This window comes from Malus domestica, chromosome 03 (genome assembly GCF_042453785.1).
Source record: "Malus domestica chromosome 03, GDT2T_hap1".
NCBI lineage: Eukaryota > Viridiplantae > Streptophyta > Magnoliopsida > Rosales > Rosaceae > Malus > Malus domestica.
In genome coordinates, this window is record NC_091663.1 from 4,274,681 (window position 1) to 4,327,985 (window position 53,305).

General features: G+C 36.9%; 6 protein-coding genes and 2 long non-coding RNA genes across 65 annotated transcripts; 7 read left to right on the plus strand and 1 right to left on the minus strand.

Moving 5' to 3' along the window:
• Positions 1-5,538: 5,538 nt before the first annotated feature.
• On the plus strand, positions 5,539-7,729 carry LOC103447278 (EPIDERMAL PATTERNING FACTOR-like protein 6). The gene is made up of 3 exons (XM_008386456.4): positions 5,539-6,258; positions 6,370-6,413; positions 7,291-7,729. The coding sequence occupies exons 1-3, from the start codon at positions 6,153-6,155 to the stop codon at positions 7,522-7,524; spliced, it is 384 nt and encodes a 127-aa protein (XP_008384678.3). The 5' UTR covers positions 5,539-6,152; the 3' UTR covers positions 7,525-7,729.
• Positions 7,730-13,112: 5,383 nt separating this feature from the next.
• Positions 13,113-14,400, plus strand: LOC139194604 (disease resistance protein RGA2-like). The gene is made up of 2 exons (XM_070819490.1): positions 13,113-14,258; positions 14,341-14,400. Exons 1-2 carry the CDS (start codon positions 13,113-13,115, stop codon positions 14,398-14,400), a joined length of 1,206 nt encoding a protein of 401 aa, XP_070675591.1.
• A 3,380-nt stretch (positions 14,401-17,780) lies between these two features.
• On the plus strand, positions 17,781-25,829 carry LOC103436756 (uncharacterized). 36 transcript variants are annotated; one of them, XR_011579134.1, is made up of 18 exons: positions 17,781-19,918; positions 20,066-20,233; positions 20,331-20,387; positions 20,947-21,005; positions 21,099-21,306; positions 21,706-21,744; positions 22,138-22,169; positions 22,444-22,596; positions 22,889-23,048; positions 23,146-23,394; positions 23,790-23,903; positions 24,013-24,112; positions 24,246-24,358; positions 24,445-24,602; positions 24,784-24,878; positions 24,971-25,027; positions 25,108-25,188; positions 25,391-25,829. XR_011579134.1 is itself a non-coding variant. In XM_070818823.1 (9 exons), the coding sequence occupies exons 6-9, from the start codon at positions 24,469-24,471 to the stop codon at positions 25,433-25,435; spliced, it is 252 nt and encodes an 83-aa protein (XP_070674924.1). In that variant the 5' UTR covers positions 22,444-22,596; positions 22,889-23,048; positions 23,146-23,903; positions 24,013-24,112; positions 24,246-24,372; positions 24,445-24,468; the 3' UTR covers positions 25,436-25,829. The 36 variants fall into 36 exon arrangements, 5 of the variants coding, with proteins under 5 accessions (XP_070674921.1, XP_070674920.1, XP_070674924.1 ...); XR_011579121.1 differs by having other exon boundaries at positions 20,066-20,246; positions 22,444-22,604; positions 24,971-25,188; XR_011579119.1 differs by having other exon boundaries at positions 20,066-20,246; positions 24,971-25,188.
• Positions 25,830-30,075: 4,246 nt separating this feature from the next.
• Positions 30,076-41,086, plus strand: LOC108171493 (putative disease resistance protein RGA3). 23 transcript variants are annotated; one of them, XM_070818825.1, is made up of 14 exons: positions 30,076-30,448; positions 30,535-31,496; positions 33,994-37,348; positions 37,497-37,908; positions 38,056-38,183; positions 38,876-39,042; positions 39,133-39,215; positions 39,346-39,475; positions 39,597-39,701; positions 39,774-39,834; positions 39,934-40,031; positions 40,261-40,312; positions 40,392-40,467; positions 40,615-41,086. In XM_070818825.1, exons 1-3 carry the CDS (start codon positions 30,274-30,276, stop codon positions 35,899-35,901), a joined length of 3,045 nt encoding a protein of 1,014 aa, XP_070674926.1. In that variant the 5' UTR covers positions 30,076-30,273; the 3' UTR covers positions 35,902-37,348; positions 37,497-37,908; positions 38,056-38,183; positions 38,876-39,042; positions 39,133-39,215; positions 39,346-39,475; positions 39,597-39,701; positions 39,774-39,834; positions 39,934-40,031; positions 40,261-40,312; positions 40,392-40,467; positions 40,615-41,086. The 23 variants fall into 23 exon arrangements, with proteins under 23 accessions (XP_070674926.1, XP_070674928.1, XP_070674927.1 ...); XM_070818827.1 differs by having other exon boundaries at positions 40,675-41,086; XM_070818826.1 differs by having other exon boundaries at positions 39,346-39,461.
• LOC139194605 (disease resistance protein TAO1-like) lies at positions 36,094-37,368 on the plus strand. The gene has a single exon (XM_070819491.1). The coding sequence runs from the start codon at positions 36,094-36,096 to the stop codon at positions 37,366-37,368; it is 1,275 nt and encodes a 424-aa protein (XP_070675592.1).
• Positions 40,241-40,806, minus strand: LOC139194386 (uncharacterized). The gene is made up of 2 exons (XR_011579147.1): positions 40,671-40,806; positions 40,241-40,471 (listed from the first exon to the last, which is right to left on the minus strand). It is a non-coding gene; the product is annotated as an uncharacterized lncRNA (long non-coding RNA).
• Positions 41,087-42,268: 1,182 nt separating the features above from the next.
• On the plus strand, positions 42,269-44,086 carry LOC103418736 (15-cis-phytoene desaturase, chloroplastic/chromoplastic). The gene has a single exon (XM_008356843.4). The coding sequence runs from the start codon at positions 42,525-42,527 to the stop codon at positions 43,986-43,988; it is 1,464 nt and encodes a 487-aa protein (XP_008355065.3). The 5' UTR covers positions 42,269-42,524; the 3' UTR covers positions 43,989-44,086.
• Positions 44,087-47,290: 3,204 nt separating this feature from the next.
• LOC139194385 (uncharacterized) lies at positions 47,291-47,903 on the plus strand. Its single transcript, XR_011579114.1, has 2 exons — positions 47,291-47,574; positions 47,659-47,903. It is a non-coding gene; the product is annotated as an uncharacterized lncRNA (long non-coding RNA).
• Positions 47,904-53,305: the final 5,402 nt, after the last annotated feature.

The window sequence follows — 53,305 nt, forward strand, 5'->3', positions numbered from 1 at the left end:
GCCACATAATTATTAGTTATATTGATTCTTTTTACACAAATTATTAGTTATACAGTTTCCAAAAAAAATATTATTATTAGTTAGACTGATAAAATAAAAAAACCTAAAATATCATAAATAAGAAAAAGAAAAAAATATCACGAACCCCACAAGCTTTCCTGGGGAAGGAAGTTCATAAATTAAACATATCAGGAAGAGGGTGAATTCGGACTTGACAAAGCAAAGCCTCGAGGCTCGCAATAAAGCGCATGTTGTGGAAGGTGTGATCAAGCTTCACCAAAGAGTAGAGCAAGTTAATCTTCAAGACTATTATAATGTTGAGATAGATGAGGATAGAAGCTCATAGTCCAGATTACATTAGGGGACTCACGGATCCGACACTCGTTGAACTCCGATCGTGTTTGGTGTTTTGGAACAATTTGGATACCTACCATATACTGAATTTGGAGGAATTTGATGTTAGGGAAGGCTAGTGCAGCACCAAACTATGAGTGAAGCTCTTCCAATTTAATCACACTCTCTCTTGTGTGGTATGAATTCAAATTGGAAACGATAGAAATTGGGTACTAGAGCGGTTTTCGAGACGTGGTGGTGCTGCAATGGTTGGCGATAGAGGAGGGGCGCTTGGTGTTGGGGATTTGGGGAGTTGGTAGTGACAATTCTGGAAAGGGAAATTTTATTTAAACCCATGTAACATATTTCTACAACCAACTTAGTCTTTGCACCCATTTGATTTTTAACTAAACTATTAATATCTCTTTAAACCCAATTTAATACCTAAAATACCCTCCTAAACCCAATTCAATATGTGGATTTATTTTTACACCCATTTGATTTTTAACTTTATCCTTACGCCGTCTGGAAATGGACACTGAGAATTGAGGTGTGAATTTAGTCATAACTGACAATAAGACTGACATTTCTATAGATGTTGACAATATTTTGAAATCTTCTCCAAATATGATTCTTAGACAAATCCTGCGTAGACATCAAACTCTTATAATTGACCCCTTCAATGGCTTCCGTAAAAGCATTCTTCTGAACATCATTATATATTTCCTGTTCTTGCTTGATTTATAGGTGAATATAGGTTATGCATTGTGTCTTGAAAGCGAATCATCTGATTAGGTTCCATGGTAATCTGAAGAGTATATGTTGAATTTGATATTATTCTCATAGGAAGCCCTTGCTTAATGTCTCGTGGTACTCTCAGAACGATTCGTTTATCCTGTGCAATTTATAAAGGTAAGAAATGTTATACGTTTTTGGGCGAATGCTTAATTGGCATGGTATCGAAGAACAAACTAGGATATAAATTGCACGAGGAAAGACGATGAAAGCTTTGGGAGAAGTTGCGTAAGTATTTCAATCATGTGCAGTTGTAAATTGAAATAAATGAATCTACTTATCTAAACAAACTTCAAAATCATACATTGGTTGGAGGATTCAAAACTTCATAATCACCATCCATAAATAAATAAATAAAACTTGTTTTTCTCTATGAGAGCTATTAGGGTTTTAGCCAAAATGAAGTAGGATAAACAAAGAATGATCATAGGGTTTAAGATTGACACACCCCGACCGAGATCGAGGTATGCTGGCCGTCACGTGAGGGTGACGTAGTCATGTGCACAGTGCAGAAGCAATAATGATAATAGAGAATACGAATAAATGAAAACCAACTCATAAGATTACTAGTTAAGACAAGTGCTGGAATATGTGTGAATACACAATCAGAGCGTAAGTAGCCTAAGTTCAGTCTAGAAAACAAGTACTAGATAAACGACACCTAGAGATGTTCTACATTTGTGATAGTTTGTCAGAACCTCCAATCGATCCTCGTGAGCCACCAACGAACAAGCTTATCTAAAACCTGGAGGGGTGCAAAACATAAAGTGTGAGTGGGCAAAAACAAAGCTTTTCAAAACCATTTCATTTTATCAAAAGCTCTAACCCCTCGCCGTAAAACATGTATAACCTTCCCAGAAATGGAATATATATATATATATATATATATATATATATATATATATATTCAAATCATGCTTCACATATCCATATTCATAAGTATGTCATGCCAAAATATAAAACAGAATAAGTAACTCAGGTGAAAATAAATTCATGGAAAAATAACATATTAGCCGGAACTTCTGCAGAAGTCTGTACGGCTAAATTCATAGCTCGTTAGTCAATCTAGCCGAAGTCACAGCAAGTGACCTATACGGCACTACACTGCACATGAGTCGGAACCACTGTAAAGGTCTGTACGACAAGATTGGGTGTAATATAGTTATGCTCAATGTTGCGCTCTCATGATAGTTGTGTGATAAATCACTAGTCACCTACGAGTCGGAACCACCTATGATGGTCTGTATGACAATACTGTGCACCTAAATTAGATCCAATGTGAGCATATGGTGCAGGAGGTGACATTATATACAAGCATGTGCCATATCTCTGGCTAAATCACTAACACCGGGGTGCAGGTTTATGAGCTCAATGTTTCTCAATTAATCACAACCGTTATTCATATTCACAATTCATAAACTCACATGGGGTTTACTTGAGCATCCACAGCACCACAATTATATATATGCAAACATCATATGCATATTATAAATGTAAAACATTTGGCATGACAATTTAAATCATAACTCATTTAAATGCATTTTCTGGGAAAGATACCAAACATATACATATATACTTAAAACCAAAAGCCCATTCACTGGTATGTCGAAGGGTCGTAACCCCCGAGCCGGCCTTAACTGCGCTCGTCCTCGGGATAGGTCTCACCTATATGCGAAATAACTAAATAAATGTTATTTAAAGCACATAGACAAAACTAGTTAATAACTTCTCATACATTGCTCAAATGGGAGGTTTGAATATACCAACGTGATCTACACAATCTCACGAACATCCCTATATTTTTAGGAAAATTTTCCGACCACCCACTCGCCGGCCAAGGCACTGCCAGACGCCCCGCCCATGAGCGGGCACGTGCCAGGCACACTGACGATAACCCTAACGCCGTTAGGGAATATTCCATTAAATAATAGCATATACCGTTAAAACTAACCTGACACCGCTAGAATATTCCGTCAAACTTGATGGAATATTTTCTGTCTTCTTCCTTCAAACTCCAGTGACCGTCGTCGTCGTCAGAAAACTGGGAAATTTTCATACGTTAATATCTCAGTCCATACACAACCAAAATCCATGAAATTTGTACCAAAATGAAGCTTAGGACTAGAAGAACACAATATTACCAATTTCAAGCTCCAAAAATCACAGGATCTCGCCGGAGAAAGCATGATAATTCCGGTAAAATTTCAAACTCACCAAACTAGACTTCCCGACGTCCAAAACACCTCGTTTTTCTTCTCCGAGCTTCGTGAAGATGTTCTAAAGCTTCATAGCAGCTTAAAAACTTTTAAAAACCTCACATTCACAAGTGCATGAACATTGCTCAAATCGGAGATTATGGTTTCTCGGGTTTTTTCGAGGTTTCACGTCCAAATAATAGTATCACTGGGTTCCTGGGCTCGCAAGGAACTTGAAAGTGGTCTCCATAACCTCGATCCGTGAAGAAATGGTTTGGTTGAGGTTAGTCCATATGTATGATACGAAAATGGAGAGAAACCAAGAGGGAAAAAAGAGAAAGATAGGGTCAACGGGAGAGACAGAGGTAGCGTGTGTGTGTGGTCCTGATCCTCTTACAACCAACTAAAACAAATAGAACCTTTAGTTCTAACTGAGTCCAAAAGGTTAGGAAGAAAGTAATTGGTCCACAACACAACTTAAACCACACAACACCATAAACGTCTAAGGGTATTTTAGGCAATTCACACCATCGAAAATTATATTTCGGGACGGGCTGTCACAAGTAAAGTGTTTGGATTTATTGATAAATTTGAGTTTTATTATTAATTTTATTTTGTACTTAATAGTAATTATGCAATAAGGTAAAATAGACAATTAACATTTAAAATTTAAGCTAGGTGTAGAATTAGGTTTAAATAAAATTTCTCTTCTGCAAATTTTCAGGGGAGAGGGCTGCTGCTGGTGATATTTGGAGTTCTTGGGTATTTTCATTTAGTAATAATTGTTTTTTTTTAATTTGTAATAATTTTTTTAAAGCAAGAAAAAATTGAAAAAGAAATATGTATGGTTATTTTGGAAATAATGGTGGGTGGAAAAAGAGTTGATGTATTTTTTACACCTTTGATGGTGGGTGTAAATATAAGGTGGGTGAGGAAATAAGACATTGGGGGTAGGCATATCACATGTCACATCCTGATCCGGGCTCCACCACATCCCAGACCTGATTCCACCGTAGCATGATATTGTCTGTTTTGCGCTACGATCACGGTTTTGTTTCTGGGAATTCACATGAGAACTTCCCAGTAGGTCACCAATTCTGAGATTGCTCTCGCATGATCTCGTTTAACTTCGGAGTTCCTATGGAACCCGAAACCAGTGAGCTCCCAAAGAGCCTCATGCTATATGGAGATGGGTATGTACATTTAGGGCATAGATGATCCACTCCCCTGGGCAATGTGGGATCTAATAATCCACCCCCATTAGGGGCCCGACGTCCTCGCAGACACACTTCCGGCCAGAGATTGGTTATGATACCAAATTGTTACATCTCAGTCCCGGCTCCATCTCACGGTTTTGTTTCTAGGAACTCACACAAGAACTTCCCAATGGGTCACCCATCCTGGAATTGCTCTCGCATTATCTGAGCTCCCAAAGGGCCTTGTGCTATATGGAGATGAGTATGTACATTTAAGGCATTGTACATTTAAGGCATAGAGGATTCACTCCCCTGAGCGATGTGGAATATAACAATCCACCCCCCTCAAGGGCCTGACGTCCTCGTAGGCACACTTCCAGCCATGGATTGGTTCTAATACCAAATTGTCACATCCTAGTTCCGACTCAACCGTAGCACGATATTGTCTGCTTTGGGCCTCAGCCACGCCCTCATGGTTTTGTTTCTTGGAACTCACACGAGAACTTCCCAAGGGATCACCCATCATGGGATTACTCTCGCACGATCTCGCTTAACTTCAAAGTTCCTATGGAATCTGAAGCCAGTGAGCTCCCAAATGACCTCATGCTATATGGAGGTGGGTATGTACATTTAAGGCATAGAGGATCCACTTCCCTGAACAATGTGGGATCTAACATCACCACTCTATATATATCTAACATCACCACTCTATATATGTTCTGGTAAGAATAATATTTTGGTCCTGATGAGTTTGGACCGCACTTCCTTATTCAATAATATGAGTTAATACTAATACAACACATATCATACTGGCTTTAAAAACAAATTAATGACATATTATTTAATTGTTTTCGGCCCAATCAAGTACAATTCTTATGATAATATAAGAAATTATCTAATGCAATAATACGTGTTAAAAGAGATTTTTTTAGTATGCACACCGAGATTTTTTTGTTGTTAAATTTTTAATTGGGGTATCTTTGTACACATATTTAACGTTTCATTCATTTAGTGCATGAGACAATCTAGGGGATAGTAAAACTTTGGTGCGTTAAAAAATTAAAGAAATGAAAAGGGATAAGGGCAGAGAATAAAAACCAAAGAAGATATAGTTAAAGAAGGGTAGGGGAGTGAGAGAGGTGGCTGAGGAAAAACAAGGAAAAAGAAAGAGGGGGAAGAGTGGACTGTGGAAAAAGGAGGGGGTGCAGAAGGTAGCAGAGCAGTAGTTGTTTTAACATTTCTGGGTTTGGGAATTGTAGAAAGACAGTAGAGAAAAGCCTGCAAGAGAATCAAACAACCAAACATGGCAATGCTTAGGATGCGACGACCCTCATAGATTCACCCTTCTTTTTTCTATCTCTCCCTTGCTCTCTCTCTCTCTCTCTCTCTCTCTCTCTCTCTCTCTCTAAAAACTTGCTTAAATATTGAATCCCTTTACTTTTTCAACCTCCACAACAACCACCCCCACTTAAGAGCTGAGATGACAGTTGCAACATGGGAACCTAGTTAATCTGAAAAAGGGGTTCCAGAGAGAAAAACAGCTAGAGAGAGAGAGAGCCCAGAAAATATCAGATAAAGTTGCTGTGTTCTTCTGCCAGTGGTGGGTTTTCTTTGAGCTTTCATCTTGCCATTCATGGAGTTGAAGGCACTTCACAGACTAATAAGGTTCACCGCCATCAGCTTTTTCTCAATTTATGCACTTTTCACCACCATCAGCTCCACCACCACTACATGCCCAGGTGAAGTTTTCAACAATCATATTAATTCTTCTTCTTTACAAAATTGAAATTTTCACTGAATTAATGTTCATTTAAACAAATTTAATTTATCTACTTGTTTCCAAAATGCAGATAATAAGTGTACCTTCACGGCTAAACTCGATTCATATTTTCAGGTAGGTTGTTCCACCATACCTATCATAATTTATGGTCCGTGATTTTAACACTCCTCCTTTAGCTTTCTCCTCGACGCTTACAAAGTGTCGGAATTGGAGTGGAGATGGTTAAACGAAGAGTGCCGGAATCGCTACCTTATCTTATACTTCAACATTTAATTAGCATTAATGCGTATTTCTTATGTTATTTCTTTTTCTCCATACGAATCACATCAATCATCGTGACCTTACAACAACAACAAGACTCTAGTAGCTTTGACTAACTTTGACCCAAGCTGGGTTTTTGATAAAGACTGCATATGCAACTATGCATGTTTGAAACTGAAAGGACAAAATAGAACCATATTATTGTTATTATTACTGATCAAGCCACCTTGGTGATCGATAAGTAGCACAAACTGATTGGGGGCAGGGTGGTCCTGCTGCTGTTTACCCCTGGTCCATCCTCAGAAAAATGGTCTTGTGGTAGGCTCAGCCTGCCTAACTAAGAAGCACACGGCACGACAGGCGTAATTTAGCACACAGCTTTAGGTTTGGAGGGACACTATTTTTCTTTGCCATTTAATAAGCAAAAGAAAATGCTTTTGTTGTTCAGATTGTCGTCTTCTAAAAACTCCAATGCATCTTGGTAACTTGCGCCTGCTGTGCTCAGCGCCCAACCCGCTCCAACCATGTTCCATATATCTACACTCCCGTGAACAAAAAATTGTTACTGGGGGCCGGCGCACATTAACATTATGTAGGCGCACGTTAGCACTAAGGATATATTGTGACAAGTCTCAGTAGACATTAGAAAACTGTGTGCGCAAAAGGGTTGATGGCATAATTGTGTTATAGTTGCAAATTTTTGGGAGATTAACTAACTAATGTGGTGCAGGAATTTGGGAAGCACGGTGACAAAATGAGGGAGCAGAGGATGATGCCTTTGAGCTTGGCTAGGAGGTACTTGAGTGGACCTGGATCGTCGCCGCCTCGGTGCACATCCAAGTGCGGCAGGTGCACGCCGTGCAAGCCAGTTCACGTGTCTGTGCCGCCTGGGACACCGGTGATGGCGGAGTACTACCCGGAGGCTTGGAGGTGCAAATGTGGCAACAAATTGTACATGCCATGAAAATAAATGAATATGATCAACATATGCTTTGTGATATTTATTTTGTTTGTGTTGGTGTTACAAAGTCTCTCTAGCTAGCTACTTTTCTAGCTGATCGTAAGCTTATTTAGTAAAAAGAAAGGATATTTATAGGGCTTAAATTTATGTAGGAAGATATTTATACATTAACCCTTAAAGAAATATATGTTACGATATGTATGAAAAATTCATACAGCCTACTCCATTTAGTGAAATAACGTTTGGTTGCTATTGTATAAGTATGGGGAATATATATCGAGTCAAATACCATGCTTAGGTTCTTATTCTACTAAATAATTGATGATGCATCATGCATGATCATTTCTGCCTCCCAAGGTTTGGAAATTTTTTATCTTCATAGTAATTGAATGGTTGTTTCTTTCCTTGTAAACTTTCTTCTCAACGACTAGTAATATGAACTAATTCCCACACTCGGGGAACTAGAACTGGATAATCATGGAACTAGATAAGCTAGGAAATAGTAGCACCTGAACATCAATGGAGGTTCTCCACACTTGGAGAGATTCTTAACTACAAATGGAGATGTAACCCGATAAGTCTACAACACTCCTCATTGGAAGAGAAACTTACATTTCACGGATTCACTATTCCGTCCTCCCCCACCCCCTCACTTGACTCTGCTCACACAATGAGTGTTGTAGAGATAATGGAAAATCCATAAAAAAATGTAACACGCTCTATCTCACGTACAATTTGAACACTAGTTCTACTTCAAGTACTATAAAAATAAGAAAGAAAACGTGCAATCTATTTTCTATAATTCAACGATTATCGTTTATGATATTTGAATTCATGAACTCGAAGTAGAAATTATATGCCACTAGATCGATCAAACCGTTATTAGCAATTGTGCACATTGTCTAACATGAAACTTTTGCCACTACATTCCTTTTCATAATAGTTGATCATGCTGTTAGTACATAATTACTTCAACCATGAGTCAAATTACAATTTCATACCTCATAGTTTAAAATTTACAATGTTATTCCTTATTTTACGAATTTGTTAAAATGTCAAACTTCTATCAAATTTTCTATCAATTTTTCTATTAAATGTTAACGTGACTTGAGATGGGCACACTTCCTACCCTAACTAGATAAAAAAATTAATTAAAAATTAAAAATTTAAAGACAAAATCATTTAAATATTTTTATTTTAAAAATGTGAGACCCACTCCCAACAATCCATCTGGTTCTACATCTCTCCCAGAAGAAGGAGGATTATCTACCATTCTATTCTCATTTTCTTTAATCCCCTTCTCTTACACATTATTTTTTGTTTTATTATCTCTATAAAAAAATCAATATAAGATGTTGACGTAGTTTAACCATGATCGTTCAAATAAAAGGGCATGGAAGGGTAGAGAGATTAGGAGGGTAAAGAATCCTCTCCCTCCCAAACCCTAATCCGTATCAACATCCAGTTCCTTGAGGTTCGCCACCGAGAACTACGCCATGGAGAAAGGACCTAGATACAGAGCCTACGCGGAACTCAGAGAATCGCGGCTAGGGAGGAAGCACATGATCCCAGAGGAGCCCGAAGAACCCCGAATCGAAATCGACCCCATTGAAGAAACAAGTCAAATTTAAGACCCAGCTGACCAATTCGCGAAAAGGGTCTTCCGTTCTCGCTCAATCGGTGCCCAATTTCTCAGATGTGTTGCGAAAAGAGAACCGCAAGCCGCCGTCGAGGCTTCCGTCGATGCAGGAGATGACACGCCGGCAAAGAGTTTGGCCAAAGCAGCGCACTGGGTATTGTCGAATTCGAGAGGGAGTAAATCGGCGAGCGCGGGGGAGAAGACAATGGCGGAGGGGTCATGGCGAGGAAGAGCTACGCGAGTACGGAGGAGTTGAAGGGTTTGTCGTCAATGGCAACGGTGGAAGGGAATGCTATTGGCAATGGCAGAACAATACCAAAGACTCTTTGGGTTTTTTTTTTAAAAAACTAACGAAAAGTTAATTTTATTTTTTTTTAGTTTTAATGAAAAATACTAATTAAAGATGTAATGAATAGTATTAAAAAAAGTGATTTTTTGTTAAAAATAAATATTACCGAATGTGTTTTGTTAAATTTTTTTTTTCTTTTCTCTATTCATTCTTTCTTTGCTGAATATTTGTTTGATGTTTTATAGCCTGGGAATTTGCATACATTCGTTTTCCTGCCTATGCGTTAATATCGGAGAGAATTGAACCATAAACTAATTCTAATCGTAACTCATTACCCCGCCCTCCCCAGTCAGTTGGACTTCTTAACAAAGTTGACATTAAATCGTCTCACCTTTTTAATGCAAGAAAAAAGGGCACCTAATTTCAAGTAAGAAAACTGTGGGCTTTTCTCGTCACAAGAGATCATTATGGGCCTTTTTTAATTTTATTTTGTGAGCCCAGTATATAAGAACAAGCTCTACTTAACTCCATCAAGCTCCTAATGGCTATGTTTTGTTGAACAAGTTTGAATTATATATGTAGTGATGATATTTTGATATTGATGTCCAAATTTAGGCATTGCGTCAATTGTTAAATTAGATTTTAGAAAGAAAATGTGTAAACTATATTTGTGAGTCTGCAGCAACTTGCAAATGAATATCTTTCATTGGTGGACGTTATTATTCACGAAAATATTGTGTTTATATACGCTTGGCACAATTTAATACTATTGCATGCTTTGTGGTGCAACTTCATCTTTTGTGGTGGTTCAGCCTATTTTTGATCCTAGTTCGGCCACTAAATAGAAACTTGTTAATATATATATATATATATATGATAATCCATATGGTTCACAAATCAAGCAACCTTTACTCACCACTTGATTTGTCAAACGTAAAAGGTTCCTCTAAGTTGGAATATGTCAAATATATATACACAGATGGTGTGTAATCATCTGTTTAATAAGAAATAAAATCTTTGTAAATTACTTGGCGTAGCTGTTTATTTTGCTTTCGGAGTATTACTTTTTTATTGTTCTTTTAGATAATGTTAAACTGTTTATTTCCTTATGAACACATGATCCTTGCTCATGATTATTTGATGAAAAAGAGCCAAAATGCAAAGGTTAACGTCAACAGTGGCGAGACATAAGAACCAATACATACAGTGAAGAAATCAAGTAAAAAAGTTAGAACTTAAAAGTAATTTAGCAAATGGTAAGATTCCTGAAAGTGCATTAAGGAAGGAAAGAACAAATGAACCAAAAAGTATAGACACATAGCTTATAAGCCAAAAATATTGCAATATTGCCATCAATTGTCATTTAATTATGGATTATTTAAATAAGCCCTTGCAATTCATAATGATCAAGTACACTCAGGGCATCACGAAGAACCAATTCAATTCGAAACGTAAGATACATGGAAAACATAACGTAAGGAAAGAACTAGATGTGTATAGACTATAAAGCAAAGGATTGAATATGTCCTTCGCTTGAAGTATAAAGCAAAGGATTGAAGGATTGAATATGTCCTTCACTTAGACTATGAAGCAAAGGATCGAATATGTCCTTCAATTATTATGAGAAAGTTGGATTATAAGTTGTGTAAGGAAAAATATTGTGAAAGTATTCAAAACCATATCTGGTGTATTGCAGCCGGCCATCGTCATTTTTTTTTGGGTAAATTACATAGTAACCCCTCAGGTTTGAGGTCTATTACAATCTCATACAACATCTTTAAAACATTTCACTTTCATACCTCACGTATTATTTTATTTCAAAATAGTACCTCCGTTACATTTTCCATCCATTGATCCGTTAAGTGCTGACGTGACTACTACATTTGAGCCACGTGGCTGCCAAATGTGTGCCACGTGGCAAAAATAATAATTTTTAAATTTTTTTTTTTTTAAAACATGAATCTTCTAAAAAAAAAAAAAACTCAAAAAAAACCCCATCCCCGTGCACCCCCAACCAGAAACCCAGGAAGCAACCTTTCCCCCCCCCCAACGAACCAGAAACCCAAAAAGGAAAACCCCACCCCCCTTCACCCGCCCGTTTGCACCCTTCCACCACCTATCGCCGGCAACAACTCCAAGGATGGGTGTCTCCAGCTTTGGCCTTCAGCTCGAAAATTACCTCATCGATTATCAGAAGAGCACGACATCAAAAGTCCCGCCGCCAAGGTTGAAAATCAAGATGTGCTGCTCGCCCTTTCACGACGCCTTCTTGTCGAGCCGTAGCAAATCCAAATCCCTTCACCGCTCATCCGTCCCTCCCCCACGCACCAATTGATTTAGTTGGGTATTTGAATTCAAACTGGGTATTTGAGTTCGAACCTATAACCAAAATCCAACTGATATTTTATTGCGAACCCAAAATTAAAAAATTTTGAAATCCCAGATTTGCCTAAGAAAGAGATGGTGGGGAAAATGGGTTTTTGGATGGGTTCGCGTTCGATGCCACGCTGTTGATTACAGAAAAGGAATTGATGGCTAAAGTTGAAATCTATTGAAGATGATGGGAAGGGGGTGGTTCGAACTTCATATCCTTCCTTCTCCCTCCAAAGCCTCCCAACTTCATATCCTTCTTCTCCAGCCCACCCTTTCCTTACTCCATCTCTTCTCTTGGCCTCTGCCCACCCCTCACTCTCATCTCCGGCGTCTCCACCTCACTCTCATCTCTCTTCTTCTCTAGGAGCTACTCGACTCCCCCGCTTCCCTTGACCAGCTCCGCCTCTTCGACCTCTGCCCACATTTTAATTTGTTTTCAGATGCAAACCAAACCCAGTAATCAAAACTACATAACCCAATAAACCAACAAAAATACATCAATAAGCCCAAGTAAGAAAAGAAAACAGATGAGATTTTTCAATTTTGTGAGATAGAAGGTTGAGTGGGTCGTCTTGGTTTGTGGATCTTAATTTGGTATAAGCGAAAGAGAGATGAGATTTTTGTGCGGGAGAGGAGAAGTGTTGCAGCCGGCGACGTGGTGTGGTTAACAGGATTACACCGGAAGCGAGGAAGATGAGGGTTGGGCAGAGGTTGATGTCTGGGCAGCGAGGAAGAGGAGGGACGGGATTACTCCGGCGTGGTGGTGGTTGATGGGTCGGTGTAAGACTGGGTTTGGGGAAGGAAGATGAAGATTGAAGGAGGGGCTCTTTCTCCTACAGCTGGGTTTTTTAGGGTTTTGGGTGGGGTGGGGGGGGAAGGCCAAGAGAAGAAAGACAGTACGGAAAGGGTGGGCTGAAGAAGGAGAAAGAAGGATATGAAGTTGGGTGGAGATGAAGACGATGACTTTTAATGGTTTTTTTTTTTTTTTTTAATAAGGTTAATATTATAATATTTTTAATGTATAAAAAATTATTATTTTTCCACATGGCCGCCACATCAGCACAAATGTGGCAGCCACATCAGCATTTAACAGACTAGTGGATGGAAAATCTAACGGAGGTGTTATTTTGAAATAAAATGGTACTTGATGTATGAAAGTGAAATGTTTTAAAGTTGTTGTATGGGGTTGTAATAGACCTCAAACCTGAGGGGCTACTATGTAATTTACCCTTTCTTTTTTCTTCTATCAACTTGAGAGAAAATTGAGAGAACATTCAGTACGCGATCGGCATGGAAGGGAAGCTTGCTGAAACTGTGTATACTTTTTCTGTTGAGGGAATACTGTCGAAGGTGGCGTCACTTGCTGCTCAAGAACTCAGTCTCGCTTGGGGTTTCAAAGCTGAACTCAAGCGGCTTCGCCAGTCATTACTCACCATTCAGGATTTCTTGGGAGCTATTTCCGACCAACCACGAGAACGGGTCAAGGCGGTGGAGGAGTGGGTGATGAAACTTAAAGGTATAGCTCATGATGCTGACGATCTGATGGATGAGTTCGACTACGAAGTGGTTCGCCATAAAGTTGAGCTCCAAAATCATATGAAGAAAAAGGTACTCAACTTCTTTTCACTCTCCAATCCACTTGCATTTCGTTTGAAAATGGCACATAAAATTCAGAAGATCAACCAGTCCTTGGTAGATCTCAAGGGTGAGGCAGCTTTCATTGGTCTAGTTTCCAAGAAAATAGATGCAACCCCTCAGGAATATAGATGGGAAAGACAAACTCACTCACTCATTGGCAGAGATGAAATAACTGTTGGAAGGGGAGAGGTTGTGTCAAATATAGTTACAACCTTGATCCACTCCAAATACAATCAAGAAAATCTTGCGGTTATGGCCATCGTTGGAATGGGGGGCCTCGGAAAGACGACAGTGGCCAAGTTAGTTTACAATGAGGATTCGATACACAAGTTCTTTGAAAAGAAAATATGGATTTGTGTATCAAACTCCTTTGACGTCAATTTCATCCTACTTCAGATCTTAGAATCTCTTAACCCTGCAAAAGTCCCTTCAAAAGAGAACCTGAATGCAATTCTTACCAACCTGCAAGAAGAGTTGAAAGATAAAAGATACTTACTCGTACTTGATGATATTTGGAACGAAGATCCCAGAAAATGGGAGAATTTGATGGAATGTTTGTCAAAGCTTTATTCTGCCAAAGGATCTAAAATTGTTGTCACTACTCGTAGTGGTAAAGTTGCATCAATCTCTGAAAAACTACTTCCACGACATGATATGGGAAAACTTTCTGTGGATGAATGTTGGTCCATCATGAGAGATAGAGCTCTTCCCAATATCAGTGCTCATATAGCTTCTGAGTTCCAAACAATCGGAAGGGAGATTGCGAAAAATTGTGGTGGTGTTCCACTGGTGGCAAATGTGTGTACTATTACTATGTATCCTGACACAAAATTTGCACCTTTTTTATTATTATTTTTACATGTTTTTATTTATAAATTAGGACAATACTTGCATCCGCACCATAGTGTACACCACCTTATCAATTAAATTAGTTAAGTGACTTAAATTGGATGAATTATTTTGTTACAAATTGGTATTTGTTAGGCTTTTTAGTAGTTAAAACTTTAAAGTCAATTTTAATGTTAAATTTGACTTTAAAATTGACTTGGCTTGAACTAAGTGTAGGAATTGGCTTGGATTGGTTTGGATTGGACTTTATCTTGTCTTATGTTTGGTGTTAACTTTTGAAATGGAGAGAGGATAGTCCTTAAATTATTACTCAAGTAAAAATTAGGTCACTTAACTATTTTTTCAAAAAATTAGTCCTTAAACTATAAAAATCTACCACTTACATCCCTAATATTAAATTTGAAACTATTATGTCCACCTAGTGCGTTTTATCTTCAACTCTCTCTCTTTACCAAAAAGAATTCGAAACTATTATATTCAATTTTTCGTTAATTTAACTTATGTGATGCAATTAATATATTGTTTCATTTAAAAAATAATATTCTAGTTGGACTATTCTACTTGCATAGCTGCACATGGGAGCTGCCCATTTGCAGTCTTGACTCAGGGCTTATTTAGGACCATGTTTCTGCAAGGGGTTAAATAATGAAGTTTTAAAGTGGGAAGTGAGAGATTTTAGGTTCAATTATTGTTAAAGGTGAATTTAAATCATATTATTACTAGCCTAATACGAGGCTAAGTCCACGTTCTCTTATTTAGTACGTTAGTATATATAATATTGTTTGTTAAGTCCACGTTCTATTCTTTATTACGTTAGTATAGATAATATCGTTTATTAAGTTCACGTTTTCTTCTTTACTAAGTTAGTATAGATAATATTGTTCGTTAAAAAAAAAGTTATGCAAGTCAGGATTAATAGATTCTTATATAGTCCCATATTTAGCGAAAATCGGATGTTGCTAAATAGGGTAACTGGAAAGTTAATTCAGTGAAACAAACATACCCAAAATGTTATGTCATGCTCGATGCACGTTAAATAGGAGTCAAATATAATGTTTGAAGTCAAATGTATAGTCATATCTGACTATTTGAGGCAAATGAAAAATCAGATATCACTTTTCACTTAATTCCACAGTCAGAACTAAAAAAAATAAAAATTATGCATCGGACAAAATTGAGTCAAATTTAAAATATTTCATTTAAATTTTTAAAGTTATTCTCAATTTACTATTTTAAAATTTCTTGATTTTCAATATTTCGTGTATTAAGTTTTTTTTGTTCCAATATGGTACTTAAAATCATAATTATGAGACACTTTCATACTTCCGTTAAGTTTTCCGTTAAAATCTCTGTTAATTGATGACGTGGCACACACATAGACAATGATTAGGCGCCACATGTCAATCTGAATCCACGTGTATATTAAAAATAAATTTTTTTTTAAAAATTTAAAAAACTAAAAAACCGAACTTAATTTAAAATTGCCACTTATTATTCGCATCCCACCTTCTTCCTCTCTCTGTTTCTTCTTCTTCTTCTCCACCCAACACAGAAAACCACCAATCGCACCGCCTAACCCAACCCAACCCACCCCACTTGTTCCTCCCAGTCCACCGAGACCACCCAAGCCGCAAGTGCCGCCTAAGCCACAAAGGGTAAGCCACCATCCTTTGGAAAACTGCTTCGCTTCACTCGTTGAAAAGGCTGCTCCTCTCTGTGCTATGGTCAGAGTCTGATCCCAACAAAAAAGAAGAAAAGAAAAAAACAAATTAGAACCTTAAAAATTCCAATCCGAGAGTGGACAGATCCGAGGGGCCTGAGAAATCAGCGACGGAAGAGATGGCGTCGTCGAAGATAATGTCTTCATCGTCGACATCACTAAACTCGGATCTCTCCCGACGCCCTTCCAATTTCTCCTCCACTGCAAAGCCCAAGCCCACCACCGCCACAGCACACCCGTCTTCCTCCTCTGCACACCCCCAAACCCAAAACAACTCCCATAATAGCATCACTAACTCAACGTCGTTGCTTCCAATCGGCCCCATGACAGTCGGCGGCCTCCTTTACGACTCTAACCCCACCTTCATGATCGACGCCACCCTCCTCGACACCCAAATAACCCTACTCGACACCACTTGCGCCGCCGCTGCCGGAAATGGAGAGATTGAACTACGAAGTGTTTTCATTCGATCAGATTCGCTCAGCCCGTTTGGGTCGATTGATAAGGTCGAGAGGTCAGTAGTTGGGTTTGGAAATGGTGCGAAGAAGGGGGCGACAAAAAAGGGGGGCAATTTTAAAATTTTAGGTTTAGGTTTGGGATTTTACTTTTACTTTTAATTTTTTTTTAATTTTTATTTATTTTTAAATATCCATGTGGACCTAGATTGACTTGTGGTGCCCAATTATTATCTATGTGTACGTCATGTCATCAATTAACAGAGATTCTAACGGAAAACTTAATGAAAGTATGAAAGTGTCCCATAATTATGATTTTAAGTACTAAACTGAGATGAAGAAAACTTAATGTATAAAATGTTAAAAGCCAAGAAATTTCAGAACACATATTAACCCATTTTTTTATGTACATTGAAGATAGCCTTAAGGTCATGTATTTTCTATATTGTTTTAGAACACCTTGAAAAGTTTATTAACTAAGAATTTTTTTTTTTTTCCCTATCGTATATTTTTCTCCTTATTTTTCATCCGATACAAAAGAAATGGTGGAGAACATCATGCAGTTCGCATAGATCCAAAAAATCGTTGTAGTCATAGTTAAACTACTTTACTCTATTAATCGATAGAAACTCTCTAATCCAATCAACATGTTTTAGGAGGCATTTTGCACACTAAGAAAAGTATTGAAGAATGGTCGTTCTTCAAAGACAGTAGAATATGGGACAACATATCAAAAGAAGAAGATAAAATTATGCCAGTCTTGAAGTTGAGTTTTGACAATTTAGAATCACCATCATTGAAGCAATGTTTTGCATATTGCTCAATTTTCAAGAAAGATTTTGAAATTCAAAGAGATAACTTGATTCAACTTTGGATGGCTCAAGGACTACTCCACCCTTCACCTGGCGAAAATAAAGATATGGAGGACATAGGCAATGAATATTTTGATATTCTATTGCAGAGCTCCTTATTTCAAGATGCTACAATGAGTGACAATTGGATTGTTAGCAAATGCAAGATGCATGATCTTGTGCACGATATGGCAGAACTTGTATCCAAATCTGAAAGCTTGACGGGAGACTTATGTGGCATAGATAATACATTTGAGATTCGACTTATTGCTCGGGCTTCTACTTCTATGCTGGATAAAATTCCAAAAAGAAGTGTTAGGAAATTGCGGTCGTTGTTTTTTTACGATGGTGAAGTACCTAGTAACATTCTTCCAAGATTCAAATCTTTACGCGTCTTAAATTTAAGTAATGCTAATATTGAAGAATTTCCAGTTTCAGTTGGAAGGCTGAAACACTTGAGGTATCTTGACATTTCCGAAACAAGATTCAAAGCACTCCCCAGCTCTATAGGCAAGCTCTATAACCTACAGACGTTAAGAACAACAAATTGTGCCCTTAAAGAGTTTCCAAAAGAACTGCAAAACTTGATCAACATGAGGCATATTTATTTTGGTCAGGGAAAGAAATTTCCACAGGGGATAGGGCGGTTTACTTGCCTTCGAACATTACCTTACTTTTCGGTGGGTAATGAGATTGGTCATCGAATTGAAGAGTTGGCTGGCTTGAAACAATTGAAAGGTGAATTAATTGTTTGTAATATAGAGCACATAAAGAATGGAGAAGAAGCAAATAAAGCTAAGTTAGAGGATAAGACGAAAGTACGCCATTTGACATTGAGATGGACGGGAATTTGGTCAGCAGCTGACAACGAGGAGGGGGATGTACTGGATGACCTCCGACCGAATCCTGAGTTAGAGAGCTTACGTATTGAAAACTTCAACGGTGATCAGTTTCCAGCGTGGATGATGAGTAGGCCGTTACTGCTCAACAACTTGAAGAAGATTGAGTTAATTAGATGTAAAAGATGTAAAGAAGTCCCACCGCTCGGTCATCTACCCAATCTTATGGAGCTTACGATTTACAAAATGGATAACTTGAAATGTGTTGGAGCTGAGTTCTATGGTTATCATCTTGTCCGCAGTGCAGCCACGACAAGTAAGGAGATAATTACTTTATTTCCTACATTAAAAGTATTACATATTTCTTGTGGTGATCTAATTGAATGGATGGAAGCACCAGCGATGTCAACACAAAAAATAGTGGCTTTTCCTTGCCTCGAGGCGTTGACGATCTATGATTGTTCCAAATTGAGAAATTTTCCGAGTCATTTCCCATCTCTTCAAAAGTTGAAGATAAGTGGAACACCAATAGAAAAAATTAGCCGTGAATTAACAACTCTCACTTCCCTTGAAATACAAGGTCTTGGGGAGCCTACTTATTTGCCGCAAGGGATTTTCAAGAACAATAATAATCTCTCCTCTTTGGTTATTGATCAGCGTGAAAAGCTGAGGCATTTGCCGGATGGGCTAGACACACTACCTCTCCTTGAGGAACTGCATTTATCAGGATGCGATAATCTAGAGTTGATTCCAATTACACAGGGCATGGCATCTCTACGGGAATTAAAGATTTCTAGCTGTAGACGGTTGTCAAGCCTACCGAGTGGGTTAGAGTACTGCACCGCTCTCCAGGAATTGAGTATGATGTATTGCAATGGTGTAACATCGTTTCCGGTTCACACCTTTGCATCTCTTTGCAATTTGTATATTTCAAGTTGTGATGGGCTATCAGGCGCATTGAGTGTATCGGCCTCTCTTGTGAAGTTGACTACATGGGGTTGTAAATATCTGACATCAATTGGAATTAAAGGCGGCGCGTCCCTCGCCCCCTCTCTTCAGGAGTTGACAACCACTTCATGCCATGAATTATCAAGCTTACCTGCTCTTCCACAACATTGTCCCTCTCTTCGATGTCTGGCGATTCAAGAGTGTGAAAGATTAGAAAGTTGGGTGAGCGGGATGCAATTCCCACTCTCTCTTGAGGAGCTGATGATAGACAATTTCCATAATTTAGAGAGTTTTCCAAGTTTAGACAACCTCAATTCTCTCCGTAGTTTGGAGATTGAAAATTGGCGAAAGCTAAAATATCTGCCGACGAGGTTACAACGGCTCCCGCCCTTGAACGAATTGAGTGTCGGTGGGTTCTGGGAGGAGCTCGATTCTTTCCCTGATTTTCAAGTTGGATCATTAATGCAACTGAAAAGCTTGTCCTTGAGGGGTTGGCCAAGGCTCAAGTCTCTGCCTGAACAAATTCAACACCTCACTTCTCTAACATCTTTGGAGGTACATCACTTTGAGGGAGTGGAGACTTTGCCAGAATGGTTGGGTAGCCTTACATCCCTTACAGAGCTGAGAATTGAAGATTCCAAGAATGTGATGAATTTACCTAGTGTCCAAGCTCTGCAACGCCTCACCAAATTACAGGCTTTGTATATTACTGGATGTCATCCCCTTCAGGAACAAAGATGCACCAGGGGCAGCGGCATAGATTGGCCCAAGATTTCTCACATTCCACATCTCATAAGTAAGTTTTAAAATTCTTGAAATCATTTTACGTAGTTCATGTTATAAGTTTGCGTCTTTTGTTCATTTATTCGTATCAACTACAACATACAAATTTAAACTAGTATAACAAAAGTTGTTTATCCTTCTCCTCTTTCTTTTAAATCAGTTCACGGGGTCGGATAGTGGTGGAGTGGATGAACCTTACCAAACTACAACAAATGTGTATTGGAAAAACCAAATTTCACGATGTGCAGGGCCACAGTTCTCTGAGATTACTTGTATGCCAGTGTTATGTACAAACGACTCCAAAATGGCTCCAACTTCCGCATTGAAAGTAATCCGTGTTTGTAAGCTTTTCAGATTCGCACCTTCTCTTCTCTTCTAAGTGCATTGTACTGTTGACTTCTTACCATATATGTTGTGTTTTCCAGTGGCATGCTGTGGCGTTTTTCAGGATGTCCAATATGTGCAAACAGAGTACGGTACAGGTACTGATGAACGAGATGTTAAATCTCTCGATCAACCTTCATTTCTCAAAACATATACCTTAAGTTATAGTACTTATCAAGCTAGCAAGCTTTTTTTTTGGTACCATGTGGGCACTCCTTTACATGTTACCTTTCTTAGTTCTGGCAACATCAATTCGATATGTTAATTTTCTTTAGTTCATCTGTATGAGTGCTAAACCACGAGCTTAATCACCCATTCATGGTATTGAATCTTTTTTAATCAGACATTGCCACAACTCAAGTAAAATCATGTTCATATAATATATAGAGCTGCTGAAATTGCTTTCCATTTGTTGTTATCCTTATATATGAAGATTTGGACGGATATTTTTATGGTTACTTGTGCTTTCTGGACTAGTTTTTGAATTGTATGAAGGTAATTGCATTGTAAAATACCTGCATTATTGCAGAGATTAGACAAAAGAATCGACTGTTGCAATGCTAGATGGTATTTCCAAGCTTTGTGTACTATCAGTTGAAAAGTTGAAATTTGTTCTGTACTATATATTTCCTAAGTTGTTTTGTTATATCTGACCAGGCAGAATTGGGAGTCTGGTAGAGACTCTTGCCCGAATCATTTTTTATTTGGACAAACTGGTAAGCTCTCATCCCTTTAATCACACTGGGTCAACATTCTTTGTTAGATACTCGTCACAAAATCGAATGTAATCTTATCAGTTTGAATCACAGGTTCGGCTTTCCATCCTATTCCCAATAAGTGGTTAGTAGTGGGCTACAAATGCAAGTCTCTACATGAGGGAGTGGAGGCTTTACCAGACTTGTTGGGTAACCTTACATCCCAAGAGTTGGGAATTAGGAATTACAAAAATTTGATGAATCTACCCTCTGCCAAAGCTATGCAGCGTCGCCACTTTACTGTCGCATTTATTTAATCAATGTAAGTGTTTGAAACTCCACCTCCTTTTCTCTTCTAGAATTTAAGCCCCAGTTTGGGGTTGAGGTGATTTTAAAAAAAGCTGGGATGAAAAAAAGCTGGAGTAAAATTTGTGTTTGGTAACTCAGCTTATTTTCAAAGTCACTGTCATTTTAAGCTGAAAAGTGGCAAAAAGCTGAAGCAGCAAAATGCAGCTTCTCAAAACAAGCTTTTTTTTTCAAGAGGCGAGTCACTGCTGTTTTACATAAAAGTTTACTAAACACTATCATACTGCTTTTTTTTCCAATAGCACTTTTACAAAAAAACTTACCAAACACTCTGCTACCATTTATGTTGTGTTTCCAATTGGCATAAATAACTCTTTTAGCATCCTTTGGCATTTTTCATGACGCTCTTACTCAGCTGGAATGATGTAGTGCAGTAGGTGCAAACAGAGTCCAGGTACTTAAAGTACAAGATATGTTTTTTCAGATATTGTTTCCTCCTCCTTTCATCCATTGCATGCTAATTTCTCATTCTACCTTGTTCAGTAATATACTTGCCTTATAGTGCTTTTCAAGCTAGCATGTAATTTCAGAACTGGCTTATAATGTTGTTGTTGAGAAATACATTGAAATCGAAGCGGATTTGGTTGTTCAACCATCAGTTGATCACTGGCGGTTCCATAGGCCCAGACTAGTTCTCATTCTAATTCACATTGTTTAGTTTCAAAACTTTTTAAGTGGAATTTGCTTATGGCCAGATTTTTATCTTAAAATTATCGTCTAATGACTTTTGTCTTGATCACAATGGTAGTGGTAGCTTTATCACATTTGTTGCTTTGGTCTCTTGCAGTTTGCTTATTCCATTGGTTCCTGCACAATGAGGTAATTTGTTTATTTTATCCCAAGACTTGTTTTCAGGTTAATGATGTTGATATAATATGTAGAAGTGCTGTAATTGCTTTCTTATGAAGATTTTGGACTGACAGTTTTGGGGCTACTTGTAATTTTTGAATCATATGCAGAGTGATTTGAATTCTATTGATTTTGCATCTGTGATTAATATCTTGAGGAACTTGATGAACTGTTGAGTATCCATATTATCGTTGAAATTATTGAGAGTGATACTTTTGTTGTTTTTTTGTGTCTTTCCTAGCAGAGCATTCGGGATTTTGGGACTTTTTGGGATTCAGTGAGAAAGTTAGTTGAAATGCAATTATCGAGAGTGATGTTATTGTTGGTGTTTTGGATTGTGAGAATTACTGGAATTTGAGAGTTCTAAAGACGAAGGTTTTGGTCTGCCTACCAAGAGGTACAAAGGTGATTGTGAAGGCTGCAAAAATTTCAGTTGCAACAAGTTAGTTTCCATTATTTTCAGTTATGACATAATCATACTAGTCACTCGTACAAATATTTTATTTATAAACCAAAATTATACTTTCGATTGCAATTTTTTTTTTGTCAAAACAAACAATAACTAAATCAGAAACAAGAATGTTCTGCATAAAGCCTATATATGCCCCACGCACGTAACAATTTTTATAATTGTGTTGTCTCTGTAGTTGGTAATACTTTGTAAACCATATGACGTGTTCATTTTGCAGCAAGCTCATTGGACCTAAACTCATGAGAGTCTTCGAGGGATTTTTTTTTCGTTCATGGAACTCACTCTCTCAGCGGTGGCAGTGGATATAAACTTTTATGGCCTAGGAAACGAAAATACTAGAGGAGAGGTGTTCCTGCAGCAAAATTGCAACATATAAAGTATGTGAGCTTTTCTGCTGTGTTCATATCAGGCTATCTGTTTTAATTAACAGAACCAGTTTGAGAATTAATACTCATGGTAACTTCTTTCCTGCAGCTTTTACTTCTTGTTGGCACTAAGTTAGAGCATGTAATTTCTCAAATGTCTAGTGAGGTTGCTGAGAAATATATGTTGCCATCAAATTCGAAGGGGACTTAATTGTTCATCCGGCAGATGATTACTTTTTGTTGTAGAGGGCCAGACTTGTTCTCTTTGTGATTTTAAGAATAACGTGATCCGTAACTCTTCTCAACTGGCATTTTCTTCATTAGCTTCTATAGACAATCGAGAGTTCCAACTTCTGAGGTACCTGATAACTTTTAATAGGGGTACTTATTGTGAATCTAAAAGTGAACCATTTTCATTTTCTTGTTTCTTCACCAAATTCTTTTCAATTGGAATAATTCTTCTCTATGTGAGAAAGATTTTGATCTTAAAATTACAGACTAATGACTTTTATCCCGATGAAAATGGTAGTACGCAGCAGATTTATCACATTTGGTGCTTCAATCTTTTGCACTTTCCTTATTCGTTTGATTCCTGCATAATGAAGAAAGTGGGCAAATGTTATCCCAAGAATTGTTATCTCGTAAAACCATGTTCATATAACATGTGAAATGTCTGTAATTGCTTTTTCTTTGTTATTATTCATATGCATATTTGTACTGAGATTTTTATGGTTACTTGTAATTTCTGAACAGATATTTGAATCGTAAGCAGAGTAATTTAAATTCTGTTGGTTTTTGTGTCTGGATTGATAACCCTCGAGTAACTTGATGAACAGTCAAGTACCTGCATAGTATTTCAGAAGTTAGGTAACAGAATCTTCAGTTGCAATAGTTCCAAGCATTTTACTACCAGTTTAGAAGTTGAAATTTGTTCTTTATATTTTTCTTAAGTTCTTTTGGTGTTATCTTTGTACAGGCAGAATTGGGATTCCATTCAAAACTCAGTGGATCAATATATCATTCTTCAACTTCAATCATGTTTCCTTATCATCAAATCCTAATTTGGATACAAATTGGTAATCTTTTATCTTGTCGATTACACTGGATCAATATTATTTGTTCATACTCATCGCCAAACTGAAATGCATCCTTATGAGTTTGCACAGAGATTTGAATTCGGTTGATTTTTTGTGTTGTGTGGATCTTTAGAAGCTTGGGCTTCCTAGCGTCCATTGTGCCCTGCATTGCTGTGAAAGGAGGGTGCAAGAAGCGGCCAGCCGTTTATAGAGGGAGAGCTTGAGACTGAAAGTGGAAAAACTATTGTACTACCCTATTTGTAACTCTCTCTCCCTCTCTCTCTCTTTCTCTCTCTCTCTCTCTCTCTCTGAAATGTAACCTACATTATCAGAGTAAACCGCGGAAACTACTAAACATGGACGTAGCCCAGCTTGCACTTATGGAAGGTTCGTACATTGTCTTATGTACTTCGTACTGTCTTTAATGAAAGAAAGAAATTCTGGATGCTCTATAGGGGATGAGAGTGTAAAATCAGCTCCAGTATATTAGGTGTGCTTTTCTCCTTTACTTTTACGCGTTTTTTCTGGTTTTCTCCATTTCATATTCACCATGCACTTATTACTCTTTATGCAATGATGATAACGATGTTGTAAGAGTCATTTGTGTTGCAAAACAAAGTTTGGTTTGTTGCTTTGCATGGAATGCCATGATGATGACGATGTCGGTGCAGTTCCATATTGGATACTTTGGGTCACTCTTCCTGATGGTGTTACTCACCGTTGTCTCAACACCTTAGCATTTTACAGAGTTCTCCAGGCCGTGAAGGTAACACTGTCTCCTTTGAGGCACTTTCTTATAAAGAATTGAAAATTTATCTTTGAGAATTAATCGTGTTTATAATAAACCGTGCACTGCAGATATGAAGGGAGCAGTCTTTGTTATTTTAAGCAGAAAATTCAAGCTGCAAACAGCAAGCTACTTGCTCCTACAAACACTTGTGCATTCACAACCCCAATTTTCTAGGATAAAAAATAACATCTTTTCTTTTCTGCAGTTGTGTTGTGGTGGAGAACATCGGCATAGGCCTCGCAGCAGCCAAAGTTGCTGGAAGGAAGTGTATCGCAACCAAATGCGGGTAACTTTTTTACATACGAACAAATGAAGAGTCCTTCCATATTTCCCACCTTCTTGACATCTCAGATTATACTTTTAAATTTGTCAGAAAGTTTGTTGGCATTAGTTGAGTTGAGTTTAATCTTTGCTAGTCATGTATGTCAAATTTATGGGTGATGAAACGTAAACATGTTCACTTCATTGCTTAAAAACTCCGGTTTCAGGTACACAGCAGCAGAAGGCTTTCAAAATGCAGATGCAGTCTTTGACTTCATTGGAGATCCCCGGAGGAGCGATTTGATGTGGGATTCTGCAGAAGCATTGTCAAGCAGTTTGTGAGCTCGGCAACATATTTTCCGATAGTTATGTGTTCCGACTTCCGATCGGTTAAATTCAGTTAATGCCGGTCCTCCATCAACACCTTGGACGGTGATTAGGGTTTCAGCTAAGATAATAGACGAATGCCAGTATGCATTCGGTAGTAATCCAAATGTAGATATTCATGTTGAATTACAAATTAGCTCTTCAAGGGCTTTCATTGATGAATCTCTGGATGTTGAATTACTACAAGGAGGAATCATAACCTACGAATTTCTTCCTCGGTGAATTATGTACCTTATTTTATGAGTTGTTTTAATAGTAGTGTGTTTAACTTTCTTTTGAGCCTTTCGCCTCCTTTATATTAAAAGAAAACTAATGAAAAATGGTTTAAAAACTTTTAACGATAAGGATAAAATAAAGTGTAAAGTAAATAGCATTAGAATTGATTTTTTAGTGTAAAAATATAATTTTTCGTTAAAATAAACAGTATTAGCAGCTTTCTGTTAAAGTTTCCTTGTATTAAAGCATAAAAGGAAAGGACGGTGGATCAAAATAAAAAAAAAAAAAAAAAGGAAAGGATGGGTTGGTTTATTTGGGGTGAAAGCGGAAAAAGTTGACAAATAGATCATCTTTATTTTCACTTTACAAAACTGTATTTGAAATCTGAATAACCCGTCTTTCTCGTTTCGAAACAAGAAGCAGTTCTGATTCTGTACGTGCTTAAAACAATTTTTTCTAACTAATATTAGTGCTTTAAACTTTCTTTTGAGCCTTCGGCCCCTTTATATTAAAGCAAAAAAAGTAAAGGATGGGAGATAAAAAAATGTTGATTACTTTAACTTTTTCTGCTTTTCTTTTTTTATTGGTACTTGGTAGAGATCAAAGTCTTTCTCATCAGTCACCACTTGCACTACCCTTTGCCTGCTACGGTCTACATCACCATTAGCTTTACCCGGAATTGGATCCATCCGGATTCAAATTGTGAGAATTTTAAAAATTTTCATATTTTAATTATTATCGTGTATCATGCAATTAAAAGTTTTTTAATTTTTTTTAATTAAACACATATAATATCTAACGAAAATTGATAGTACGATATACAATAAACGATTAAGACGTTAAAATCTCTAGAATCCGCATAAAATGAATCCGAACAGTATCCTCATCTGCTTTATCCACTTCTTTTCATTATTGAACGAGGATGATCCACGTTTAAAGTAAATCTATCCTTTAATTATTAATTTTTTTTATTGGAATGTACCCCTCTATTATTGTATCTGTTATCTGTCATCCTATTATCGAAGAGAGAAATCTGGATCATCCTTTTTTGCACTTGTAATATTGTATCGAAGAGAGAAATCTGGATCATCCTCGTTCAATAATGAAAAGAAGTGCAAAAAAGGATAATAGGATGACAGATAACAGATACAATAATAGAGGGGTACATTCCAATAAAAAAAATTAATAATTAAAGGATAGATTTACTTTAGACGTGGATCATCCTCGTTCAATAATGAAAAGAAGTGGATAAAGCAGATGAGGATACTCTTCAGATTCATTTTATGCGGATTTTAGAGATTTTAACGTCTTAATCGTTTATTCTATATCATACTATCAGTTTTCGTTAGATATTATATGTGTTTAATTAAAAAAAAATTAAAAAACTTTTAATTGCATGATACATGATAATAATTAAAATATGAAAATTTTTAAAATTCTCACAATTTGAATCCGGATGGATCCAATTCCGGGTAAAGCTAATGGTGATGTAGACCGTAGCAGGCAAAGGGTAGTGCAAGTGGTGACTGATGAGAAAGACTTTGATCTCTACCAATAAAAAAAGAAAAGCAGAAAAAGTTAAAGTAATCAACATTTTTTTATCTCCCACCCTTTACTTTTTTTGCTTTAATATAAAGGGGCCGAAGGCTCAAAAGAAAGTTTAAAGCTCTAATATTAGTTAGAAAAAATTGTTTTAAGCACGTACAGAATCAGAACTGCTTCTTGTTTCGAAACGAGAAAGACGGGTTATTCAGATTTCAAATACAGTTTTGTAAAGTGAAAATAAAGGGATTTGGATTGTCTACCCTCCTATTTCGATGCCCTCATGTTTGTGTGGTCACGGTTAAGCCACGTCAACATTTTATATTACTATTTCTTTTTGTTTTATTATTTTTATAAAAAAATAATATAAAATGTTGACGTGGCTTAAACGTGACCACACAAAACAGGAGGGCACGGGGAGGGCAGACAATCCAAGTCCTTCAATTTTTCACTGATGGAGCTAGTTTTTGTGGGAGGTAGATTGTCTGCCCTCCGTTATGGTGCCTTTCTCATTCTTTTTTATTTGTACGGTCACAGTTAAGCCACGTTAACATTTTATATTCTTATTAATTTTTGTCTTATTATCTTTATTCAAAAAATTAATATAAAATATTGACGTGGTTTAATCGTAATCGCACAAATAATAAGGGATGAAAAGGGCACCATAACAAGAGGACAGACAATCTACCTTCGTTTTTGTGGGCGAGAAGGCAGCTTTACCCAATTACAAGGGCCATTGGGAATTGGTGAAGATGCTCTAAATAACTTTAGGCAATTCAATCCCTCCAAATAAATGGTAACTGTTTTTAATAAACAGTAATTATTTAAGTACATCTTCATCTTTAAACTGAATAGTTTATACAATTCGTATTAATATATATATATATATATATATATGCCATGTGAAGGAGGAGAGGGGAGAGAAAGAAAGAAATAGAGATAGAGAGAGCAGGTGGGGTCAGGTGAAAAATAAAGGAGGAAAGAGAAAATTTTGGCAGCTGGACCAATTTTATTATGCTGTTTAATGTTGAGTTTTATCCTAACTATTAAATAAAATTATTAAGTGATTTTTTTGTTAAAATTTAAAGTTTTAAAGTTTTCTTTCGTTAGTTTTTCTTAATTAAAAACTATAAGAGTGTAGAGAGTAGGGTAGAGAGGGATTATATGGGATTAAATAAAGGGATGTGTTATACACACATATCTCTCAGTTTTGGTTGTTTGATCAAATGAATAAAAAAAAATCAAAAATTATAAGGTGTGTGAGAAATAAAAATAAATGTGTGGATAACACCATCCTAAATAAAATTTTCCAAATGTAAACATGAGTGGATTTAAATTGAAAATATTATAATGTAGTTTTTTTTAAGCATATAATGTATTTATTTTTAAATGTAGTTTAAAACTTAGGAATTTTTTTTTTAAATATCATATGAATTGATACATTATTTTCAATATTTCATATAAACTAAAATTTTAAACAATCTGTTATATCAATTTTCTAAAATCATTAGTTCTCATCTCATTTGAAATTTTAGTTCATATGAATATCATTTAAAATATAAGTTCATATGACAAATTGAAAACAATGTACAAGTTCTTATGATATTTCAAAAAAATTTCTATCACAACGGATGAATTGCCTTGGTGACAAATTATTACCACCCTTCATCTTCAATCCAATGCATTCATAATCCAAAAATTTCCCCTCACTTTGCTTTAGCTTAAAATATTATAATCGCTTGTAATTAAAAAAAAAAAACTCCTTATATATATTTTTTTTGGTGAAGGAAAAAAATCCTTATATATTAATATGAGGGAAATTTGAGATTTTAACATTCTAGTTCTTAACAAGAATCAGCGCCCCTACTTCAGCCAAAGCCATGTGATCTGATACTTCCATATTTTCTTCTTCTGTTTCTCAAAAACTATTACTCTCATGTGTATCCTAGAAATGTACATAATTTGATGAATTCAATTTCCAAGTTGTTTTGTTTTCATAAAATGTCTAATTTTCCAAGTTTATAAATTTTCAACGTAAAAAATTCTAACAAGTGGTTGGATTGGATGTAAACCAAATTAAAAATTCTGATTTCCCTGTTCAAACGCAACTTAACTTGGCAAGAGATATATGGAGTCAGAGACGTTATATTCAATTTCTCCCCTCGTACAATCGCATGTATAAAAAACACACATAAATTTATCTTCTTTGAACCGACGATATTTTTTACACTAACAAAAAATGGTGGGCTTAGTCTCACAATAGGTTAACAATAATATGATTCAAGTTCAACTAGTATTGAACTCAATATCTCTCACTTATAAGTAAAAAAAAAAATACTACTCACCTTAGTATCAAGTAATATTAACTTCATTTTTAAGGAAAAAGAAAAAATAATTGTTTCAGTTAATTAAAAAACCAGCTCAAGTATTATGCCTTTAACTTTCTTTTGAGCCTTTCGGCATCTTTATTTTAAATGAAAAAGGTAAAGATTAACTTTTTCTGCCTTTCTTCTTAAGGAAAACTAATGAAAATGGTTTGAAAACTTTGAGTTTTAACGATAAGGACAAAATAAAGGGTAAAGTGAATAGTATCATGATTGACTTTTTAGTGTAAAAATGTGATTTTTCGTTAAAGTAAACAGTACCGGATGATTTTCGTTAAAGTTCCATTCTTTTTATTGTACTTGGTAGAGATTAAGCCACTTCTTTTGACCGTTGAAAGAGGAGGATCCACGTCTAAAGTAAATCTATCCTCAATTATTTGTTTCTGACAGTAATTTACACCTCTATTATTGGACGTTCCTCGTTTTTCACGTTATGAGAGAGAAATTTAAACACTGCATTGTATCTGGTATCTTTAATCATATCATCCTCCATTGCACAATTTGCACTTGTGATATTGTATCGAAGAGAGAAATTTAAACACTGTGATTAGCTGAGCTGAGCAGAGCAGGGAATTGAAGAGATGGCAGCTGAAGCTGTGCTTACTTTTGCTGCGGAGGGAATACTGAACAAGGTGCTTTCACTCGCTGCTCAAGAATTCAGTCTTGCGTGGGGTTTCAAAGCTGAACTCAGAAAGCTTCAAAAGTCCTTCGCCAGCCTTGAACGTTTCTTAGCTGATGTTGCCGACCAACCAAAAGGTAGTATATATTTCTGAATTCTCTCGTAATCTCACGCACACATGATACAATTACAAGCTATTTAACTTCTTTTCATTCTCTAACAGAAAAGAGCAAGTCAATGGAGGAATGGGTGAAGAACCTCAAAGACGTTGCTCAGGATGCTGAGGATGTCTTGGATGAATTCGAGTACGAAGTTGCTCGGCGTAAAGTCGAAATCCAAAACCATATGAAGAAAAAGGTTCTTAACTTCTTTTCACTCTCCAATCCACTTGCATTTCGTCTTCAAATGGCGCATAAAATTCAGAAGATCAATGCATCCTTGGTGGATCTCAAGAGTGAAGCCTCTGTTCTTGAACTAGTTTCCAAGAATAAAGATGCAACCCCTCGAGGAAATGGATGCGACAGACAAACCGACTCACGTATTGGCAGAGATGAAATAACTGTTGGAAGGGAAGGTGTTGTGTCAAAAATAGTTGCAACCCTGACCGACTCCAAATACAATCAAGAAAATCTTTCGGTTATGGCCATCGTGGGAATGGGAGGCCTCGGCAAGACAACGTTGGCCAGGTCAATTTACAACGAGGATTCTGTACACAAGTTTTTCGAAACGAGAATATGGGTTTGTGTATCGAACCCTTTTGATGTCAATTTAATTCTACTTCAGATGCTAGAGCAGCTTAAACCGGCAAACGCCCCTTCTTCGAAAGATAACCGGGAAGCTCTGCTTAAGTTCCTTAATGAAGAGTTGAAAGATAAAAGATACTTACTCGTACTTGATGACGTTTGGAACGAAGATTCCGGAAAATGGGAGAATTTGATGGAGTGTTTGTCAAAGCTTTATTCTGCTGCAGGATCTAAAATTGTTGTCACTACTCGCAGTGGAAATGTTGCATCAATCTCTGAAAAATTACTTCCACGACATGATCTGAAACACCTTTCAGTGGATAAATGCTGGTCCATCATGAAAAATAAAGCGTTCCCCAAAAATGCTGATATAGCTACTGAGTTCCAGACAGTTGGAATGAAGATTGCTGAAAATTGTGGTGGTGTTCCATTAGTAGCAAAGGTGCGTACCATTATTATGTATCTTGACATAGAATTTTCACCTTTTTTATTTTTATTTTTTTATGTTTTCATTTATAAATTAGGACGATACTGGCATCCACACCATGGGATACACCACCTTATCAATTAAAGTAGTTAAGCTACATAAATTGGATGAATTATTTTGTTATGACTCAAATTGGTATTTTTAGGCTATCTAATAGTTAAAACTTTAAAGTCAATTTTAATCTAAAATTTGGCTCTAAAATTGACTTGGTTTGAACTAAGTGTAGCGATTAGTTTGGATTGGACTTTATCCCGTCTTATGTTTGGTGTTAACTTTGGATTAGAGAGAGGATAGTTCTTAAATTATTACCCGAGCGAAAATTAGGTCTGTAATTATTTTTACAAAAAAATTAGTTCTTAAACTAATAAAAATCTATCACTTACATCTCTAATATTAGATTTGAAGTTATTATATTTAATTTTTTGTCAATTTAATTCATATGACTTACATGTGATACACTTTAGAGTGTAGATTGGTTTTAAGGACCTTTTTTTTCGAAGAAATAATATATGAAATTAACTTTGGAGGGTAAATTGCACGTCAAATTCGCAACCTATATACAATATTAAGGTATTATAAACAAGAAAATGATGGCACTACCCTCTAAAATGTATCATGCGATTAAAGTTGACAAAAAATTGAATAAAATAGTTTTTAATATAATATTGGAGATTAAATTAGCAATATTTAAGAAATTAGAGACTTATTTTACCAAAAATAATAATTTAAAGATCTAACTTTTACTGAAATGATAATTTAATGATTAAATCGACAATTCACCGTAAAACATATAGTGCAGTTAATATATTGTTTCATTTAAAAAGAAATATTTTAGTTTGACCATTTAGGACCATGTTTCCGCAAGGGGTTAAATAACGAAGTTTAAGGCGGTGCAAGTTCCGCCACTGAGTACTACGATTTAGTGGTATTTCATTTAATTTGAGTGAGAGATCTTATGTTCGATTCTCGTCAAAGACGATTTGAACCATATTATTGCTATCCTATTATGAGACTAAGCTTACCCTTCCTCCTCTCCTTAGTGTAATATTATCGTTTGTTCATAAGAAAAAAAAAATGGTGCAAGTTTGGATTAATCAAGTTCTTACATAGTCCCATGTTTAGTGAAAAGCGGATATATGCTAAATAGGGTAATGCGGAAAGTTAATTTGGTGAAACAAACGTGCTCGAAGTGTTATGTCATTCTCGATACACATTAAATAAGAGTCAAATATAATGTTTGAAGTAAAATGTAGACATATTTTACTATTTGAGGCAAATGTAAAATTAGCAAAATAGACAAAAAATGACTCATTTTCTTAATCTTGAAATCAAAATAGGGCAAACCGCTCGTGCACAAGCCATGCACAAAAGCAAAATAATGAAAATACCCACGTATAAAATGTAAACCTCAAATCTGTGTAAAGTACATATCTTTAATGGTTTTCTAGAATCTAGACCCCCACATATCCCCTAACTCCGTTAATTGCTCAATACATGTCCACAACAAAATTGATACACGTTCCAAATATTGCATCAAGAATCCTAATGTTTCACAGCAAAACCGATACACGTTCCCATCCTCCTCCTCCTCCTTCCTCACCACCCTCTGAATCAACATCTCATATGGATTATTCTTTATAGGAGCAAATTACGTCTTCGAAGAAAAACCCATATGGATTCACACTTTTACGAAGAAAGGGGAAAACTGAGAGAGAGAGAGAGAGAGAGAGAGAGAGAGAGAGAGAGAGAGAGAGAGAGAGAGGAGAGACCACAGCAAAACCCATATGAAATTGGGGGAAAGTTTGGGTTTTTTGGAGATGTGGGTTTTGGTGTCGCCGTTGAGGTGGTGGTCCGGCGAGGAGGCCATTTGGGGATTAGGGTTTGGGGGAGTTGATGATGGAGCCGAGGAAGAGAATGAAATGGGAGAGAGTAGAGAGAAAAATCAGAAAATCGGATGAATTAACCCACTTATATACAAGGGTAATTAGGTTATTTTTAGTTGTAGGGAAAAATCATATTTTTGTCTTATTGTTGTGCATGACTTGTGCATGTCCGGTTTGTCTTATTTTAGTCATAAAATTAAGAAAATTGGTCATTTTTGACAAATTTCCAATCAATTATGACTTTGCACTTGATTCTAGTCATAACTCGAAATTTTTTTATGCATTGGACAAAATTGAGCCAAATTTTAATTATTTGATTTTAATTTTTTTATGTACATTGAAGATTAGATCATGTACTTTCTAAATTATTTTAGGACACCATGAAAAGTTTAAAACTAACTTAGAAACTTTTTTTTTTCTGTCGTATCTTTTTTCTCCTTATTTTTCATCCGATAAAAAAGAAATGGTGGAGAACATTATGCAGTTTGCATATATCCAAAAAATCGTTGTAGTCATAGTTAAACTACTTTATTCTATTAACTATACAAACTCTCATATCCAATTAACAGGTTTTGGGAGGCATTTTGCACACTAAAAAGGGTATTCAAGAATGGTCATTGTTTAAAGACAATAAAATATGGGACAACTTATCAAAAGGAGAAGATAGAATTATGCCAGTCTTGAAGTTGAGTTTCGACAATTTAGAATCACCACCATTGAAGCAATGTTTTGCATATTGCTCAATGTTCAAAAAAGATTTTATAATTAAAAGAGAGAGCTTGATTCAACTTTGGATGGCTCAAGGACTACTCAACCCTTCACCTGGCGAAAATAAAGATATGGAAGATATAGGCAATGAATATTTTGATATTCTATTGCAGAGCTCCTTATTTCAAGATGCTTCAATGAGTGACAATGACATTGTTAGCAAATGCATGATGCATGATCTTGTGCACGATTTGGCAGAACTTATATCCAAATTTGAAATCTTGACGGAAGACTTATGTGACACTGGTAATGCAGTTGAGATTCGACATGTTGCTCGGGTTTCTACTTCTGTGCTGTATAAACTTCCAGAAAGAAGTGCTAGGAAATTGCGGTCGGTGTTTTTCAACGATGGTGAAGTTCCTAGGAACATTTTGGCACGGTTCAAAGCTCTACGTGTCTTAAATTTGTGTAATGCTAATAATGAAGAATTTCCAGTTTCCGTTGGAAGGCTGAAACACTTGAGGTATCTTGACATTTCTGAAACAAGATTCAAAGCACTCCCCAACTCTATAGGCAAGCTCTATAACCTACAGACATTAAGAGCAACAAAATGTGTCATTAAAGAGTTTCCAAAAGAACTGCAAAACTTGATCAACCTGAGGCATATTTATTTTGATCAGAGTATGAAATTTCCACAGGGGATAAGGCGGTTGACTTGCCTTCGAACATTACCTTACTTTTCAGTGGGTAATGAGATTGGTCGTCAAATTGAAGAGTTGGCTGGCTTGAAACAATTGAAAGGTAAATTAATTATTCGTAATTTGGAGCACGTAAAGAATGGAGAAGAAGCAAGGAAAGCTAAGTTACATGATAAGACGGAAGTATGCCATTTAAGCTTCAAATGGACAGAAGATAGGTCAATAACCAACAACAATGAAGAGGGGGATGTACTGGAAGGCCTTCGACCGCATCCTGGGTTGGAGAGCTTACGTATTAAAAACTTCATGGGAGATAGGTTTCCATCGTGGATGATACTGCTCAACAACTTGAAGGAGATTCAATTACTTGGATGCGACAAATGTGAAGGAGTCCCACCGCTTGGTCATCTACCCAATCTTACGGAGCTTAAGATTAATGGAATGGCTAATTTGACATGCCTTGGAGCTGAATTTTATGGTTATGATCTTGACCACAATGTAGCCAAGACAAGTAAGGAGAAAATTACTCTATTTCCTGCACTAAAAGTATTACATATTGTGAAGTGCAACAATCTAATTAAATGGATGGAAGCGCCAATGATGTCAACACAAAAAGTTGTGGTTTTTCCTTGCCTCGAGGAGTTGGATATCAAAGATTGTTCCAAATTGAGAAATGTTCCGAGTCATTTTCCATCTCTTCAAAAGTTGGTGATAAATTCTAGTGATAGTGGAACGCCAATAGAAGAAATAAGCAGTGAATTAACAACTCTTGTTTCCTTCGAAATAGAAGGTATTAAGGAGCTTACCTGTTTGCCACAAGGAATTTTGAAGAACAATAATAATCTCTCATCTTTGAAGATCAACGGATGCGATGATTTAACTTGTATTGCCCCCGATGTATTTGGATCTTGCGGCTCTCTTAAGAGATTGTCTATTAGGCGGTGTAAAAAGTTGAGGCATTTGCTGGATAGGCTAGACACACTCCCTCTCCTTGAATACCTGAATATTTGGAGTTGTGATAGTCTAGAGTTGATTCCAATTACACAGGGCATGACATCTCTTCGGGAATGACATATTAGTTATTGTAAACAATTGTCAGGCCTACCGAGTGGGATACGGTACTGCCCCTCTCTCCAGGAATTGCATTTACAAGGTTGCGATGGTGTAACATCGTTTACATTTGACACCCTTGCATCTCTTCGCCGTTTGTATATTTATGGATGTAATGGACTATCAGGCCCACTGAGTGTATTGGCCTCTCTCATGGATTTGAATATACAGAGTTGCCGTAATCTGACATCAATTGAAATCAAAGGCGGCGTGTCCTCTCTTCCGCAGTTGACAATCAGAGATTGCGAAGAATTATCAAGTTTACCTGCTCTTCCTCCCTCTCTTAAGGAATTGGAGATGCGTGGATGCCCAAAGGTCCAAAGTAACAGCATTAGTCTGCAATCTCTCCAGAAATTGTATTTACAACGTTGCGATGGACTATCAGGCCCACTGAGTGTATGGGCCTCTCTCATGGATTTGAATATAGAGAGTTGCCGTAATCTGACATCAATTGAAATCAAAGGCGGCGTGTCCTCTCTTCAGAAGTTGAGAATCAGATATTGCGAAGAATTATCAAGTTTACCTGCTCTTCCTCCCTCTCTTAAGGAATTGTTGATAAGTGATTGCCCAAAGGTAGCATCGTTTGGTGTCCAAAGTAACAGCATTAGTCTACAATCTTTTTCAGATTTGCCCACCTTCACCTCCCTTCGAGAACTGACGATTCGCAATTGTGAAGGATTGGAAAGTTGGGTGAGCGGGCTGCAGTTTCCACTCTCTCTTGAGGGGCTGACAATAGAGGGTTTCCCTAATTTAGAGATTCTTCCAAGTTTAGACAACCTCACTTCGCTCCGTTATTTGGGGATTGTAAATTGGCGAAAGCTAAAATATCTGCCGACGGGGTTACGATGGCCCCCACGCTTGAAGCAATTGAGCATCGGTGGGTTGTGGGAGGAGCTCGATTCCTTCCCTGATTTTCAAGTTGGATCATTAATGCACCTTACAAGCTTAACCTTGTATGGTTGGCCTAAGCTCAAGTCTCTGCCTCAACAAATTCAACACCTCACTTCTCTAACATCATTGAGTTTATATGACTTGGGCGGAGTGGAGACTTTGCCAGAATGTTTGGGTAGCCTTACATCTCTAACATCATTGGAGGTACGTGGATTTCACTTACTGGAAACTTTGCCAGAATGTTTGGGTAGCCTTACATCTCTAACATCATTGGACGTACGTGGATTTCACTTACTGGAAACTTTGCCAGAATGTTTGGGTAGCCTTACATCCCTTACATTTCTGTCTATTGGATGGTGCGAGAATCTGATGAATTTGCCTATTGTCCAAGCTATGCAACGCCTCACCAAATTACATACCCTGCGGATTATTGAATGTCATCCCCTTCTAAAGCAAAGATGCAGCAGGGACAGCGGCACAGATTGGCCCAAGATTTCTCACATTCCAAATATCTACGGTAATTGTTTAAATTCTTGAAATGAATTTACAGAGTTTCATGTTACATGCTTATCTCTTTTCTTCTTTTATTCGTCTCAACTACTACATACAAATTTAAACTAGCATAACAAAAGTTATTTATTCTTCTCCCTCTTCTTTTAAATCAGTTGACGGAGCAATCATACAATCGTTGAATCGAAGGTAGGCAGCACCTTACCAAACTACAGCAAATGTGTATTGGAAAAACCAAATTTCATGGTGTGCAAGGCCACAAGATTATTTGTATTCCAGTTTCATGTTCAAACCAACTCCAAATGGCTCCATCACTTATGCATCTTACAAGTTTAAAGTTGAGGGGTTGGCCTGTATATGAATTTGACGGAGTGGAGACTTTGCCAGAATGGTTGGGTAGCCTTACATCCCTTACAGAGCTGAGGATTGGGTATTGCAAGAATCTGACCAACTTACCTAGTGTCCAAACTATGCAACGCCTCACCAAATTACAATCTCTAAGGATTGAGGGATGTAGGCACCACGGCGCAGATTGGGTCAAGAGTTTACACATTCCACAAATCATAAGTACGTTCTGAAATTATTGAAATGAAATTACAGAGATGATGTTACATGTTTATCTCTTTTCTTCTTTTATTCGTCTCAACTACTGCATACAAATTTAAACTAGCATAACAAAAGTTATTTATTCTTCTCCCTCTTCTTTTAAATCAGTTGACGGAGAAATCATACAATCGTTGGATTGAAGGTAGGCAGCACCTTACCAAACTACAGCAAATGTCATGGTGTGCAAGGCCACACTTGTCCGAATGGCTCCAACTTCCACATTGAAGTTAATCCATGTAAGCTTTTCTAATCCGCAAACAGCTCCTTGTTTCATCCATTGCATGCTAGCATGTAACTTCTGAATTGGCTCATAACTTTGTTGTTGAGAAATACATTGTAATCGAAGCGGACTTGGTTGTTCAACCATCAGTCGATCACTTTTAGTTCTACATGGCCAGACTAGTTCTCCTTATCATTCACGTTGTTTTGTTCCAAAACGTTTTAAAGTGGAATTTTTCTTCTGGTCAGATTCTTACGAGAGTGATACTGTTGTTAATTTTTGTGTCTTTCCTAGCAGAACATTAAAGATCTCGGGACTCTTTGGGATTCAATGAGAAAGTTGAAATATTATTGTTGGTGTGTTCGAATATAAACCAGATTAATGCTTTAGATTGTTATAACATAAACATACGAATCACTTGAACAAATATCTGTAAACCAATTCAACAATTTCGATTGCTATTCATTCTTATCAAAACAAACAATAACTAAACCATAAACAAGAATGTTCTGCATATGCTTATACATGTTCCGCGCGTATCACAATTTTTATAATTGTGTTGCCTCCGTAGTTGGTAATACTTTGTAAACCATAAGACATGTTCATTTTGCAGCAAGCCCATTAGACCTTGATTTTACTCATGAGAATCTTCGAGGGAATTTTTGTTTTTCCGGTCATGGAACCTTGATTTTACTTGCTCTGTATCAGCGGTGGCAGGGGATATGAACTTTTATGGCCTAGGAAACGAAAATGCTAGAGGCAAGGTGTTCCTGCTGTGAAAAATGCAACATATAAAGTATGCAAGCTTTCATGCTGCGGTCATGTCAGGCTATCTGTTTTAATTAGCAGAACTAGTTTGAAAACTAATACTCATGGTAATAGTTCCAAGCATATTATTATCAGTTGAAAAGTTGAAATTTGTGCTTTATATTTTCTTAAGTTGTTTTGGTGTTATCTTTGTACAGGGAGAATTGGGATTCCATTCAAAATTCGTGTGGATCAGTATCATTCTTCAACTTCAATCATCTTTCCTTATGGACACAAATTGGTAATATTTTATCTTTTCGATTCCAACTGGTCAATGTTCTTTGTTGATACTCGTCACCAAATCGAAATGTATCCTTAAGAGTTTACAGATATTTGAATTCAGTTGATTTTTGTGTTGTATGGGTCTTTAGAAGCTTGGGCTTCCTAGCGTCCTTTGTGCCTTGCATTGCTGTGAAAGGAGAGTGCAAGAAGCAGCCAACTGTTGAATAGAGGGAGAGCTTGAAGCTTTGAAGCGGAAAAAACTTTTGTACTACCCTAATTGTAACTCTCTCTCTTCACTTCCTTTCTAAAAGACTCTCTCATGCTCCTTTCGAAATGTAACCTACATTATTATAGTAAAAACCAGAGAAACTTCTAAACATGGACGTAGCTCATCTTGCAGGCATGGAAGGTTCGTACAATGTTCTATGGACTTAGTACTGTCTTTAAAGAAAGAAAGAAATTCTGGATGCTTCGTTGGGGATGAGAGTCTGTAAAATCAACTCCGGTATATACGGTGTGCTTTTCTCCTTTTATTTTACATTGAACAATCTAAGCACACATTTTTTCCCATTTTCAGGTTTTCTCCATTCATATTCACCATGAAGTTTTAGTCCTTCTGCCATGATGATAACGATGTCGTAAGAGTCATTTGTGTTGCAAAACAAAATTTCTCAGTTGCTTGTAAAATAGTAAATTCTTTTACATGGAATGCCATGATGATAACGATGTCGGTGCAGGTCCATATTGGGTACTTTGGGTCACTCTTCCTGATGGTGTTCTCTAACCATTGTCTCAACACCTTAGCATTTTGCAGAGATTTCTTCGGGCCTTGAAGGTAACACTGTCTCCTTTGAGCCACTTTCTTATAAAGAAATAAAAAATTTATCTTTGAAAATTTATCTATGGCAAGTGCCTTCGCCCATGAGCGGTAGGTCTCGGGTTCGAGACTTGGGAGCAGCCTCTCCATAAATGGGGGTAAGGCTAGCCGACATTCACCTCTCCCAGACCCTGCGTAAAGCGGGAGCCTTGTGCACTGGGTACGAAATATAAACCGTGCGTTGCAGATATGAAGGGAGCAGTCTGTTACATTAAGCAGAAAATTCAAGCTGCAAACAAGTTACTTACTCCTACAAACATGTGCATTCTCTACCCCAACCGTCAAGGATAAAATATAACATCTTTCCTTTTTCTGCAGTTGTGTTGTGGTGGAGGACATCGGCATGGGCCTTGCAGTAGCCAAAGTTGCTGAAGTATATCGTAACCAAAAGCAGGTAACTTACTGATACTATATGAACAAAAAGAGTGCTTCCATATTTCCCACCTTCTTGGTATCTCAGATTATGCTTCTAATTTGATAGAAAGTTCATGAGCATGCTTTTGTGTGTAATCCTTGCTAGTCATGTATGTCAAATTTTTAGGGCAATCAAATGAGAACCATGTTCATTTCATCTCTTAAAACTCCAATTTCCGGTACATAGCTGAAGAAGACTTTCAAAATGCATATGCAAACTTTGACTTCTTTGGAGATTCACCTGAGGAGTGATTTTACTTGGGAACCTGCAGAAGCCTTTTGTCAAACAGTAACAGTTTATGAATTAAATTAATTCATTCAAGGCCGGTCCTCCATCTACAAAATGTTGGTGAAGGGTCGCAAAATGTTGGTGAGGAGCCTCATGATCATGAAATTATTGAAGATGATTTCTTGAAGGTTGAAATTTCATGGAGTTTTGCTTAGAGTGGTTGTATATGATTTTACTTTTGATTGTTGGGGTTTACACTCTGCCCCACCCATTGTATGTTTTCTCAAGTAATATAATTTGGGCGTGAGGGCCTAGCCCCCCAGCTTCGACTGGGTTCCAGCCCTCTTTAAATATATATTTTTTTTAAATATATGTTTGTGTATTAAAAAAATGCACCTTTTGAGCCTTCGCAATGTGCACTAAAAAAACTTACGACCGGCCCTGACAACACCTTGCAGGGACGGAGCCACCATAGGCTTACTAGAGGTGGATGCCATTTAAGATTATTTACCTTATTATGGCATCTAATACTCCTAAGTTGTCCGTGTAAGTTCTTGCAGCAGATAGAAGAGTGACTTTTAAATTGTCAAGAGGCCACTAAAGAAATTAAACTCAACCAAATGATGTATCTTGAAATAAATAAAATTCACAAAAGAAAATAAAAAGTAAACCCGTTCAAATGTGAAGGAATGGGCATTGTGACATTATTTTGTGTACAAACTAAATCTGAGACCAAGATGATCCTCTTTGGATTATGTTAGTGAAGATTTTGGGGATCCGTAAATTGTGTTCGTTCATCGTACATCGTGCGGTTACTTTTTGTCAAGTACTGTGTTTAATTTTATATAAAAATATTTAAAATAATTTATAACCGTACGATATACGATGAACGTATAAGATAAACCAACACAATATGCAATGAGGTAGTAATCCCGATGTAGATATTCCTGTTGAAGTACAAATTAGCTCTTCAAGGGCAGTCATTGGTGAACCTATTGATGGTGAATTATTACAAGGGCTTTTTACTGCCATGGCAAAGTAATTGGGAACCATAACCTACGAATTTCTTCCTCGGTGGATTATGTACCTTATCATTAGTCTATAGATTTTATATCTATAGACTAATGATAAGGGTAGAAATTTTTTTTTTTTAAATATTCGTCCCTTGATTCGAACTGTATATATTTTACTACAACATTTACATATCATCTCTACAAAGAAAAAATTAGGAAAATTTAAAACTACTATTAGTAAAGAAAATGGACGAATATGATTATACAAGAAACATTAAATTTAACCCAACGGTCATATGATCCCGAATTTTGGTGATTTTTGGCAAACATGATCTTTGAGGTAAGACATAAAAGATAGATGACTAGAATCCTTAAACTACATTACATAGAGGACTCCACATATACGTATGTCAAAATATATGTCAAAAGCGTGTGTCACCGAATCTTAACCCTTACGTATAGATATATAAGAGTAGAAGATATTTGGATAAGGCAAATGGGTGTAGTGGTGGGTGTTGTGTTATACATCATCATTTGAACAAGAATTAAACACGAGACCTCGAATGCATAAATGAATACAATTTAACTATTTTGAGCTACAAGCATTGCTCAAACAATTCATTATTTTCCAAAATTTTCCCATAAAAAGAAATGAACAAAAAGGAAAAAATACGAAATAATGACTGGCTCTAGATAGTCCCAAAGATTATCCTTTCAATCCGTGTGACACAAGATCAGCCATTTTTCCCATCATCCAATCCAAACAGACCTCATCTTCCTCAAGAACTCATACAAATGAAACTGATCACTCTTCCTCTTCCACTCCCATCCACCACCACCGCCGCCACCACCCTCCTCTCCCCCAAACCCCAACTCCTCCGCTTCAAATTCAAACCCATATCATCTCTCCAGACAACTATCAACCCCCCAAAATCCCCGTTCCCGCCAAACCCCAAGTCCCCTGTTATTATCATCGGCGGAGGACTCGCCGGCCTCGCCGCCGCCACCCACCTCAACTCCCAGAACACCCCTTTCCTCCTCCTCGAAGCCTCCGACGCCGTCGGCGGCCGCGTCCGAACTGACGTCGTCGACGGGTTCCTTCTCGACCGCGGCTTCCAAATCTTCATCACCGCTTACCCCGAAGCCCAGAAACTTCTCGACTACCAATCCCTCGACCTCCAGAAATTCTACTCCGGCGCCCGTATTTACTACGGAGGTAGTTTCCACACCGTCGCCGACCCCCTCCGGGATTTCTGGAACTCTGTCAAGTCCCTCGCCAACCCGATCGGATCCATTCCCGATAAATTGCTCATCGGATTGACGAGATTTCGGGTTCTGACGAAATCCGACGAAGAGATATTCTCCTCCGGCAATGAAGTCTCCACGATGGAGCTGCTGAGGGGAATCGGATTCTCCGATTCGATCATCGCCCGATTCTTTCAGCCGTTTTTCGGCGGCGTTTTCTTCGACAAAGAGCTCGAAACAACTTCCAGATTGTTCAATTTCATCTTCAAGTGTCTTGCCCTCGGCGACAACACTCTCCCATCCAACGGCATTGGCGCCATCCCTCAGCAATTGGCAGCGAAATTGCCGTCTGATTCGATCGTTCTCAATTCCCGAGTCGCTTCGATTGATTTCAGCGGCGACGAGTCTTCGTCGCCAAGTGTGATATTGGAGAGCGGAGAGGTTTTGAGAAGCGAGCTTGGAGTGATAGTGGCAGTTGAGCAACCGGAAGCGGATAAGCTTTTGGCGGGAAGGATAAGTGGACCGGTCCGGACCAAACCGGCTCGAAGTACAGTTTGCTTGTATTTCACAGCAGACCGGGCCAACATTCCGGTTTCTGACCCGGTTTTGTTTCTTAACGGGTCGGGCAAGGGCATTGTGAATAATATGTTTTTCGCAACCAATGTGGCTCCGTCTTACGGCCCACCCGATAAGGCTTTGGTATCGGTATCGCTTGTCGGAGGTTTTGAGGATGTGACGGATGATGATCTGACGACTGAAGTTGTTCATGAGCTCTCTGGCTGGTTTGGGGGATCAATGGTGGGATCTTGGAGACACTTGAGAACGTATCGGATTAAATTTGCGCAACCAAATCAATGTCCGCCGCTCGATTCGGGGAGAAACCATCGGGTCGGGTCGGGTGTGTATGTGTGCGGTGACCATTGGACGACGGCCACATTTGATGGGGCGTTGGCGTCGGGAAAGAGAGCGGCAGAAGCTTTGCTTAGAGACAGTGCCTTGAATAGGGTTGTTTAGCTTATGACTTCATGTGTTTTGTGTTTCTTATCAAACAATGGCTTGTGCTTGTAAAGAGTTCGTGAATGCGTTTCTGGTGAAAATATTTTTTGAATTAATTTTTAGTAAAAATGTAAGTAAATTTTGAAAAAATAAGTGTTTTCTACAAGAATTATTAGTTACATGTTTCTTGCATGAAACATTTAAAGTGCTTTTAGAATTCGAAAATATTTTCATTAAAAACATTTTCAATTATTTTAAAAGCATTTCCAAACGAGTCCTAATTTTTACATAGAGTGAACCATTAATATTGTTGTCTTTTGGATTACAGCATTCAATTGAGGGGTACATGTAACTTTTGTATATTCTATTTTTCAAAAAATGTGGAATTTAAGATTACATTTTACAAGAAGTCATATCTTTCTTTTAGTTTGTAGTTTGAATTAGTTTTTCTTGTTGGAAGGAATTGGCTTGAACAAAATACATGCATAATACACTCATGTTATTGGAGAAATGTGCACATATAATTTTAAACGTAAATGGACAATATGTTGACACACCCCGTCCCGAAGGAGGGCATGCTGGCCATCACGTGAAAGTGACGTAACCATTTACACAGTTCGGAAGCTTAAAAAAAATTACAATTACTAAGATGACCCACCCGAGGGTGAGTCCTACTTTTGTGAATTCTGTCAGAACACCGTTGGATTCCTCGTGGCCACCAAAGCTCTGCTATCTATGACCTGGAGGGGCGCAAAACAAAATTGAGTGGGTCAGTAAAACAAAGTTTTTTCGAAAACTTTTCATTTAAAACATTTCTAACCCCTCGCCGTAAAACCTGTATACTTTCCCAGAAAATAGCATATATATAAACATATATATATATATGAAAAATCTCAAATCACAATCCTTTAACACTTTTCAGAAAAAAATATGCCATGCCAAGTGTCAAAAACATAATCAGAATGCATCAATATAAATCAGGTGAAAATAAATCAACCGGAGACCCTGAAGTAGTCCTGTACGGCTGATTCTAAAGCTCAACATCCAATCCAACCGGAGTCACCTCGGTGACCTGTACGGTCTAACTCTGCACGTCACTCGGAACTACATAAGGTAGTCTGTACGATGACAGGTGTATAAATACGCTCTAGTGCTTCTCACATCAATCATCAGCGCGCATATCTAAGGTCACCCACCAGTCGGAACCCCTCTAATGGTCTGTACGACTGGCATGTCGGAACCCTCACATGGTCTGTACGACATCCACCTACTTGGATCCAAGGCGAGCGTGCGGTGTGGTGAAATAATATAAGCACTAACACCTAGGGGCAGGTTATGAGCTTTTCAATGCAATTCAAGTAAAATAATTCATCTGAATAATAATAAGACTCACTTGTGCGTCCACCGCGCCAATTCACATATATATATGCATCAATTATCAATTCACATATCACATATTATGCATGCATGGCATTTTGAAACGTATTTTCATTCAAACTCAATTTCTGGGAAAAATATCAATAGTATATAGGTATAAACAAAAATACTGCCCACTCACCTGGAGTTCGCCCAACAACTCCCTAGCACCGTACATCAAGGCGTCATGACGATCAGTGCCTAGAACAATAATCAAATCCAACCTCAGAAATCCTGCCGATCGAATACATAACTTATATAAGACACGTCACTACGTAGTTCGATCCGGATGATCTGCAACTCAGATTTCAAATCCGTAACTTCCAGAGGTCCACAATGTACCTCTAGGACAACATCCTAAAATTTCATTACCATCCAACGGTCGGATCGTCAATTCACATTTTCACCTAACCACGAATCGTAACCAACTTAAGTTCAATTATTCAATTTACGTCCAACAATTATCAAAAATGAACCTAGAACCTCAAACACATACTAATAATGACATTGGCGGGCCATTGGCCACGCGCCGCCGCGTGGGCCGCCGCGGGTGGCGGTTGGCCGCCCCGGCTCGCCGGAAAATTCAACTATTTCCAAAAATTACCAAAATTTGTAGATTTGAAGATCTCAATGAGTAGAACAACTTTCATAGCTGTGGCCGCCCCGGCTCGCCGGAAGTGCTTCAATTTCACCAAAACCGTGAAGAACCCTAGAATTGGGTGTTTCCAATTCGACCTTCAAACTTGTTCCAACGCCTCTACTACCTCTTGGGCTTTGTTCTAGGTCCTAAAGGAATGCTAATGGTGTTATTAATTGAAAGAAAACATTTCAAAATTTGATGAATTTAAACAAAAAGGTCGCGGCACCCGTGTGGGTGTTCTTCGCGAAATCACCATGAAATTCAATGATTCTTGGGGTGAAACGTGAAGAGGGAAGTCCTAGATGTTGATTGGAAGTGGTACCTTGATTCAATTCGTCGGAAAATTGGACGAAAACGGCGAAAACCCGCCGATTGGAAGCACGGGTCGCGCGGGTATACGGGTTGGGGAAAACCCATTTCTTCCTTCTCTCCTCCGCTTCTCGCCCTCTCTCCTTTCCTCCTTTCCCTCCTCTGGTTGGTCAGTTTTCCCTCTCTCTTCTTCTGATTCGCCTCTCCTCCTTCTTCTCCGATTGGGCAGCTTTGCCCAATCCCTCTTCTTTTTGTTTTCTTGTTCTTCTCACGCGCACACACACACAAAAACTTTCTTTTTTTCTCATCCCAACCATCCATTTCAAATTCCATTAAATCTGGGCCGTCCATTTTCATAAAAGAATTTCTATATTTTACTAAAATTATAATTCCTTAAAAATCTCAAATTTCAAACGTTAATAACTTCTTCGATATAACTCCAAATCACGAACTGTCTGCGCCCACGCGTCCGTAACGACGAGTACTACGAGAATATGTCAAGAAAACAAATCTTAGATGGCACGACACAACGATTAACCTCGAATAATGTGCGTGCCTCAAAGGGCATTTTTGTAAAATCCTTTATTAAAACTTTAAAAATTCTTAAAATTAGGGACGGGCTGTCACAATGTTCTTCTCATTATATAATAATAATTGAAAAAATAAAACATTTAATTTTCTTTTAAAATATAAATTATTGTGAAATCTCATCCCCGGAATTTCACCATTCATTACGTATCTTGTTATTACAAACGACTGAGTACATGCGCAGTGAAAATTGGAACTTGGAACCAGAAAGATTTTACAAAATAAGTATCAATCATTTTATTCAAAATAGAGGGAAAAGATAATATCCCTAAATATAAAATATTATTGATAGAATAAAATAATAATAAAATAAAAAAGAGAGGAAGTGGGGCCTAAATATAAAATATTATTGATAGAATAAAATAATAATAAAATAAAAAAGAGAGGAAGTGGGGAGAAGCATCGAGAAAAGGGAAGAAGGAGAAAGGGAGGAAAAAGTAGGAAAGTTGAACGGAGAGGGGAATCCTCCTCCTTGTGAAGGAACAAGTTATGGCAGAGCTCCTCCGTTCCTTTTTCTGAGTAATAGAGATAGGAAATCTGCTTCATGCCTCCTTGTTTGCAACCGGATTAGAAGAAAGGGATTGAGGTTGATCCATACCATTGGGCAAAAGCGCGATTTCATTTGCCAAACCTATGGCATGCAAATTATCGGTAAAGATTCTCATATTTTCTTTAGTCTTTCCATGCAAATTACGGTTGTTAACATATCTTTTGTCTCTTACTACTTTTATGCAGTATTAGATTATATGCCCTGGACAAACCAATGCTCTCCCAACTTTACAGATGCCTATTTTAACATATGAAACAATTGGATCTCTTGGGTATAAATGTTTAAAAGGCATATATGGTAATTGTCCTATGTATGAAATATCTATTAAGGTCTCCATTTGTTTAACGTTATCAGACCTGTTGCACATGTTTGCAGTTGGAACGATTATATATGTATAAAACCTGAAGGGGATGGAATTGTTTCTTATTAAGGATGCTTTGTGTGTGTGTGTATGTATGTATTTATTTTCTGTTGAACTTACTTGTATCACTGGAATTCATATCATGCCTGCCATAACTGAAGGTATGATTCGGTGAACTACGAATGACTTGATCCCTATTAAGGGTACGTAGGCAATCTAACGAGGATGTTAGATGCAGCCATAAAGTATACGAAAATTACTATGCGAACTGATGCTTGAGTTATGCTTTGTACATATCCCGGAGGCGAGGTATGTTAGATATATAGATACTTGGTGACGTCATGTGTCGATCCTGAACATATGTTGGGATCGGAGTGTGACAATTATGGTCAAATATAAATGGACGACAAGGTTGATACTAATTAATACTAACTAAATATCGTTTATCTTATAAGTAGATGACAAGGTTTATAATCTTTCCATTTTTTTGGAGAGAAATAGGCGGGTGTAAGATAGGATAGCATTTCCTTAATGTAATTTTTCTTATTCCTTCAAGTTGGATGTAATTTTTTCGTTTCGTTCTTCACGATTACTTTGAATATATTTAATCATCCATTTCAACCAGTTGTAGAGACCAAACAAGATAAATAGATATATGTGGTATCAGTGATGAATCCAAAATTTAAACCTTGTAAACCTTGGGAGGTCCCAGTGTTAAAGGTTTCAGTTTTTTAGATAGAAATAAAGCGCGAAATGCGCAAAAGTAATTCAATTTATTCATCGAGGCATTTCATTAAATACTTGGTGGGGTTTGTTATCGTCTACTGAACCAAGTTCTGCACATGTCAAAAGATATTCACATATGTCGAAGCAATTTGATGAGTACTATTAAGATAATTTGTCGAGAGTTGTAGATGCAACTTGCAAGAGGCATTTCGTCAAACACTTGATGGGCACAAAAATGGTCCGTACCAAACATTTAGAAAGTTCTTGGAAGACCTTCAAATATATATTTCTCGAACTCCAAACGGTTATGGTACCAACTTGGTCCCAATATGCATCTATAACTGTGTGGTCTAATATAACTTCATTGAGTAACACTACATTAGCGGTGTGAACTATTTGACCTTAATGGATTGAGACAGAAATCGGAGATGAATTTTCTTTAAAGAAAGGGATTGTAGTGGCTATGCCACACTCTCTAATCTCTGTCAGACTATTATCAACTGGCTCTCGTCGCTTTGGATTATAAGCTAAGTTTGTTTCCTGATCAGTAGTTGGTTTGGTTCTTGCCAGATCAATGGCAGCCATGCATTAACCGTTCAACATTTCTGTTGGTGCAATTAATTGACCATTCAATATTTCTGCTAAATAGTCGAATTATATTGAAATCAATATTTAAATCAATTATTTATTAACTTAGTAAACCCTATTGTTGTTATCACTTAAAAATACGGTCTAGTGATATTCTTCTTTATATGAGAGATATTATGCGCCAAAGGTGAATTAAACCATATTGTTGCTAGTCCATTGTGAGGCTAAACTCACCCTCTCACTTTTTAGTATAGATAATATCGATTGTTAAAAAATTTTAAAAAGGGAAAAAACCTATCGTTGTTGCCTTTAACGTGAAGAAAGTTTTGTTTCTAATCGTGACAACTCGTTATTGACATTGGAATATAACATAATATACAAAAATTGTTATTGATCCTTTAAAATTTCTATATTTAAAAAAAAATATGCTTTTAAAAAGTGCAAAATGAGTTTTTAGAGTGTTAGCAACTTAATAATATATTCAATATAATATAACAGTGAATTGTTGGCTAAGCTTGTATTTGAAGTACGAATCGAAGTTAAGCAACCAAAGTGGGTGACATGTCATGATCATCTACTTGGTAAAAATATAGCCAGAAAAAAAAAGTGTGAACACCTTAATGATAGAGGCAGTGGCGAAGCCATCGTGGGGCATGGCCTGCGGCTCCAATAACATGTAAAATTTATTCTTTGAAATTTTGTTTGACCCTTATGCTAGTTAAGACAAATAATATAAGGAGACATATAATTATTATTTTTAAATTGACACAAATGAAGACTACGTTGTTTGTGTCTTGTTTTCCTTAAAAAACGTTAAGCACACTAATTTTCAAACAAGCTGAAGATTTATTAAACACTCAAATACCTTTCCACCCGGATTTCATATCTCTTAATTCAAAACTTCTTCGGTGTTCAGGTTCGAATAGGCATCCTACATCACATTTGGTTGTATCACAAAATCCTAATTGTATCAATATTTTCCTACTCTTGGGTTTATTGGAATTTTAAGGATTTGTATTGATTGATTGATTTGGAATGAATTGATAATTATAAGTAAAGTATTTTTCTCAACGACTTCTATTTATGACACATGCATTGTATTCATAAACGAAGTCAGAGATCTGTATACATGAGGCATTCTCAAAACAACAAAGTAACAAATTAAAAAAACTTAAGAATTCACTAAACAAAATAGTTACATATTAATCCATAAGATTTTTCATACAACACATCCACTATCATTCGAAGCGTTTTCATGTTTTGAAAGCGTTGCGTAACAACTTCATTACTAATATTCTCCACACTTAATCATCATTTGATAGATTATTCAACCCCGAGGTATGTAAGGGATCAGGATCCTCTCATAAGCAAATGGAGAGGATCCACCTGATTAGGCCCATCGGACCGTTTAAATTTTATCCAACGGTTACAAACAGAAGACCCCTCTAAAAGTTATAATAATTGTAGCCGTTGAATAAAATTGAACGGTCCGATGGACCTGGTCAGGAGGATCCTCTCCATTTGCTCAGGAGAGGATCCTGATCCGTATGTAAGAGCAACTCAATCTAGGGCTCTGCCCTTGAGTCTTCCCTTGTGCGATCCAACATATGCTTTAATTCCTCTTTTTTATGTTTATGTCTTTCTTGAGGTGTTGCCTACCTAAACGTATGCGGTGGCTCGTAAACTAACTTCTCTCCTACATCTAATTGCAACCAGGTACGTCTGATTCATTGGATAATTTCCTAGGCAAGGTAGAGATGTAGGGGCTGAGCAAAGACTTCAAAGTAAACAAATACCGTAAAATATCTCTTTCTATCAAATAACCGCTTTATAATTCATTCATTGATTCTTCATTCGATTTTTTAATCGATTCTGTTAAAATTTCATGATTGGAACCATTCTTTTAATGTTAACGTTAGCTAGAGGTAAAAAATAAGGGAATTTTAACGAAATGCATCCGGTACTGTTCACTTTAACGAAAAATCACATTTTTATACTAAAAAGTCAATCATGATACTATTCATTTTACCCTTTATTTTGTCCTTATCATTAAAATTCAAAGTTTTCAAAACATTTTCATTAGTTTTCTTAAAAAATAAATGAGTAAAGACATCCGTCCGCCATGACCATCCTAGATTGTATCACGGGATATTAATGCATCATGCCCGAAGGGGGACACATATTGTTGTCCTTTACCGATCGACATTCAAAATATGTTGCGTCATTTCAAATGGTCATGTACTGTGCGAAACATGCTACCCAGACGGCCTACACCTAAACCTTCATCCGTGAAGGTTCTCATGCTTTCTACGGTAGAAATTCTACCACATACCGGATAAGATTGTCCTTAAAGTCTGCCTACATGGTCCAGAAATATTCTAGTGGGCTCCACTCTAACATTATATAATTCAATATTTGACCGTTTAAATTTTCGCAATTTTCATCATTAATTTTGAACCCCATAAATAAATGTATGGTTTGAAAATTTTGGATATTTTTAAAAACGTATTCGAAAATTTTCGCAATTTTCATTATTAATTTTGAACCCATAAATGTATGGTTGAAAATTTTGGATATTTTTAAAAGCATATTCGACTAAAATTTTAATGGTTTTCAGTTTTTAATCAACTATTTATGTCTTAAGAAGAAAGGTGGATGAAAAAGGGTGATGAAGAGAAGGAAGAAATAAAAAGGCTAAAGCGTAGCAAATGTTATTTATACCACAAGTTTAGTTTTTGTTTTCTGCCCTTGAATTATGTCATGTGTTGTACTAGTAGCCTTTTTCATTAACTCTGTCAACTTTTCCATTAAGTTGATGGATAAAGTATAAATTTTATCCACGGTATAAAAATAAAAAACAATTTTTTAAAGAGAAAGACTTGGCTCCTCAAAGATTGAGGAAGAACTCCTCTATAAAATACCTCGTTACTTTTATACAGAACTTGATGCTTATGATCGGAACTCCTTAATAATTGATTAAAAGATCTAAGTTTTAATTGATTTTTGTAGAGATGATCTTACATAGTGAATTGTAATATAAATGGTCATGATCATAAGCACAAGCTTTTCGCTTTTTAAAATAAATTAGATTTTTGTATGTACAAAAAGACCACTACACTCTTAAATTTGATGGAATGACCATTCATGCAACATAAAGTTAAGTTAAAGGACGGGAAAAATTAATATGAGAGTTTAGGGACAAAAACTAAATATGAAGTAGAGTTCATAAACCTTTGTTGCCACGCACTCAAATAAAAATTAAGGAATGAAAATAAAATTGTTAAAATTATTTGGTACTTAACTATCATTTTGTGTTTTTCTTTTAACGAAAAATCATATTTTTACATTAAAAAGTCAATTATGGTACTATTCAATTTACTCTTTATTTTGTCCTTATCGTTAAAACTCAAAGTTTTCAAATCATTTTCATTATTTTTTCTTACAAATTAAGCAAACAATAGGTTTTGAATACAATTAGAAGTACAAGGTCAAATTCACTTCACGTGTAAAACTAAAGGGTTGAAATTTTAAAACCCTAAAATAAAATGCAAAACGTGTTTATAAGCCCAAAAAAATATACTTCTCAAAAGCGTCAATTGGATAATTTACCTTTGAATTACAGTTCCACACGTGTGTAAATATTCTATTTTTTTGGGGGTAGAGAGGTAGCCAAGCAACCGTTCTTACCGAGGACACTTTTTTTTTTTCACGTGCACATCGGAGTTAACGTGCAAACGCGGACGGCACGACGTGTCAGTATTCTACAGAACAGCCGTGTTGGCCCCCCAACCTCCGTCTTTCTCCTCCGTCACGCTATTCACAAAACCTACAACACGTGTACGGCAATCACGTTTCCAGACGAGTCCTGCCCACCACTTATTAAAAAAATATTATTTTGTTTTTCTTAATAAAATAAAACAAATTCAAACAAAAAACCGCCTTTTGCTATTTTTTAATTTTGGTCTCGCAGCAAACTCCGAATAAATAAAAACAGAACAAAATTATTGTTCTTTTTTTTTGGGAAAAGAACAAAATTATTGTTTGGTATAAAAAATAAAATCAGGTTTTTTTATTTAAAATAATTTTTAAGATTGACATAATTTCTTATTTTAATTCATAAGATTTAAATTCAACAGAAAGTGTCATATTTAAACATT

Bases quoted from the DNA above. Each gene is read 5' to 3' on its own strand.
- LOC108171493 (XM_070818844.1), top strand. From the start codon at position 30,274: ATGGCAGCTGAAGCTGTGCTTACTTTTGCTGCGGAGGGAATACTGAAC. The intron at 30,449-30,534 runs GTAGTATATATT...ATTCTCTAACAG, and splicing joins TGTTGCCGACCAACCAAAAG to AAAAGAGCAAGTCAATGGAG. The intron at 31,497-33,993 runs GTGCGTACCATT...TCCAATTAACAG, and splicing joins GTGTTCCATTAGTAGCAAAG to GTTTTGGGAGGCATTTTGCA.
- LOC103436756 (XM_070818819.1), top strand. From the start codon at position 20,191: ATGTACAAACGACTCCAAAATGGCTCCAACTTCCGCATTGAAAGTAAT. The intron at 20,247-20,330 runs GTAAGCTTTTCA...TGTGTTTTCCAG, and splicing joins ATTGAAAGTAATCCGTGTTT to TGGCATGCTGTGGCGTTTTT. The intron at 21,006-21,098 runs GTAAGCTCTCAT...TTTGAATCACAG, and splicing joins TTTTTTATTTGGACAAACTG to GTTCGGCTTTCCATCCTATT.
- LOC139194605 (XM_070819491.1), top strand. From the start codon at position 36,094: ATGGATTTGAATATACAGAGTTGCCGTAATCTGACATCAATTGAAATC.
- LOC139194604 (XM_070819490.1), top strand. From the start codon at position 13,113: ATGGAAGGGAAGCTTGCTGAAACTGTGTATACTTTTTCTGTTGAGGGA. The intron at 14,259-14,340 runs GTGTGTACTATT...TTTATAAATTAG, and splicing joins GTGTTCCACTGGTGGCAAAT to GACAATACTTGCATCCGCAC.
- LOC103418736 (XM_008356843.4), top strand. From the start codon at position 42,525: ATGAAACTGATCACTCTTCCTCTTCCACTCCCATCCACCACCACCGCC.
- LOC103447278 (XM_008386456.4), top strand. From the start codon at position 6,153: ATGGAGTTGAAGGCACTTCACAGACTAATAAGGTTCACCGCCATCAGC. The intron at 6,259-6,369 runs GTGAAGTTTTCA...TCCAAAATGCAG, and splicing joins CACCACCACTACATGCCCAG to ATAATAAGTGTACCTTCACG. The intron at 6,414-7,290 runs GTAGGTTGTTCC...AATGTGGTGCAG, and splicing joins AACTCGATTCATATTTTCAG to GAATTTGGGAAGCACGGTGA.